The 72089-nt window shown below is 36.9% G+C and overlaps 1 protein-coding gene and 1 non-coding gene across 2 annotated transcripts; both read left to right on the top strand.

Moving 5' to 3' along the window:
- Positions 1-38011: 38011 nt before the first annotated feature.
- Positions 38012-38117, top strand: LOC130460399 (small nucleolar RNA R71). Its single transcript, XR_008920277.1, has one exon. It is a non-coding gene; the product is annotated as a small nucleolar RNA R71 (small nucleolar RNA).
- Positions 38118-51074: 12957 nt separating this feature from the next.
- LOC110787034 (ubiquitin-conjugating enzyme E2 36) lies at positions 51075-59384 on the top strand. Its single transcript, XM_021991611.2, has 8 exons — positions 51075-51266; positions 51444-51471; positions 51596-51682; positions 53774-53832; positions 57982-58023; positions 58102-58175; positions 58882-58979; positions 59079-59384. Exons 1-8 carry the CDS (start codon positions 51231-51233, stop codon positions 59114-59116), a joined length of 462 nt encoding a protein of 153 aa, XP_021847303.1. The 5' UTR covers positions 51075-51230; the 3' UTR covers positions 59117-59384.
- The last annotated feature ends 12705 nt before the right edge of the window (positions 59385-72089 follow it).

Genomic DNA, 72089 nt, shown 5'->3' with positions numbered 1-72089 from the left:
GGTTGGACCGAATCATGGATTGCCTACGTATCCGCTTTAAATAGATTTAATTTGGAATCAGGTCTTGCGTAGTTCTTAGCCTAGAAAATGGTTTCATAGAATGCCGATTTTAAACAAGTATGTTCTGAGGTGGAAACATATTATTTGAAACGGTAGAATAAGTGAAGTTTATTATTATTTTAATCTGCCGCTTTGCCGTAAGCCAAAAATTTGTTTATATTTTTTGAGTACATAATGTTTTTTTTTAGTACATGTATTTTTTTGGTACGTATATCTCAATACGTGCTATACCCCTCCAAGTGTTCGTTATTTTTCCGTGCATGTGCGAATAAAATGACGAGCACTTCAGGACAAAATTTGGCGAGCAGAGAGATTCAGCGCCCAGGCTGGGGCGCTAAAGATTTCGGCGCCCAGCTCTGGGCGCTGAAAATGACTTCTGGGCGGATCTTTTTTGGTGCGCTAAATGCTTCTCTTTTTTTTTTAGACGAACTTTTAAAGGCGCTTTGCAAAGTTTGCTTTTTTATTATTTATTATTTTTTTTTGTACTTTTCATTTGTCTTCCTTTTTTACTCGTGACTCAAGACGGTTTGAAAGATGGGTTGAATGGGATAGGATAATTTGTATAGGCATTGGTCAAGCATGAGGATTATATTTGCTAAGACTCACAATTTGCAGCCTCAAGCTAGTGTTATGAGTTTACATCAATCAAGGCTAATGAGTAGCATGGGGATGGCTCAAGGGTATATCAACAGGATGTATCCAAACAAGGTATATGGTCATTATGCTAACGGTGGTATAATAATGGGTTTGACGCACGTGTCAATGGTCGTGCGTGGTTTGCGGTTGACAACAAGTTCAAGAACAAGAGTCGAGGTAATAGTTTCTTGGGTTATGGCAATGAGAACATGGATGGGTTAAATGAGCTGAACAGGGGCCCCAGGGAGAAGGCGTCTAAGAACATAAGGATTGGAAGAGGTAGACATCGTAGAACTTTATGTAGTTTTTGCGGCATGATTTGGATTGGTTGACTAAATTCTTTTCCTTTGTTTTACTTGTGTAAATTTCGCACATTAGGAGGTACGGGCTAAGTATTTCATGCCTCGCTCTTTTCGCTCTCCCTTTTCTCTTTTTCTTTTTGCTTGGGATTTCTCCCCAACATAAATCCTTCAAATTTTTTTTATTTGGGCTAAAAGGTAGATGATTGTGGTCTTTGAGTCACGAGGCGAGACTGAGTGAGCCTCGTTTGGTAGGCGTATAGTGGACCTTTAACTTTAGTAGGCCTAGGGTGGACCTTTTTGTAAGGTTATGATACATATGACAATTCATAAATCATGCGGAAAACCATAAAGCCAGGAAAGCATATTATATTCACATAATCATTTAGCATAGTATTGATGCATACATGTTGTAGCGTGCCTTCCCTAGCTGCGCCCGAACCGAACAAGAACAAGTCTTTAGGACTCCAAATGTCGTCCCTCCGTAGATAGTCCACAGTACGTCCGGATCCGCCTCAAGTTAGACCAACTAGAATCGCCCTTAAGGTTGCTAGGATTTTCGGCTAGTGTTTGCAAGTGTATGGCTAATTTTATTTCAAAAACTTACCCTTTGAATACTTCAATCGTTCCTTCAAATAATGACCCTAGGCCCTTATTTATAGAGGTATGGAAAAGGAACTGGAATCCTATTAGGATACTAATTAGTTAAACTAGAATCCTAGTAGGACTCTAATTAATTAATATTTATCCTTTTAGGATTAGGAATTTAATCATCAAACAAATCCTATACAATTTAGGTTTCGTATGTGAACACAAACTCTACACGAGCATGACCTACGAGTGTGCAGGCCATGCCTGCGCACAGCCCACACGGCTGCTCGGCCCACGCGAGCCGCAAGCCCACGCGAGCAGCAGCACAGCTCGCAGCCCATTGCTGCGCGCGCTGTGCGCGCTGCCACGGCCTGCTGGGCCTGGCCTTGCGCTGGGCCTGGCGTGGCCTTGGCTGTTTGTGTGGCGCGCTTGGCTTGCTGGGCGATGGCCTGGCTTCGTGCTGGGCCTTCGTCCGGTAGGCCTCGTCCGATGCTTATTCGTACGATACGCTTCCGATTAAATTCCCGGTTCCGGAATTCATTTTCGATACGAACAATATTTAATATTTCCGATTCCGGAATTAATTTACGTTTCGAACAAATATTTAATATTTCCGTTTCCGGAACTATTTTCTGATTCCGATAATATTTCCGATTCTGACAATATTTCCGTTTCCGGCAATATTTCCATTTCCGATAATATTTTCCGATACGTACCATGTTTCCGTTTCTGGCAACATCTACGACTTGGATAATATTTATATTTCCGATACGATCCATATTTCCGTTTCCGGCAATATCATCGTTTCCGGAGTATTCATTTCTTGCTTGTGACGATCTCAGCTCCCACTGAAACCAAGATCCGTCGATTCCGAATATCCATAGATAGAGTATTTAATGCCATTAAATACTTGATCCGTTTACGTACTATTTGTGTGACCCTACGGGTTCAGTCAAGAGTAAGCTGTGGATTAATATCTTTAATTCCACTTGAACTGAAGCGGCCTCTAGCTAGGCATTCAACTCACTTGATCTCACTGAATTATTAACTTGTTAATTAATACTGAACCGCATTTATTAGACTTAACATAGAATGCATACTTGGACCAAGGGCATTATTTCCTTCAGTCTCCCACTTGTCCTTAGGGACAAGTGTGCATTTCCTAATTCCTTTGTCGCTCGATGCTTGCTCTTGAACATAAGGTAAGAGTTGTCATCCTTATTATGTCCAGAGGTGTTTCTCGGTTTCAGAGTTCAACTGATCAAATAAACATATAATCATAGCCTATGATTCATCCGAGCACAGCCATGAATTTCACAGTTTCTAGCTCTCCGAGTGGCCTTGTACAACTTTTAAGCATCTCATCCCGATTTATGGGAGGACAATCCCAATCTTGCGATCTTGAGATTAGACTTCGTTTGATAGGTGATTACCTGAGCGTTGCCTTTATAGCCTCCTTTTACGGTGCGACGGTAGGTCAACGTCAAAGCAACCAGTTCTCAAACAAGTAATCTCAAATCACTCAGGTATTGAGGATTTAGTGTCTAATAATTTTAATGAAATTTACTTATGACAGATTTTCATCTCTTACAGTAAAGTTTCATAGGTCTTGTCCGATACTAGTCTTCCCAAAGTAAGTATCTATGCAAATGATTATGACATTTCCATGTCCACATAGTTCAAGAAACAGAACTACTAGTCATCTTGCATTCTAATCGTCTAACGTTTTCTATGCGTCCAATTTTATAGAAAACTCCGACTAGGGACCATTTTCAACCTTTGACATTCAAGTTCACTTGATAGACATTTCTTAGTCACAGGACTGGTCCTGACAGTCTATCTTGAATATATCGTCAAATTGAAGGGACTCATCATTTAATACTAAACCAAGATTAAATGGAATATGAAAATACATTTCATATATGATAAATGTTCAACCCCATTGTTTTACAACCATGGGCCTCAAACCCATCTTTAAAACAGTTCATGGAATTCAAAGCTATGCTTGATTTCCAGTGCTACAACGTGAGTGTTGCTTCTCACTTGTTGCATAGGTTTAGTTATCACGCTTTGCCAATCTTAACATCCTTTTCATCGAATGTTCTTCGAGATATGATGATAAGAACTTTTGAGTATGTTATTTTGTGATCTAGTCTTTCTTGCTACATTAGTGGTTCTACGCATTTTGCAATGAAGAACCATTAAGTCAACAGACATGTGATCTTCCCAAGTTCAATGAAGAACTCATATAAACAACTCTATTTTATTGCTTCTTAGGCAATAATTACTTTTACTTCAACTGTATAGGTTGCTAGTGATGCTTTGTTTGGATCTACTTATCCAAGCAGTTCACGGATATGTGGAAGACTCTCCAACTATATCTTAGAACATAGAAATTATTATTTTAATTTCCCACGCAACAACTCATGGTCTTCAATCCATGTTGCCATTTCAAAACACGATGCTCTTTAGCTCGTCCTTGTCAATGGTTAACTCCAAAGGGTCTTGCTTGATCCTTTGCCAGTGTTTATGCGTGTAGCATCAATATTTAGCATATCTTTATTTCCTTGAATCAAGAACTATTCCTATGTACCTTTTCAAGTACCATAAGTGTTCTTGATCTCAATATAGTTGATCTTCACTTAGATCAATAGAGATTGGTATATGTTCGTCATGCCTAAAGTCATACGATACGTTTTTGGCGATCCTCATATTATATTATATACATGATAAATTCTTTTGCAGAATAATTCCCAATTGAATTCTATTCATGTAACTTTAGCTCATTCAGTTACAGTAGATACTGAATCCAACTAAATTCTTTGACATATAATATAGGTGAAGAATCTCATTAGATTCTTTGATGTTTAACTTAGTAAATGCTTATACATAGTTCAAACATTCATTACTTAGATTTATTCATATGGATCGAATATCTCCAATGGAGTCTTTCGTGTTTGATTTAGTAAATGCCATTACTAAACAATATCATAAGATCTTTGTAAATAGATCTTAATACCCAGTATGTACTAAGTTTCGCCTTGGTCCATCATTGATGAATAATTTCAAACCTAAGTCATTAGCATTTGAATGTTATTTTACAATAGAGAGATATGATACACATAGGACCAAATACGTTTTACGTACTCCCACTAAACTTCTTATATATCTATAAGAATCATGTATATTTTATGAAACTAAAATGCTTATTAGCTTCACTAAAATACAGTTCCAATTCGCAATTGCTTGCTTAAATCTGTACTTAGATTTCATAAGTTAGCATTCCTTTTCAAGCATTTATTTGGATCCACAAATCCTATGACATGCCATGTACATAGTTTTCTTCCAACATTTGATTGAGGAATACGTTTTGTCATCCAATTGTCATATGTACCAATATGCAATCATTGCTTGAGTTATAGACTTGAGCATTACGATTATGCATGAGGTTTCAACACAATCCATGCCATGAATTTGCTTGTAACCTTTAGCAACTAATCTAGCTTTGTGTGTGAACACAATTCCATGTTTGATGGTTTTTATCCTTAAAACAAAATTGCAACCAATAGGTGTGAAACTATTCTTGCAAATCAACAAAATTTCAATTTTGTCATCAAAACATTGGTTATGTTTTATGGCCTTTAACCATCTAAAACATTTGAGTCTATATATGGCCTCTAACCATTTTAGGGAATCTGGGTTTCGTCATAGCTTTCTTACAGGTCACAAACTCATTCATAGTTTGACTGCAAGTTGTAGGTTTCTTCACTATTAATAAAAGAATCTCATAGTTTCATTGACCTGAACTCTATGCCTACTTGGGTATCAAACAATAGAATATCAACAGGCACTTTGAGAGTCCTTTGAATATTCTGTTCTCCTTGAAGCACTTGTAAAGTCTTCTAAGAGATGTATATTCTTTAAAGCCACTTCTAAAGTCCTTAAAGAATACGTGTTCGGATTTTCTAAAGAACTTCGAAAATCCTCCGGAATGTCCGTCTATGTTTGTTGTTCGCCTCGAAGACATTCGAGGTCTATTTTCTCCCACTTGTCATTTTGGAAACGAATCTCCAAAAGGACATCATTTCGAGCAAACAAACATTATGTTCTCAAAAATTCGTGGTAGAAACAATACCCTTGTGTCTCATTTGAATAAATCACAATGAAACATATATCTATACTTGGGGCCTTAGTTTGTTGAATAACAAACACTAAGCTCCCACTGAGTTTAGGAACTCTTTAGATATATTATGAAAAGATATCTTGAATTTACTTTTCAATAGCTTTGACGAATTTGGTTTAGTTTGGTGGTAGTTGAGCATTTTGTTTTAGAAATCATAGGAAAAGTCTTTATGATCCATCATTGATCGAATCAAGTACTAATTGACTTCGATTATTCCAACTAAGATATGCCATATCTTATGGACCTAGATTGTGAAATTACAACACACAATCATTGATGATCATATTTGGTCTCAAGTAATCATCAACATGATACATATGACAATTCATAAATCATGCGGAAAAACCATAAAGCCAGGAAAGCATATTATATTCACATAATCATTTAGCATAGTATTGATGCATACATGTTGTAGCGTGCCTTCCCTTGCTGCGCCCGAACCGAACAAGAACAAGTCTTTAGGACTCCAAATGTCGTCCCTCCGTAGATAGTCCACCGTACGTCCGGATCCGCCTCAAGTTAGACCAACTAGAATCGCCCTTAAGGTTGCTAGGATTTTCGGCTAGTGTTTGCAAGTGTATGGCTAATTTTATTTCAAAAACTTACCCTTTGACTACTTCAATCGTTCCTGCAAATAATGACCCTAGGCCCTTATTTATAGAGGTATGGAAAAGGAACTGGAATCCTATTAGGATACTAATTAGTTAAACTAGAATCCTAGTAGGACTCTAATTAATTAATATTTATCCTTTTAGGATTAGGAATTTAATCATCAAACAAATCCTATACAATTTAGGTTTCGTATGTGAACACAAACTCTACACGAGCATGACCTACGAGTGTGCAGGCCATGCCCGCGCACAGCCCACACGGCTGCTCGGCCCACGCGAGCCGCAAGCCCACGCGAGCAGCAGCACAGCTCGCAGCCCATTGTTGCGCGCGCTGTTCGCGCTGCCACGGCCTGCTGGGCCTAGCCTTGCGCTGGGCCTGGCGTGGCCTTGGCTGTTTGTGTGGCGCGCTTGGCTTGCTGGGCGATGGCCTGGCTTCGTGCTGGGCCTTCGTCCGGCAGGCCTCGTCCGATGCTTATTCGTACGATACGCTTCCGATTAAATTCCCGGTTCCGGAATTCATTTCCGATACGAACAATATTTAATATTTTCGATTCCGGAATTAATTTCCGTTTCGAACAAATATATAATATTTCCGTTTCCGGAACTATTTTCCGATTCCGATAATATTTCCGATTCTGACAATATTTCCGTTTCCGGCAATATTTCCATTTCCGATAATATTTTCCGATACGTACCATGTTTCCGTTTCCGGCAACATCTACGACTTGGATAATATTTATATTTCCGATACGATCCATATTTCCGTTTCCGGCAATATCATCGTTTCCGGAGTATTCATTTCTTGCTTGTGACGATCTCAGCTCCCACTGAAACCAAGATCCGTCGATTCCGAATATCCATAGATAGAGTATTTAATGCCATTAAATACTTGATCCGTTTACGTACTATTTGTGTGACCCTACGGGTTCAGTCAAGAGTAAGCTGTGGATTAATATCATTAATTCCACTTGAACTGAAGCGGCCTCTAGCTAGGCATTCAACTCACTTGATCTCACTGAATTATTAACTTGTTAATTAATACTGAACAGCATTTATTAGACTTAACATAGAATGCATACTTGGACCAAGGGCATTATTTCCTTCACTTTTAAATTGTCTTACTTTGCAAGCGTATTTAGTCGTTTCTTAAAATGTGCAAATAGCGTAGATTCAAAATGTTATTTTTACCTTATTGAAATTTAACGAAAGAATTACATCGAAGATAATTTTTTTCTTCTTTTCAGATTCCGGTTTCCGGGATTTAACTGGAAATTGTGATTTAGACTCAAGCTTTCATTAATCTTTCTGATTATAACCCGTGTATGAATACAAGGAGGTGGCCTAGACTCAAAATAATGACATGGCGTAAGCCTATAATACTTGACCAAGCGACTCTCAGACTTAGGCTAATTGGACCATAACTTTGGTTGGTTGACACTTTAGATTTTAACCCTTGGGTGTTCATTTGTCATGCGCCATTTTGCTTAATGTTGGCAAGGTAGTTAATTGGGGAGATCGAATTTCCATTTTTACAAGGCTATAATCATTAGTGCGGCTTCTCTCTTAGTGTGTATTGCTTTTACCCCAATGGTAGCCTTATGGTATGCCGATTTGGGTATTTTCATGGTTGGTCATGTTGCATTCATGGAAAATCTTTTAGTCCGTACTTACGAGTATTTAAAGGAGCGAGTGGCTCGAGAGGACTATGATAGTCGTGACCCAATGTGATTATAAGCCTTGAGGCCATTAATTTTTTTGCTAATGGTATTGACACCTTAGGTTCACTTTGAGGGTTGTGCGACTATGGGGGAATGATTTCCAGAATGTGACTGTTTCCATTTTTCAAATACTATAATATATTCTTTTTATTGGTGAGAGAGAGTATTGGGGCCGTGGATTCCTAGAAAGGGATGACAATTACATATGGGTGCTCATTGATCTAAATGTTAGGAAGGGAGACTCAATATGGTTTGACCTTTTAGCTTGCAGAACGACACCAAGTATTAGGACCGATTCTATGGATAAGACAACTAAGACTTAGGATTTAGATTGTACTTCGGCATAACCTAGTCTAGACTCGGATTTATTGAACATTATTTTTCCTTGAAGACTCCATTTGAACATTATTTTTTGAATACTTTGCCCATGTGACATTCAAGGTTATTTAATTAGCATGCTCGGTTTTGGTGCCGAACATTGTCGTCATAGGAGGCCTAACAACGACACAAAGAGTTATTTATTTTTATTATTGTTTTTAGTCGCTTTTAAAATCGAGTGCCTTTTCATACGCCCTTGCAGCAATTTTTACAAAAAGTTTTTTTTGCTACGTATTTTCTTCATGCGTGGGCACCGAGGCTGCTGTGCCTGACCAAAAGGCCAGGCAGCAACTTCAGCGCCCAGCGTAGGGCGTCAGAAATATCGGCGCCCAGCCAGGGGCGTTGAAAATGCGTCCCTGGCTGGTTCTCGTTTTCTGCTTTCGCATATTTTTGTTTTTGCGACTTTGATTTTGCGTGCTTGCCTTATAACGTCCTTTACGCGTTGTGCAGCGTTTGTGGGATTCGTTACAGGCCATCCCCAGCGTCGCTTATTTTTGTGGCGATCGTTCGGGCTTGCGGAACACGTATTTTGGTATAACTCTTTGGCCAATTAGTTCATGAATGTTTGAGCCATTTTTAAGGTCGTTGGTTTTCTAGCATTATTCGTCTAGCATTATTCGTACGCACAATCATAACATAGTCAGATAGTTCGCTACACATAACTACATTACAAACATGGATTTGAAAATTAAATGTGTCACGTAGTTTATGATAGGCTTCTATGGGTAGTATTTGCGCCTGGCTTGGTACCGCTTCTATCGTAGATCCAACACATGCCCCGGTCGAGGTAGTGTCTTCAACAGACGAATTTTGCTCAAGAGGCCAACCCGCAAGTGCAAGCCAAGGGGGCATGCAGGCGAGAGGGACCTAGTAAGCGAGCGATTGGGTTCGGGATAGGTGTACTACCTGCACAAGTACCGAGTGGGCAACATGTGCGGCGTATGCACCCCCCTATTGGCGAAAAAAGGTATCCTTAGTCCCAACTCCCGAGGGAGCAAAGATTCGTTATGCGGTTCTGTCCGTTCACATTAATATGCTGATTTTCAGGTCGTCCCAACTTTATGGGGAAATAAACGCGGGGTAGGATCGTTTCACCCTTCGGCTATTTTGATTACCTACAAGCACGAGTATTTCCTTCACTATCCCCAGTGGAGTCGCCACTGTGAGGGGGTCGAAAAAGCACGAGACTAATGCGTGACCTCGTCCCTCGTGGGTGTGACGATTTTTTTATTCAATCAAGTGTAATTGGATTTCCTGTGAGTATACACCCAATTGACTAGTAATATAGGAGTCGCCATTCAGTTTTTAACAACAATGAGAAAAACTGACAAAACCCGGTTATTGTGACATAAAGGGAGTGCAATTATGTTTGACCACGACGGCCGTAGGTTCCCTTGTGATCCCTAGTGTGGGGATCTCTCAACATACACCCGCAAGGTAGAGATTAAGGGTTCGGGGGACTGTAACTACCGAGAGGAGTACTTCGCTCGTCGATAACTCCAGAGGCAGGATATCCTTACTAGCTCAGCATAAATAATTGAAGGGACATGCGTTAACTATTAAACTAATCTGAGTTGATTTTAGCAATATGCAACATATAATACTAGATCGATCGTGATTATGTGATTTAAATGGTATTAAGGGACCTAGCATGATAATCCAATTTCCCAAAAATATTATATTTGTTAGGCGTGATAGAACAATCAGATTTAGTTAGTTTAATAGTTCATAAAAAGGGCGAGGAAAGCAGTTAAATCATCGAAAAGGGACACATTACGACGCACCCTTGAGAGGTGCGTCACGGTTCTCAGAAAACTAACCACTTTGACTTTGCTATTTCTCCTTTTTATTTAACGAATCTCAAATTATGGGACAGGATACGTTCTGTTCGATATATGGATCGATTGCGACAGAACGCGTGAACAGTTTCGCAGCGTGAGGCTTAGGCTAAGGGTTGCAGTCAATACTCAGAATATAATTGTGTGTGTGTCCCCTTTCACGTCGAATTTGGGGCTGTATTTATAGGGAAGAGTTCGTGGAAAGATAGAATTGCAGAGTTCTAATCCACAAAGAATTAGGGAAAAACACGTACCAGGGTATTTTCAGCGCCCAGGCCTAGGCGTCAAAGATTTCGGCGCCCATCTCTGGGCGTTGAAAATAGGATCCAGGCAATTGCGGCGCCCAGGGCTGGGCGTTGAAATTGCTGTTTGGGTCGTTTCTTTGTCAGATTCGGACTCTTAGAATCCGGAGCGTATGAGACTTAATCGAGTCTTTTAGTGCGTATTAATTTTATGACGGAATGCGTCTGGGCCCGTTACGAACTCTAGGCTCGTTAGGATTTTAATTAATACGTAACTCTTATTTTCGAATCATATTAGGAATAGGATTCTCGCAGTATTCTATCTCATTTAGGATTTATGTTGGAGTGCAACACCTAATTCTGACAGGTTTCTATCTTTTATGACTTGCCACGTTTAGAAGCTACCCTTTACGGCAGTTACTATTTTAGCAGGTTTCCATAAATAGCAGGTTTCTATAAATAGCAGGTTTCGGGTGAAATGAAAAGGGGAATTGAGATTCGTTATTGTATAGGAGATGCGTTGTCAAGTGGAGATTTACGCTTTCATCATCGAACCTTTCCCTTTCGGGAATGGGGACAAAAGTAGGTGTCTACACAAGGTAATAGGAAGTGTGATGTTTTTGATGAATTGCACACGTCCCGACATTGCCTATGCGGTAAGTAGATTAAGTCGATATACTCATAATCCTAGTAGTGAACATTGGAATGCACTTCATCATTTGCTTAGGTACCTAAGGGGTACCATGGAGGTATGTTTGCATTTTAATCGCTTTCCTAATGTTTTGGAAGGTTATTGTGATGCTAATTGGGTGTCCGATAATGATGAAGTTGTTTCTACTAGTGGCTATGTGTTTATGTTGGGTGGAGGTGCTATTTCATGGAAGTCCTCAAAACAACCATGTCTAGCTCGCTCCACCATGGAATCTGAATTCATTGCTCTTGAGTTGGCAGGTCAAGAAGCGGATTGGTTAAGGAGCCTACTAGCCGATATCCCGTTGTGGTGGGAGAGAACTTCGCCGGTATCCTTGCATTGTGATTCGCAAGCGGCGATTGTTGTGGCTAATAATAGCAACTATAATGGTAAGAAGAGGCACATACGCCTTAGACATAGTTCGGTGAGGCAACTACTCAAAAATGGAGTGATTGCATTGAACTATGTAAGGTCCGAAAGAAATTTGGCGGATCCTTTGACTAAGGGGTTGGCAAGGAACCAAGTTCTTGACTCATCGAGGGGGATGGGGCTTAAGCCCATGAAGTGAATATGATTAGCATTAATAATATTCCATCCCTATGGAACTTTGTGGTTGTAATGCTTGTTGTAGGTTGAATTCGTTAGAATTCTTAATGGATTTATACTTACGTGGTAGGTGCTCTAGCTAAGCATTTGAGAAATCCACCGTTGTAATTTTTATTTTATTTTTGGAGGTTGAGTTTGTTTAAACTCTTAATGAATCCTAAGAGATGTTTGTGTTATTGAGAAGCACAAGGGATTCACCTACGTGGTTGTGAAGACTCGTCATCTTCTATGGAAACTTGGGCGGTTTCCTAGAGCTTCCATGAGAACTAAGGTAAACGCATGGCTTAAAAGGCGTTCACTTTGCGGAGTTTACTAGATTTTTGGAGTGCGGTATGTGTTGTCGGGGGCTTGGCTTAAATCTTAGAGTTTCAAGGTTAGTCCACTCTTTGATCAAGAGTTTAAGGGTTTCAAGGTTTGTCCACCCTTGGACTTGTAAGTCATGGTTCCACTTCACTAAGCATTTGGTTTCAATTTACTTAAATGTAACACCGGATGTTATGTATTGATCTCCTCTTATGCCCAGAAATTCATATCCTCTCCATCATTTCTTTTTCTATCTTTAGTGGGGGATTGTTGGAAGTAAAGCTTGAAAAAGTAGTCCGCCCGATGGTCATCGGGGGAATTGCGCCCGATCGGGCGCGCGTTCAAAGAAAAAATGGGCGAGTAATTCTCCCGACCGGGCGGTTGTCGCCCGATCGGGCAGTGGACGCCCGATCGGGCGGTGGATCGGGCGAAATGCCAAAAGACGTAAAAAGACGTTTTTTGGACGTTAGTTTTGCTTCCTTGGGATTCCTTTTTTGGCAGCCTTATTAAGTATGGTTTAAGGGTTGTTAACCTTTCTGATTATGATGAGTTAAGTGAGTTTAACTCCTTATTGATTAAGGGGGTTTCAAATCTTCATTTTCATATGTTAATTGTCATGATTAAGATCATTGGATTCCTTTGAGTCCTTTGATTTCCTTGGGCTGTTTGATATCCTCTACTAATCCTATAAATACATTCTTTATTCTTTGTGTTGTTTACAAAAAAAAACATTCTCTTATCATCTCCTTTTCTTCCTCTCTTTTGGGCATAAGTTCTAGGAACTCAATCTCACACCCAAGAGTGCCATTGTGTGTTGAGAGTTGAGTAAACCTTAGGGAACGAATCGGTGAATACAATTGTGCACCCCGGTTGCACCGAATCTCGTTTTCAAGGCAGTGGTTTGGTTGCCACGGCACAACAAGTTCCGTAAGTCTTACTTTCTTGTTCTTTATTTTAGCCTTGAAAACACTTATAATACAACACAAAATAATATATAACACAATGTAAAGAACATTATAAAACGGAATAAAACAAAAAGTGTAAAGATCATTTTGAAACTGAGTTAGTACTATGTAATATTTTTAGTTCAGTAGTATATCTTTTTACTCATTCACCCCCCACCAAAAAAAAACTCCAAATGTTTTTATTAAGCTAGAGGTGATATTGGAAGGATAGGTGAGAGTAGCGACAAGAGGAGGGAGTTTAATGTAAGTAGATAGTGTGGGGAGTCTAATTAGCTTATTGAAGAAGGGAAGTGCGGCTCCTTGTTAAACTTAGGCTTGTATCCTTGAGCATCTAAAGTAGTAACCCCTATGAAAAATTGGTTGTTGGGGAAGCGCAAGTAGAGTGCAACTTTGGACACGGTGTCTATTAAAAATATGAATCTTATATTTTTATTCCAGAGTGGTACTTGCTTTTAATATAGTTCTTGTTCTTCTAAAGTCAAAGCATGTGCAAACTACAATAACGTAAGTGAACATTGTGCATTTTGTTTTATTATCATTGTGGTAAATATAAGTATTATGTTGGACTTTTTATTTTATTGCAGAGAGAAACTGTTACCCTGGTGCAAAAGTTTTGGTGAGTTATTGCATTGATTTTACTCTACCTCCCTGTTGTCCAACATGGTAATTTGCAAGCTACTTATATAGCTATACCGAATCACTTGCATGCATGTTTTCAATGGCTATTTATAAGCCTATTTTTTTCTACAAACATTTTAAAAAGACAGCCTGACGCGTCAGACCACCCTATAACCGAATTAAGGTCGCGGGTCAAGTCAAGCGTAATTGGGTCTCAGGATTTTTTATTTGGGTCATATAAAAACCTAGTTTTTTCCCTCATTTCCAAACCCTACTCCGTAATTCATTTTTCTCTCTCCTCAAATCTCTCTGCCCCTCTCTCTCCCTAAAGATCTCCACCTCTCTCCTTCAAATTGGGCACCTCCTCGCCGCGCCGCCGTTCGCCGACATTGAGGCTGTTGGCTACGTAGGCCCGCCTGTTGAGAGTTCGAACCAAGGATATCGGAGCCGCCTCGTTGATCCTCGTGTTCTGGTGCTCGACGTCCTCTGCAACCTAAGACAACGAAGTCTCCGCCGGAAAGCAATGAGACAGGATGCGTTTCAATTTTACTCTCTCCTCTTTTTTTGTGCAATCACTCAATTTGTTCTAATTTCTTTTCTAATGATTACTTTTTTTTGAGATTGTTATGTAATTGTGATGGTGTTAATTGATGCTTCATGGTGGTAGCAGCGGCGGTTAGGTTGACAGAGGTAATTTGTGTTTTTTTCTCCTTCCTTCCTTTTCGTCTGATCTCTTCCTCTGCCTCCTCTTGTGTGCAGTGTTGTGGCGGAGCATAGGTGGTGAGAATTACCATCAATCAAGCGCGACAAAGACCACAACATTTTCTGACAAGTCTCTAGTGAGTTTTTTCCAAGGTGGATCGGGCGTGGGCGGTGGTGTAGACACCTACTTTTATCCCCATTCCCGAAAGAGAGGGTTCGATGATGAGAACATAAATCTCCACTTGGCAACGCATCTCCTATAAAATAACGAATCTCGATCACCCTTTTTATTTCACCCGAGCCTGCTATTTATAGAAACCTGCTAAAAATAGTAACTGCCGTAACGGGAGTTGCTAAAAGTGGCAAGACATAAAAGATAGAAACCTGTCAGAATTAGGTGTTGCACTCCAACATAAATCCTAAAAGAGATATAATTTGCAAGAGGAATCATGTTCCTAGTATAGCTCAAAAATAAGAGTTATGTATTAATTAAAATCCTAACGAACCTAGAGTTCGTAACGGGCCCAGACGCATTCCGTCATAAAGTTAATACGCACTAAAAGACTCGGATAAGTCTCAAATACTCCGTATTCCACGAGTCCAAATCTGACAAGGAAATACGGCCCAGACCCTATTTTCAACGCCTGGCTCTGGGCGCCGAAATCTTCGGCGCCCAGCCCTGGGCGCTGAACTTACCTGGGTACGTGTTCTCTCCTAATTCTTCTTGGATTAGTACTCTAAAATTCTATCTTTCCACGAACTCTTTTCTATAAATACAGCCCCAAATTCGACGTGAAACCAACACACAATTCATATTCTAAGTATTGACTCCAACCCCTAAGCCTAAGCCTCACGCTGCGAAAGTGATCCCGCGTTCTGTCGCAATCGATCCAAAAATCGAACAGAACGTATCCTGTCCCTTATAGCTGAAGAATTAAGCCCGGAAACTTGAGATTCGTTAAATAAAAGGAGAAATAGCAAAGCCAAAGTGGTTAGTTTTCTGAGAACCATGACGCACCTCTCAAGGGTGCGTCGTAATGTGTCCCTTCGCATGATTTAATCGCTTTCCTTGCCCTTTTATAAAACTGTTAAACTAATAAATTTGATTGTTCTATCACGCCTAATAAAGATAATATCTTGGACAATTGAACTATGATGTTAGGTCCCTTAAATCAATCTAAACAAGATAATCACGATCGATCGAGTATTATGTGTTGCATATTGCTAAAATCAATTCAGATTAGTTTAATAGTTAACGCATGTCCCTTCAATTATTTATGCTGAGCTAGTAAGGATATCCTGCCTCTGGAGTTATCGAAGAGAGAGTACTCCTCTCGGTAGTTACAGTCCCCCGAACTCTCAATCTCTGCCCTGCGGGTGTACGTTGAGCGATCCCCACACCAGGGATCACAAGGGAACCTATGGCCGTCGTGGTCAAACATAATTGCACTCCCTTTATGTCACGATAACCGGGTTTTGTCAGTTTTTCTCATTGTCGTTAAAAACTGAATGGCGACTCCTATATTACTAGTCAATTGGGTGTAAACTCACAGGAAATCCAATTACACTTGATTCGACAAAAAGAAACGTCACGCCCACGAGGGACGAGGTCACGCATTAGCCTCGTGCTTTTTCGACCCCCTCACAGTGGCGACTCCACTGGGGATAGTGAAGGAAATACTCGTTCTCGTAGGTAATCAAAATAGCCGAAGAGTGAAACGATCCTACCCCGCGTTTATTTCCCCGTCAAGTTGGGACGACCTGAAAATCAGCATATTAATGTGAACGGACAGAACCGCATGACGAATCTTGGCTCCCTTGGGATGTTTCATCTCGGGAGTTGGGACTAAGGATACCCATCGCCAACCGGGGGGTGCATACGCTTCGAATGTTGTCCACTCGGCACTTTCGCTAGTAGTACACCCGTCCCAAACCCAATCGCTCGCCCACTAGGTTCCTCTCATTGGTGCATGCCCCTTTGGCTTACATCGTGATTGGCCTCTTGGGCGAAATTCGTCTGTTGAAGGCACTACCTCGACCGGGGCATGTGTTGGATCTGCGATAGAAGCGGTACCAAGCCGGCGCAAATACTACCCATAGAAGCCTATCATAAACCACATGACATATTATTATTTTGCCTCATGATGTAATGTTAGTTATGTGTAGCGAATTATGTGATTGTGTGTGACAAATAACGCTAGAAAACCAACGACCTTAAAAATTGCCCAAACATTCGTAAACCAATTGGCCAAAGAGTTATACCAAAGTACGTGTTCCGAAAACCCGAACGATCGCCACAAAAATAAGCGACTCTCGGGATGGCCCGTAACTAATCCCACAAACGCTGCACAACGCGTAAAGGACGTTATTAGGCAAGCACGCAAAATCAAAGTCGCATAAACAAAAAAGTATACGTAAACAGAAAACGAAAACCAGCCAGGGACGCATTTTCAACGCCCCTGGCTGGGCGCCAATATTTCTAACGCCCTTCGCTGGGCGCTGAAGTTGCTGCCTGGCCTTTTGGTCAGGCACAGCAGCCTCAGTGCCTGCGCATAAAGAGAATACGTAGCAAAAAAAAAATCGTAAAAAATTGCTGCGAGGGCGTATGAAAAGGCACTCGATTCTAAAAGCGACTAAAAAAATAGTAATAAATAACTCTTCGTGTCGTTGTTAGGCCTCCTATGACGACAATATTCGGCACCAACCCCGAGCATGCTAATAACTATGAATGTCACATGGGCAAAGAATTCAAAATATGATGTTCAAATAAAGTTTTCAAGGAAAAATAATGTTCATATAAAAGATAAATAAATCCGAGTATAGACTAGGCTATGCCAAAGTACAATCTAAATCCTAAGTCTTAGTTGTCCTATACATAGAATCGGTCCTAATGCTTGGTGTTGTTCTGCAAGTTAAAAGGTTAAAACATATTGAGTCTCCCTTCCTAACATTTAAATCAATAAGCACACATATGTAATTGTCATCCCTTGCTAAGAATATACGGCCTCAATACTCTCTCTCACCAACAAAAAGAATATATTATGTAATTCAAGTATTTGCAAAATGGAAACAGTCACATTCTGAAAATCATTCCTCCATAGTCGCACAACCCCCAAAGTGAGCCTAAGGTGTCAATACCATTGGCAAAGAAAAAATTAATGGCCTCAAGGCTTATGATCACATTGGGTCACGACTATCATAGTCCTCTCGAGTCACTCGCTCCTTGAAATACTACTAAGTACGGACTAAAAGATTTTCCATGAATGCAACATGACCAACCATGAAAATACCCAAGTCGGCATACCATAAGGCTACCATTGGGGTAAAGCAATACACACTAAGAGGGAAGCCGCACTAATGATTCTAGTCTTGCAAAAATAAAAATTCGATCTCCCCAACTAACTACCTTGCCAACATTAAGCAAAATGGCGCATGACAAATGAACACCCAAGGGTTAAAATCTAAAGTGTCAACCAACGAAAGTTATGGTCCAATTACCCTAAGTCTGAAAGTTGCTTGGTCAAGCATTATAGGCTTACGCCACGTCATTATTTTGAGTCTAGGCCACCTCCTTGTATTCATACACGGGTTATAATCAGAAAAATTAATGAAAGTTCGAGTCTAAATCACAACTTCCAATTAAATCCCAGAAACTGGAATCTGAAAAGAAGCAAAAAATTATTATTTTCGATGTAATTCTTTCGTTAAATTTCAATAAAGTAAAAACAACATTTTGAATCTACGCTATTTGCACATTTTAAGAAACGACTAAATACGCTTGCAAAGTAAGACAATTTAAAGGTCCACCCTAGGCCTACTAAAGTTAAAGGTCCACTATAGGCCTACCAAACGAGGCTCACTCAGTCTCGCCTCGTGACTCAAAGACCACAACCATCTACCTTTTAGCCCAAATAAAAAAAAAATTGAAGGATTTATGTTAGGGAGAAAACCCAAGCAAAAAGAAAAAAAGAGAAAGAGAAAAAGGGAGAGCGAAAAGAGCGAGCCATGAAGTACTTAGCCCGTACCTCCCAAAGTGCGAAATTTACCCAAGTAAACGAAGGGAAAGAATTGAGTTAGCCCGTACCTCCCAAAGTGCGGAATTTACCCAAGCAGACGAAGGAAAAGAATTGAGTAAACCAATCCAAATCATGCCACAAAAACTACATAAAGTTCTACGATGTCTACCCTTTCCAGTCCTTATGTTCTTAGACACCTTCGCTTAGGGGGCCCCTGTTCAGCTCATTTAACCCATCCATGTTCTCATTGCCATAACCCAAGAAACCATTACCTCGACTCTTGTTCTTGAACTTGTTGTCAACTGCAAACCACGTACGGCCGTTGACACGTGCGTCATACCCATTATTTCCAAAGCCCAAACCTGGTCTTACACCACCATTAGTATAATGACCATACAACTTATTTGGATACATCCTTGAGCCGTCCCCATACTACTCATTGGCCTAGGTTGATGTAAACTCATGACACTAGCACGAGGCTGCAAATTGTGAGTCCTAGAAGATGTAATCCTCATGCTTGACTAATACCTATACAAATTATCCTATCTCATTCGACCCGTCTTTCAAGCCGTCTTGAGTCACGAATAAAAAAAAACAAATGAAAAGTACGTTCTACGCTTAACGTAAAAAATAATTAAAAAATAAAAAAAATAAAAAATAAAAACTTTGCAAAGCGCACAAAAAAGAAAAGAAGCATTTAGCGCACAAAAAATATTCGCAAATATTTGGCACGAAACGAAAAGGAGCAGCGCAAAAAGGCAGCCCAGAACACGCTTTCAACGCCCAGACCTGGGCGCCGAAAATAATAGCGCCCAGCCCTGGGCGCCGTTCTTGCTTTCAACTCCCAATTCCTAAAAGTGTTCATATATTTTCCTATATACATGCGGAAGAATAACGAACACTTGGGGGGTAGAAGATCGTATAAAATACGCAAAATACGCGCGCTCCAAAATTTTCGTACACTCATTTCACCCTATTTCAAACATTACGGTTCCACTCGAACGTACTTGTTTAAAATCGGCATTCTAAGAAACCGGTTTCTGGCTAAGAACTACGCAAGACCTGATTCCAAATTAAATCTATTTAAGGCGGATACGTAGGCAATCCATGATTCGGTCCAACCAATTTGCAAAAATGTTAAAGCCTATAGAATAACAAGAATAAAAAATAGAGTCCCTTATTGAAATTTAATTACTTGCAATCCAAGTCGAAAGAAAAATTTAAGTCAAAGGAAGAATCAGAGTCATCAAGATGCCCAAATGAGCACACATCGAAAAATAATAAGGGCACGTACCCTTGCCAGAAGGAGCACTCACACTCCTAGGCACTTAGCCAATACTCAAAAGATCGCTTTGCCTCAATTGAATGGGGGCTAGCGCGAGCGTCCATGACCTCTAAGAGTACTCGACTTGACCCTCCCTAAAGCAAAGTAACTCACTTAAAGACCTTCTTTCACCACTAGACACAGTCATAATCGCCAACAAGTAGTAAAGGCAGTAAGCTTGCAATAAAGAGGATTGTCCAACAGCATCGCCCCATCGTTCCTTCGAACTCAGGGCACCCGTTCATGGTAATTGAAATGCTTGCGAATCCCCTTTGAAAAAATCAGACATTGTCAATAGGACTTGGCACTTAACCAAAGCTCACCCTACTCAGACATATGACACGGGCATCTAAATCGAAATCTGAAAGCATCATTAATGAGAAGACATAATAACAACTAGGGGCTAAAAATTGAAATGAAAGAGCTAGGGAAAGAACTAAGTATACCTTGACCTTTTGTGCAGACATACACCAAGTAAATCTAAGTCAATTTGAAAACGGTTTATATTCTTGCAATTCTGGAAAAGATGGCCCTAAAAGCCTAAAGCATATGCCACACGGGCATAAGTAATATCTTGACGCCTGCACCCTGGCTTCCAGCAAATCCTTAGACAGCATTCTAGAAATCGTAACAGTATTTTGATTCACTCATGTAATCCTGTACGAACCCTTCTATAAGTCAACCTACTTAGGACACCTCAGATTGTACACAGTAGGACTCGGATTTCAAATAATTTTCAAAGACTTCTTTGAACATAATAAAGTGTCGTTGGTTTAAGCTAAGTATGCGTTTATCTCGATGTTGCAAGTGAGTCAAAAAGATTTCTAAATATGATTATGGGTAAAAAAAATGCACCTAGCTTTTGGTCAAGGCACACTTCAACATGTGACTACCTTGACCATGGCAATGTCGCACAATACGACATTTACAAGAGAAGTAGCAAATCACTACTCGAACGTACCTCGCACTAAACGAGTCTGGTTCAAACTATTCATGATCAATGTCACCATGAATGCATAAAAACGTATGCCAAGCATTATAGCACCAAGCCAATCCCGTAGCTACAATTGGAGGCTTGAGAAAGAGACTCTAAAAATGCTCGAAATGACGATTTTATCGTAAATTCTCGACGCTAATGCTATACATACTTCATAGGGGCACAATCCTAAGGTATTAATCATGTAAAACGAACCTTAGAATGGCTACATCCCCTCCCAAATTCTAAGCACTACTTAGAATATATGAAGTCACCCCATTAACAAGGGTAACTGAAAATCGCGAGTCACCAAAACTCCGATCAAACTACTGCGCATAACGCTCGCCCTACAAGCGCCCGTTACACAGTCTACGTCGTTCCAAAGCAAAAGCAAAAGAAAAATCAAAGATAAAAAAAAATATTGTCAAAATCTGCCCAGAAATCATTTTCAACGCCCAGAGCTGGGCGCTGATAACTTTAACACCCCAGCCTGGGCGCTGATTCTCTCTGCTTGCCAAATTTTGCCCAGATATAAAAACAAGAAAGAAACATCCATGAATCCTCGCATCAAACGAAGTAATAAGGCGTGCACACCCACGCAGAAGGTGCTACACTTGTTCGAGCACCTGAACGAGGCGTGATGAAGTACTCCAATGCAAAAAATAATAATGATATCCCAACACCTGGAGAAATGTTCTAATACATGCTGTTAGGCCACACAAGCCTACGTCGCACCATAAGTTCAACCATCCCACGGTACAAGTCTAAAAAAAAAGAGTAAGGCATATTGCACTAATACGGGCACGACCAAGAGCATGAGGCAAAGACTACTTATCCCCCAAATTCAAAATGCAAGCCACACGACTTCTACATTAAGGATTAAAGGTAGCAAAATATTACCTACCACGGAAGGGATAGCTCGCACCTACACGAGCGGAACCCCAAGGCATCTTTCTCGAAAGAACCTACAAAAATCGTACGCCAAAAGGAAGCATCCCAACATGCATACTTGGGGGCTCCAAGCTACGAAACGACCATAGCAAAATAAAAAAAAAAATCTCGAAGCAAATGTTTGAATGATCGAAAGGGCACGATGCTTGAGCCCACTTCATGAATGGGCCTGAACCCTATCAAGATTCTAAGCAAACTATTCAAAATCAGTCATTGCTCAAAAAAAAATGATTCAAGCGAACTGAATAATGGACCGCACGCAACGGCCATTCTATGAACGCTCGTTCGCACATACATATCATCATTCTAAGAATCGAACATTCACGAACGCGTTCAAAAGAAAAAATATATGCGTTCAAAATAACAACAAGAGCGATCAAATTCTTACGCCATATAGACTCGCCCAACTATTGCAATAACTGCACGCCTTAGGAGCAACCGTTCCTTAAAATAATCGCCCCAAAGCGACAAACACCGTAGTCCACCAATCGGCTACGGCTTCTCGAGAAATCATCACGATCACTCAGCTCATTGTGATCTCTAATAAAATTCTACGTTCCAAAAATAAAGAAAAACAAAAGAGAAGAGAATACGTAGAATCTCCAAGTGAAATAAGCGAACGGAAAAGAGGCAGATCTGCCCAATAATCAAATCCGACGCCAAATCCCACGCCTGACTTTGGGCGTTGAAGATTAATCCCACAATCGTTCTGAGCTAAGAAATGGCGAACGAATAAGGAAATAATAAACACCGTTGGTCCACTATTAGGCTACGGTTTCTCGAGAAATAATTATTCACCAATCAACGGTGATCTCAAATGAACGGTTCGTTCCAAAAAAAAAAGAATCTCTAGACGAAAAGAAAAAAAAGAAAACGAACGAACAAGAGGCCAACTGTGTCATCAAGAAACCTGGCCAGAAATCATTTTCAGCGCCCAGCGCTGGGCGCCTAAATCTTTAACGCCCAGGCATGGGCGCCGAAAATGATCCCAGACCCAAAAAGGCCCCTGACTTCTATAGGGCCCTGCCGTATCCATTCGACTCAAAAATTACCGATTTCTTTACTGAAAGTCGCACCTCACGGCTTTGTTAAGAGTAGCACATCACTACAAAGATCGCTCGCACTTACGAGCACGATCCCAAACACGATCAAGGACATTACAAAATGCTTATCCCCAAGGAAAGAGATGACCGTCAAGCACGAGTGCTTGGGGGCTCGAAGGAAAATATATATTATGCAAAGTTAAAACAATATTCCCAGACTACGCTGTACGAAGTCCTGTGTTTGGATGTCTCAAAAAATAAAACCGGTTTACGACCTCAAGACAAAGGTCGCCGTTGATACTTATACATAGTCCCCTAATCAAGGACCCAGGTAGTGGCAAAATTGAGCCGAAAAGACTAGCTCAAAACCATGAAAAGGTGATGACCACGAGACTATGGTCCATCTAAACACATTGTCAACCCACATTCAGGTTGCAACTAAATCCGAGCATCCCTCGGAAGAACTCGCTCCTACAAGAATGAATAAAAAGAAATTCTCAAAAGAAATCACAAGAAAAAAATGAAATAGGGACTTACCCACCTCAATCAGGCAAGATCGCGGCACGCGAGTCCCAAATCGAAAAGACGAATTCAGGTTCGCTCACCTCCAGCGAGCGGGGCGTCCACCCTTAGCGGACAGGGCTCGCCCACCTTCAGCGGGCGGGGTCTGCGTCACTAACCGCGCAGGTCTTCAGTCTTCGAAAATGAAAAGAAAATAGAATCTTCAAAACAAAGCAAAAAACAGGCTCGCCATCTTCAGCCGGCGGGGTCTACGTCACTAACCGCGTAGATCCTTATTTTCAAAACTTCAAAACAGATTCGTCCACTTCTATCGGACGGGGTGTCCACCCTTAGCGGACAGGCTCGCCATCTTTAGCCGGCGGGGTCTACGTCACAAACCGCGTAGGTCCTTATTTTCAAAAAAAAAACAAACAAACTTCAAAACAGATTCGTCCACTTCTATCGGACGGGGTGTCCACCCTTAGCGGACAGGCTCGCCATCTATAGCCGGCGGGGTCTGCGCCACTAACCGCGCAGTTCCTTAGTCGCTGCAGCGATAACTTTTTCTGGTTTTCCCTTTTTCCCAAAATTACAGGATTGGTTTTCCGTTTTTCCAAAAAAGAGCGATGTGCTGGATTTTCCTTCGTTTTACGTCCTATAAAAACAAGGGGGTTTTCTCGTTTAGCTAACCCTGAAAATGAGAATCTTTAAAAAAACATTTTACCTCGTGATTGGGCTTGGCCAGGCCCAATTACACTTTATAGCTTTGATTTCGAAAACATCCGTAGCTACTTCCAATGACAAAGTGAGGGAGTTTCTACACATCTTTAGATACTTCCAATGACAAAGTGAGGGAGTCTCTATACTATCCGTTGACAAATCCCAATGACACGTGAGGGATATGTCGACACTTCAAGTGATGACCCTTAAGTCAAACGTTATCACTCGGGGGCTCGTGAGACCCTCGCAAAACAAGTCACATACACTATGGCTTGTGTGACGCACTCCGTCCAGTACTTTGACCATCGTCTCATCCCGAGACTCAGTCAAAGTGGGGGCTAACTGTAGACACCTACTTTTTTCCCCATTCCCGAAAGGGAAGGTTCGATGATGAGAACATAAATCTCCACTTGGCAACGCATCTCCTATAAAATAACGAATCTCGATCACCCTTTTTATTTCACCCGAGCCTGCTATTTATAGAAACCTGCTAAAAATAGTAAATGCCGTAACGGGTAGTTGCTAAAAGTGGCAAGACATAAAAGATAGAAACCTGTCAGAATTAGGTGTTGCACTCCAACATAAATCCTAAAAGAGATATAATTTGCAAGAGGAATCCTGTTCCTAGTATAGCTCAAAAATAAGAGTTACGTATTAATTAAAATCCTAACGAACCTAGAGTTCGTAACGGGCCTAGACGGATTCCGTCATAAAGTTAATACGCACTAAAAGACTCGGATAAGTCTCAAAGACTCCGTATTCCACGAGTCCAAATCTGACAAGGAAATACGGCCCAGACACTATTTTCAACGCCTGGCTCTGGGCGCCGAAATCTTCGGCGCCCAGCCCTGGGCGCTGAACTTACCTGGGTACGTGTTCTCTCCTAATTCTTCTGGGATTAGTACTCTAAAATTCTATCTTTCCACGAACTCTTTTCTATAAATGCAGCCCCAAATTCGACGAGAAACCAACACACAATTCATATTCTGAGTATTGACTCCAACCCCTAAGCCTAAGCCTCACGCTGCGAAATTGATCCCGCGTTCTGTCGCAATCGATCCAAAAATCGAACAGAACGTATCCTGTCCCTTGTAGCTGAAGAATTAGGCCCGGAAACTTGAGATTCGTTAAATAAAAGGAGAAATAGCAAGGCCAAAGTGGTTAGTTTTCTGAGAACCATGACGCACCTCTCAAGGGTGCGTCGTAATGTGTCCCTTCGCATGATTTAATCGCTTTCCTCTCCCTTTTATAAAACTGTTAAACTATTAAATTTGATTGTTCTATCACGCCTAATAAAGATAATATCTTGGACAATTGAACTATGATGTTAGGTCCCTTAAATCAATCTAAACAAGATAATCACGATCGATCTAGTATTATGTGTTGTATATTGCTAAAATCAATTCAGATTAGTTTAATAGTTAACGCATGTCCCTTCAATTATTTATGCTGAGCTAGTAAGGATATCCTGCCTCTGGAGTTATCGAAGAGCGAGTACTCCTCTCGGTAGTTACAGTCCCCCAAACCCTCAATCTCTGCCCTGCAGGTGTACGTTGAGCGATCCCCACACCAGGGATCACAAGGGAACCTATGGCCGTCATGGTCAAACATAATTGCACTCCCTTTATGTCACGATAACCGGGTTTTGTCAGTTTTTCTCATTGTCGTTAAAAACTGAATGGCGACTCCTATATTACTAGTCAATTGGGTGTAAACTCACAGGAAATCCAATTACACTTGATTCGACAAAAAGAAACGTCACGCCCACGAGGGACGAGGTCACGCATTAGCCTCGTGCTTTTTCGACCCCTTCACAGGTGGTGCGATGTAGATTTCTTAACAAGAGGTGGTGATTGAAGCGATGCAGACTGAGTAGTTGTTGGCGAGCAAGATTCCTGTTGGTGGCTGGGACGCGGAGGAACAACAAAACCTCGTCGGCAAGATTCATTGGCTTGCGGCACTGACAGTCGTCGTGAGGCCAAGCGGAGTGGCTGGGGCTGGCTGCTAATCAAGATTTTAGGGTTTTAGTTAATGACTGTAAAAATTTTGGTTATTTTTTTTTTAGTTAAGATATATCTCGTATTAGTTACAATTAATTTTATTTTAGTTATTATTAACTCTTTTTTTGTTAATAATAATTTTGTTTTAGTTAAGATAACATTTTTTATATTTAGTTATGAATTTTTGAGTTTTAGTTAAGATTAATTGGTTTTTAGTTAAAGGTTTCTCACTTTTAGTTGTGCATTTTTTAGTTTCAATTAAATTTGTCCAGCTTAATTATTTCATAAGGTTTATTTAAGATCTTTTGTATTTTAGTCATGATTAGAAATTTTTAGTCAAGATTAAAATTTTAAGATGTAGTTAAGATTCTTTAAAGATTAGTTATGATATGATAAGTTTTAGTTACATGTTTTTGTTAAACTTTTTTGAATTTTAGTTAAGATTAGAAACTTTGTGTTAAGATTAAAATTTTAAGGTCTACGGAGTAGTTATGATTTTAAGAGTTTTAGTTAAGATTTTTCGAGGTTAAGTTAAGATTTCAGAAAGTTTTAGGTAAGATTTTTTTAGTTTTAGTTGTGTGTTTCCGAGTTTTAGTTTCGATTTTAAAAAATTTAGTTAAGGTTTTCTTAGGTTTTGTACTACCATTATTTTATATAATTAACAACATAACTATTCGGTCATAAGCTCCTATTTGGGTTGTGTCGTAAATAATTTACATAAAATATAACTAATTCATATAAAGTCGTGACTATTTGACTTAAAATTGTAACCTGTTTTGTTGAATCATTTAGTTTATAAATATAATCGTACAATAATATTTGTGTTTTTTGGGTCAACAATTACGTTTATTGACCAAATAGTTATGTTTCTTGGGTCGATAATTACACTTATCCAAATAGTTATGATTTTTGATTCAGTAGTTACACCAATTGCCCAAATAGTTACAATTGTGAAATATGTATAATTGACGAATTAGTTAAAGCAATGGAACTAATAGTTAAGAAATGGAACCAATAAGTTTACGGATATAAAGAAAATATTTGTTAAGGCTGAAATTCAATTAATTAAACAATGGAACCAATTAGTTAACTAATGGAATGAATTAGTTAAAGTCATCGAACCAATTTGTTAAGTAATGAAACCAATTAGGTAAGCACTGAAATTCAATTAGTTAAGCAATCGAACCAATTAGTTAAGCAATGAAACTAATTAGTTAATCAATGAAACCAATTAGTTAAGCATTGAAACCAATTAGTTAAGCATTGAAACCAATTAGTGAAGCATTGAAACCAATTAAATAAGTACCAGAACGAAACAGTTAATCAATGAAACCAATTATTTAAGTACTGAGATCAATTAGTTAAGCAATGTAACCAATTAGTTAAGCAATGAAACTACTAAGTTAACAGATATAAAGAAAGTATTTGTTAAACCTGAAATTCAATTAGTTAAGCAATGGAACCAATTAGTTACGCCTAAAATTTAATTACTTAAGCACTGAAACGAATTAGTTAAGCATTGAAACCAATTAATAAGTACCAGAACGAAACAGTTAAGCAATGAAACCAATTATTTAAGTAGACCAATTAGTTAAGCAATTAACCAATTAGTTAAGCAACGAAACTACTAAGTTTACAGATATAAAGAAAGTATTTCGTAAACCTGAAATTCAATTAGTTAAGCCTAAAATTCAATTAGTTAAGCAACGAAACCAATTAGTTATGCAATGAAACCAACTAGTTAAGCAATGAAACCAATTATTTAAGCCTGAAATCCAATTAGTTAAGCAACAAAATCAATTAGTTAAGCAATGAAACGAACTAGTTAAGCAATGGAGTCAATTAGTTAAGAAATGAAACCAATTAGTTATGATTTTAAAAGTTTTATTTTAAGAGTTTTAGTTAAGATTTTTTGAGGTTAAGTTAAGATTTCAGAAGATCTGTAAACTTAGTAGTTTCGTTGCTTAACTAATTGGTTAATTTCTTAACTAATTGGTCTCAGTACTTAAATAATTGGTTTCACTGCTTAACTGTTTCGTTCTGGTACTTATGAATTGGTTTCAATGCTTAACTAATTCATTTATGTGCTTAACTAATTGAATTTTAGGCGTAACTAATTGGTTCCATTGCTTAACTTATTGAATTTCAGGTTTAACAAATACTTTCTTTATATCTATAAACTTAGTAGTTTCATTGCTTAACTAATTGGTTACATTGCTTAACTAATTGATCTCATTACTTAAATAAGTGGTGTCATTGCTTAACTGTTTCGTTCTGGTACTTATTTAATTGGTTTTAATGCTTAACTAATTGGTTTCAATGCTTAACTAATTAGTTTCAGTGCTTAACTAATTGGTTTCATTGATTAACTAATTAGTTTCATTCCTTAACTAATTGGTTCGATTGCTTACTTATTGAATTTCAGTTCTTAGTTAAGATTCTTTAAATATTAGTTATAATATGAGAAGTTTTAGTTACATGTTTTTTTAAAAAAAATTTGAATTTTAGTTAAGATTAGAAACTTTGTGTTAAGATTAAAATTTTAAGGTCTACGGAGTAGTTATGATTTTAAGGGTTTTAGTTAAGATTTTTCGAGGTTAAGTTAAGATTTCAGAAAGTTTTAGGTAAGATTTTTTTAGTTCTAGTTGTGTGTTTCCGAGTTTTAGTTTCGATTTTAAAAATTTTAGTTAAGGTTTTCTTAGGTTTTGTACTACCATTATTTTATATAATTAACAACATAACTATTTGGTCATAAGCTCCTACTTGGGTTGTGCCATAACTAATTTACATAAAATCATAACTAATTCATATAAAGCCATGACTATTTGACTTAAAATTGTAACCTGTGTTAATGAATCATTTAGTTTATAAATATAATCGCACGATAATATTTGTGTTTTTTGGGTCAACAGTTACGTTTATTGACCAAGTAGTTATGTTTCTTGGGTCGATAGTTAAACTTATCCAAATACTCATGATTTTTGATTCAGTAGTTACACCAATTGCACAAATAGTTACAATTGTGAAATATGTATAATTGACGAATTAGTTAAAGCAATGGAACTAATAGTTAAGAAATGGAACCAATAAGTTTACGGATATAAATAAAGTATTTGTTAAGGCTGAAATTCAATTAATTAAACAATGGAACCAATTTGTTGACCAATGCAATGAATTAGTTAAAGCCATCGAACCAATTTGTTAAGCAATGAAACCAATTAGGTAAGCACTGAAATTCAATTAGTTAAGCAATCGAACCAATTAGTTAAGCAATGAAACTAATTAGTTAATCAATGAAACCAATTAGTTAAGCACTGAAACCAATTAGTTAAGCATTGAAACCAATTAAATAAGTACCAGAACGAAACAGTTAAGCAATGAAACCAAAATAATTACTGAGATCAATTAGTTAAGCAATGTAACCAATTAGTTAAGCAATGAAACTACTAAGTTTACAGATATAAAGAAAGTATTTGTTAAACCTGAAATTCAATAAGTTAAGCAATGGAACCTATTAGTTACGCCTAAAATTCAATTACTTAAGCATTGAAACGAATTAGTTAAGCATTGAAACCAATTAATAAGTACCAGAACGAAACAGTTAAGCAATGAAACCAATTATTTAAGTACCGAGACCAATTAGTTAAGCAATTAACCAATTAGTTAAGCAACGAAACTACTAAGTTTACAGATATAAAGAAAGTATTTCGTAAACCTGAAATTCAATTAGTTAAGCCTAAAATTCAATTAGTTAAGCAACGAAACCAATTAGTTAAGCAATGAAACCAACTAGTTAAGCAATGAAACCAATTAGTTAAGCCTGAAATCCAATTAGTTAAGCAACAAAATCAATTAGTTAAGCAATGAAACCAACTAGTTAAGCAATGGAGTCAATTAGTTAAGCAATGAAACCAATTAGTTATGATTTTAGAAATTTTAGTTACGTGTTTCTAAGTTTAGTTAAGATTTTATATGGTTTAGTTAAGCATAATCGTGTTTTAGTTAAGATTAAATCGATTAATGAGAATTCTTTACTAGTGAACCTAAAGTGACATTATATTGGGCTGGGTGTAATTTTTTTGTGCTTTGGCCCATCCTTTCCTTGAAATTCAATTAGTTAATTAATGTAATTGATTAGGTAATCTATGAAATCAATTATCTAAGCATTGGGACCAATTAGTTAAGCATCAGAACCAATTAGTTATGCAATAGAACCAATTCGTTAAGCAATGAAACCAATTAGATTATAGATATAAAGGAAGTATTTTGTTAACCCTGAAATTCAATTAGTTAAACAATGGAAATAATTAGTCAAACAATGGAACTAATTCGTTAAGCAGTTAAACCAATTAGTTAAGCAATGAAACCAATTAGTTACTGAAACTAATTAATTAGTTAAGCACTTAAACTAATTAGTTAAACTATGAAACCAATAAATTTATAAATATAAAGAAAGTATTTGTTAAGTCTAAAATTCAATTAGTTAAATTTGGGATTCAATTAGTTAACAATGTAAGTAAGTAAACAATTAATTAAGCAATTGCACCAATTAGTTAAGCAATGCAACCAATTAGTTAACAATTGAACCAATTAATTAAGCAATGCAACCAAATAGTTAAACAACATAACAAATCAGTTAGCACTGGAACTAATTAGTTAAGCAATGGAACCAATAAATTTACAGATATAAAAATAAATTGTTAAGCCTGAAATTCGATTAGTTAAGCAATAAAACGAATTAGTTAAGCCTGAAATTCATTAGTTAAACAATGAAACCAATTAGTTAAACAATTGAACCAATTAGTTAAACAACAGAACAAATCAGTTAAGCATTATAACTAATTAGTTAAGCAATGGAACCAATAAGTTTACAGATATAAAGAAATTAATTTTTAAGCCTAAAATTCAAATAGTTAAGCAATATAAACACTTAGTTAAGCAAAAGAACGAATTAGTTAAAGCAATTGACCAATTGTTAAGCTTGAAATTTAATTAGTTAAGCAACGAAACCAATTAATTAAGCAATGAAACTAATTAGTTAATCCTGAAATTCAATTAGTTAAGCATTGTAACTAATTAGTTAAGCAATGATCCTAGAGATTTTTCACATACTATGGAAGACGAGGATGAAATTGTCGAGGAATTCGAGTTGCAACGTGAAACTATTAGGCCTTACACCCAAAAATGGGAGACTATTGTAATGACTAATGAGCACGATTGATGAAATTTCCCTGTTTGATTGTTAAGCCTGTGATTCAATTAGTTAAGCAATGAAATTAATTAGTTAAGCAATATTGATTTAGTTATATACTTATTATTCAAAATTAAAATCATGCAGAGTAACTATTCAGCTCATAAGGGCAACTATTTGTATGATACTTTAACTAATTTGTATAAAAACTTAACTATTATGCTCATAAGAATAACTATTTGTACTATACTTCGAAACTAATTTATATAATAGCTTAACTATTTGACTAATAAGTACAACTATTTGTTTTATACTTTCACTAATTTACATAAAAACTTTACTATTCAATCGGCTCATAAATACAACTATTTATTCGATATTACAATTTAACTAATTCATATAAAACCTTAACCAAATAAAAACAAAAAAGTTGGATGTCTTGCACGAAGACTTCATCTGAAACATCAAGGTGCAGCTTGACTACTCCATCTGGAGCCTCAGCAAAAGGTTTTGGTGTTTGATGGACAAGCCATTAGAGCCAAATGCGAACTATCATAATCGACTTTGATTTGAAAAACCAATGATGTAGATCCGTATTCCTTTGGTTCTTGGGAGCTTCAACCTATAACAATGACGAAATGAAGAACTGAGCAAAACTGAATCACAATTACTAACATTTACAACACAAACTGGCTGGTCGCCACAATCAAACACCACAAACCCAAAACAAGCTCACGGACTGAAAGTTAACTGAATGAAAACAGGTATACTTCCCAGTTCACACTAATTTAAAGCTGGTCAAAACATGTTAATACAACCCAGATCAATTAATTAAGCTCTTATCCACTAGGTGATGGACAGAAAATAGGCTAGTCAGCGGTTAGTACTTTGTATTAGACTTCTCAACTCGTGAGATCAACTATCAAGATTAACCCATTTTTTTGTTAAGGGTTAGATGAACTCTCAAACACAAGAAAAAAAGCAACACCATATTATATTGAGTGATTAAGACTAAAGAGAACTTTGAAATTCCAACAAAATAGAAAAGGCGAGCCAAGAGGTAAAAGGTGTCAAATCTTTATTGTAAACTACGTAAAACCTTAACATAACCAAACAACAAAAGGTGGCTTACTGCCGAGTTCCTCCTGGAACAATTGGAACAACTTGAATTAGTTAAGGGAAAACAACCAGTAAGCTTCACCTAAATATAAGAACAACCAGTAAGCTTCACCAAGCAAATAATGGCGGAACTTCAGTATGAATATGAGTGCTTTGGTCTTAGTTTTGCCGACTGGATGAACTTCCACAAATCTTAACTAAACGAAGCAAATTCTTAACTAAATATGACCATGGATTAACTAATTTAATTCATAACTGAAAACTAAGCACAACAATAAGATAACTAAATATGAGAAATCATTAACAAATTTAATTCATAACTAAGCATGTCACGTACTAAAGTACCACAAATCAAAACTAAAATTAACAAGAGATAACTAAATACAACAAAAGTTTAACTAAAGATCCCCAAATCACAACTTCAATTACAAAACTAAATAAAGAACAATCTCAACCAAATCATTCAAATTCATTGTTTGTTACACAATTCTCCAGCAACAACACAATTAACAGATGAAAAGTTCAATCAATTGCAAGACAACAAACGTAAAAACGAATGAATTAACATTAAATTCAGAAAACCCTAACCTCCGATGGCGACGGCGGCAAGGAAAAGTCAACCCTAACCTCCGATCAGTCTCGACCTACCGAAACCCATCGCCCCCATAGCGGCGTCCATCCGCACCTCCACCACCGCCTCATGTTGTCAGAAAATCGATAATCGAAGATTCAATTAGGGTTTAGATGAAACTTGAAATTGAAACTAAAAGGAGATCAAAAGGTGTAGAACGTTGACATCGGAACCTGGTAGACATGATTGTGGTGGTGGTTGTTGTCTCCGGCGATGATAGATGAAGGCAAGATGAACGAGAGAGAGGAGAGAGGAGAGAGAAGAGACTGAAGGATGAGCAAAGGAAACAAGGAGAAGAAAGAAAAAGTGATTCTATATGCGCGTGACATCACGTGCGCGTGGGCGAATGAGTTAGTCGTACCTCCACGCGCCTGTCAGTCCGCCTGACACAAAAGCTGCTGATTTTTTTCTCCCCCGAAACTTATTCCTGTAATATTAAGTTAACTTAGGTCTATTGAATGTGGTTTTTCTAGAGGAACATGGAAGAGTTTAGAAACTCATGTTTCTATGAAGTACCCGTCAACCTTTTGGTCTATGGATGTGCCTCTAAACTGTCAGTGACACACTGACACCTACACTATCAACATATATGTGTTTTGTGTTGTCCATTTAATCTAATCATAATTATGCATACAAGTTTTACCATTAACGATCTTTCCCCATTACCCATACCGTTTGAACCACATCTCTCATTGTTTGTTGTAAACATTGAAGCCATTATGTGCTTAATATTATGAGAATCTCTCTTGGTGTTTGCTGCTCATTCTTTCATGTATACATTATTCAATCAACTATGCTAAGAGTTTAGCTTCAGAACATATTTTTTCAGTATGCAATCAGCTATTTATGTTACAAGTTTAGCTTCTGTTGAGTTATTTTGTGATCGTGATGGAGGCGAACATATCTCTCGCGTTTGCGGGATTTTTCAGGTGTGTCGAGTTTCTTCACGAGATTTTTTTTATTGTCATATATGTCTTACATCATCTTTTTGATATTAATAAATGTTAATAGTTTATTTTTATCATACTCCATGCATACTTGGCCCTCTAATATAGAGTTAAATATCTGCTTACATTTTGGGGTATTATCTTTTTGCAGTTAATATGTGATGGATATGATGGTCGAAGGAAATGTTTAGCCTGGATTTTGGAAAATGTAGTCTGGACATAAATGAATGATGGTTGGCAGTTGAAGCAAGAGATGGTACATGTTCTCCGAGTATTAGTCATGTGCCTACAAATTGAAGGAAGGTTTATGATACCATGAAGTTTCATGTCCCTTTTTTGTGTTTATATGTAGGCCTTGCTTGGGCCATAACAATTTGTGTTAGTTAAGTCTATCAAAGTAAACGGCCTCTGTATACATGACACAATTTAATTCTAGCCCAACAACCTTCAAATGGAAGTTTTTATATTTTGTACTCGTGTCTCCCCAACTACAAGTTTTCTGATTGATGATAATAAGGCCTAAGTATCATTTGTATGCGCATATATCCCAAAGTTCAAGTTTGATCATTGGCAATATGCCAATATGTTTACATCTGTCATAAAGTTTTTTGTACCGATCTTTTACGTGAACATATTTACATGATAACTTTTTATATCTTGGGGGACCGTGCGCGCTAGCGCACGGGCCAACAACTAGTGCAAACAAAAATATGAGAGTAAAATAAAAATAATGTCCTAATCTAAAAAGAAAAATAGTCACCGAAAGAAATGCCTCTATCGTCCTCAAAAGTAGTTCGGTCGCGGTCTCGGGTAGGAAAAAGTCAAATTCGGGATATAGGAAAGTCAATGCCAAGGATCCATGCCACTCAATATTTGTGTTTGAGAATTTGGCTAGAAAGAACAAGATCCTCACACATGGGTAGCAATTACTATCCTCTCCGGCTTCAAGTCACTAGAGAGAACGACACCATCTTGCCACAAACCAAGGGTTCAAGACTCATGCTATCCAAAGTTCTAACCAACTACCTTTACACCCAAATCCTAGAATCGGACCAAGACATTCAAAACCGTGCATACCTCTACCAATTAGGAATAAAAGCATTCGAACCTACAAGTTCCAATTTTATTATGCCCGGATCAAGAATAAATCCTAAAAACTAGAAAAACCTTGCCTTGACAAAAAGAAAGGAAAAGGAAAAGGAAACGATAAAGAAAAGAAAAGAATGAAATAAAAAGGAAAGAAAAAGAAAGAAAAGAAAATAAATAAAGAAAAAGGAAAAGAAAACAAAACAAAAGGAACCTAAAATCAAAGAAACTAAACAAGAAAATATATACAAGAGCACACAAATGCACGAAATCAATGGTATGAAAATCATAATGGCAGCCACACAATAAAATCTCCCCCCAAGCTTGAATTAGGCCATGTCCTCAAGGCCTAAAACGAAACAAGGAGGGGCACAACTACCCATCCAACCAATGCCCCACATGAATAATGCCCGATCCCAAAGAATGCAAGTGAGTAAGAAGGATATTACCGGAGATGCCGTGGGAGAAAGTCCCGCAAAGAACCGAAATAACTAACGAACTCACCAAAAATATCACCGGGCATGGTAATGGTGGATGAAATGAATCCACACCAAGAAAACGCACAAAAACATGCACAAAACTCGCGGGGTGCCTCCTGGAAGCGCTCGTTTAACGTCATTAGCTTGACGAATCCCCCCATTTTCATGGGGGGTCAAATACAACAAATTTTGAATCGTCACAAGTCAAAAATCTTCTTGTGGCCTCCTTGGGCACAAACATTTTATCGAAACCACCACTCATAGAGACGCCATCAAACCAACTTCCCCTAGGCCTTTGCTTGCCCTTCTTGGCCTTCATGCCCGGGGGGTGCTTACCATTGAAAGCTGAAGTTCGTGCGTCATCATCACCTAGATGCATCCCGAATATCTCGGGAATGGTTGTGACATCATCAAAGGCATCTCCCAACACCGTGGGGCTCACAAGCACCTTCTTCTAATTGAAGTTGTTCCTAGAAAGCTTATCATCAAACTTAGAAACACAAGAGTTGTTAGAAGGGTTAGCATGTATGCAATGATGCTCAATGCAAGCAATAGTATCTATCTTCATGAAACTCTTCATCTTAGAACAACATCCATCATTATACGGAAGCTTGAAGCTATCCTTGGCGTCTCCCGCCTTCAAGGTGATAAGACCACCTTGAACATCAATAAGGGCCCCCGTCGTGGCCTAAAATGGCCTCCCTAAAATTATAGGGGTGTGGGCATCCTCATCAATGTCCAAGACAATAAAGTCAACAAGAAAGGTGAGCTTCCCTATCACAAGGGGAACGTCATCAACCCTACCCAAGGGGAACATAACCGAGCGATCGGCTAGTTGCAAAGACATAGGAGTAGGGGTGATGTCACCAAGATTAAGCTTCTCATAAATTTTGTATGGCAAAATAATCACACTCGCCCCCAAATCACAAAGAGCGTTATCAAATTTAAACTTTTGAATGCTACAAGGAATTGAGAAACTCCCGGGATCCTTGAGCTTTGGGGGAAATGGGCTTTGGATTAAGGCACTACAATTCTCCGTGAGATGCACGGTCTCCTTGGGCCCACAAGTTCTTTTTCCACACAAAATGTCTCTCAATAACCGAGATTAATGTGGAATTTTCTTAAGTTCCTTGGTGAAAGACAATGATACATAAAGCTTGCTAATCGTATCAAGAAACTTAGAAAATTGATCATCCAACTTTTTTCCAACAAACTCTTGAGGATAAGGGAGTTTGGGAGTAGGGAGAGGTAGAAGAGTAGCCTTCGTTGGCTCCAAACCATCACTCACATCATTAACGTGAGGCTCCTCTTCGACCTTATCATAGTCCTTAGACTCAACTCCCTCAGACTCTTCCCCCATAGAACAAGAAGCTTCACTTAGCTTAGCACCATCATCTAGAATCTTCCCACTCCTAGTCACAACGGCATACATTTGTTTAGGAGGTACTTGACCTCGGGGTGGGAGACTTGTATGCACTTGATGCTCTTTGATGGTGCTAGCAAGTTGAGATAGCTGAGTTTCAATCATCTTAAGATGAGTATTAGATTTTTTGAATCCATCCTCAAATTCCACATTCTTTTTGGCTTGCGCCCCCACAAACGACTCCATGAGAGCCTCAAGATTAGACTTGGGAGGAGGGAGCGGTGGAGGAGTATTACCAAATCCGGTAGGATTAGGTGGAAATTGAGTGCCATAGGTCCTAGGCGCATTGAATCCGGGAGGAGGGTATTGGGAATTGCCATATTGGTTTCCCGAATTCAATGGATAGCCCCCACTAGAAGCTCCCCTATATTGCCCATATTGGTAGTTATAACCCCCTCCACCTTGGTGGTTTGGGTTATAACTAGCTTGGTTGTATTGAGTTTGATTACCTAGGCCATGGGGTTGACCATAGGAAGCTTGGCCTTGATAGCCTTGCGCCCTATAGTTAACCCGACCTTGATTATCAAACCTTCCTCCTTGGCCTTGGCCTTGGTAGGATCCACCTTGATAAGCATGCATAGGAGGGCCTCTAGGTGCTTGTCTATTAAAGTTTGGGTTTGGGGGCCCATCATACCTAGGCCTTTCATTCATAGCATTTGCATATTCCACATCAAATTCTTGCTCATAAGGAGAGTCATGTTCAACATATGAGACATTATGCAATAAATGGCACATGCTAGGGAAATGACCATGCTCACCACAAATATCACAAAAAGATGTATCAAGAGGCATGGTGTTGTAGGAACTAACCTTGCCCTTCCCCTTAGTGAGAAGGGTGGCCGATGGTGGAGGAATTGTTGATGGAGATGGTGGTTGACTAGGAGCACTCTCAAGCTTCTAAAGTATTGAGCTAAGCTTTTCAATGATATTGGCTTGCTCCAAAGAGAAAGTTGAACCCTTGCTATTTTCATACTTGCATTTGCTATCATAATTCCTAGTCCCCACGTGCCATGCTTGGTAGTTTTGCACGACATCTTCGAGTATCTCTTCGATTTGGTCCTCCGTCTTATTCATGATTGGACCACCAACCCCCGTATCAAGACTTGTGTTTGGAGTTTGGGCTAAGTCCTAAGTAGAAAGTTTGGTGGAGGAGCCACTTAGGTATTCCGTGGTGAGGACACTCCCTTTGGTATTCCTTAAATCGATTCCAAGCCTCAAATAGGGATTCATCACGTTTTTTCTCGAAGGATTGAATTTTGTGCCGATACTCCGTCGTCTTCCCATGCGAATAGAACTTACTAAGGAATGCACTTGTCACTTCGTTCCAAGTCCTTAGTGAATTTGGCTTGACCTCCTTGTCAAGTCAATCACTAGCTCTCCCCAATAGAAAAAACCGGAATAGCTTCAACCTAACATACTCGGAGGTCACCCCGTTGTGCTTAATTGTATCGCAATAATGTTCAAATTGTTTCAAATGTTCGTGTGGTGATTCACTACTTTTTCCGCAAAACGGGTGACTTTGAACCAAGGTAATCAAGACGGGCCTTATCTCAAAGTTGTTGGCATTAGTGGTCGGGGCTTGTATGCCACAAGTTGCCTCAGAAGCGCCCGGTATGCCCAACTTCTTAACCGGAAGAGCCATTTCTCTATGGTTGGACTTGATAGCTCTTGACCCGGAATTTCGCTCAAAGGATCAAATCCATTGTAGCTCGATGAACGGGTTCAAATTCGTCTCAAGCTCCGCAAAGTCCTCTCTAACTCTAAGTCGAGATAGTAGAGAGGTCTATGACGAGTGCTCCCCCTATCTTGCATACAATCTCAAACAAACCGTGAGCAATGAAAAGTAAACTAAACAATAATGAAATTTTGGGTTAAACTAGACTTGACTAAACCAAACTCAAGAACAACAACCGTTCCCCGACAACGGCGCCATTTTGATGGGGCTTTTCCGTGTCGTTGAATCGGAATCCACCTATCAAACAATATTTGTAAGATCCTAAACCGACACACTATATAAATTATGGTGGTAAGCTAAAGTATCTTCCCAGGAGAAAGATTCGTTTTGAGTCTAAGCACCAAGCAAGTTTAGAAAGCTAATTCAAAAGAATGTGTCAGAACTAAGGAAATCAAGCTAATTAGGCAACAATTATGGCCGGAAGGAGTTAGGGTATCGGGGGTCAACTTGGGTTCATTGGGGAAAACGAGATGCAATGCAAGCATGATAGCGTAAGGATATGCAATTAAGGAAGCAACCAACAATTGTGGTTCGGAACCCCTCTCGGTTAGCGAACCTTTCCAATTCTAACTCTAATGAAACGCTTTCGCGTCACCTTAGAACTAGGATGGGAATGTAAATCAACTAGCCACTTCAAATTCATTAATAGACTCTCAATTTCTTGACAAATCCATGAAGAAAGCTCCAATTATAATGACAAGCATAGTATTTCCAACTACTAAACCAATCAAACATGGAAATCCAAAATTGCAAGTCACCCAATTCTACAAATCAACTCTACATCCCCAATTATTCCCCAAGAATCACCCCTAACCCTAACAATTGACTACTCACTACTCATTGATGGGGCAATTAGGCTAGAAATTGAAATTAATGATAAGCCAAGAATCATCATGATTGAATTGAAAAACGAAATTGCAAAGCAAACAAGCAATCAAGCTAGACTTTCCAAGGATTCAATTGAAATCAAAATAGAAAGCAAATCCAAAATTCAACTATGAAAGCAATTAAGGAAAATAAGGGAAGAATTGAAAAAATTGAAGAGAAGAGAAGTTACTCAATGCTTGAAGAATCTTGAACTTGAAAGCAAAACGAATTAAACTTGAATTTCTCACTAGAATTTTGAATTACAAAGTGTTTGAAACTAAAAACCTCTGAAAATTCTCTCTCTAAAACTCAAAAGCATAAAACTGAAAACGAATTCAAAACTTACTAAAAACTCACTCTCTAAAATAATAATCGAAAAAGTATTTATATGTTTCCGAAAATAGAATTTTAAATGACGAAAATGTGCCAGCCCGCGTCTGTGTGAGAGCGCACACACCCTTGTGCAAACGAACAGGTAAGTGTGTGTGGGCGCACAAAAATTACGTGCGTCCACACGGAGCGACGATTCAGATCCTTCGTGCCGTGCAAGCGCATGAAAATTCTGCGCGGTCGCACAGACCAAATTCAGCCATTCTCTTCAAGATTTCTTGTGTGGTCGCACACTTCTGCTGTGTGGGCGCATGGGAATCTGGTGTGAGCGCACCGTTGTTCTTCGTGCGAGCGCGCACAAAAAAGGGGAGCTACTGGAAATTTGCCTTTATTTGGTGCGAACGCACTCTGTTACCCGGGCGCACAGCCTTGTGTTTCCTTCAATAACTCCTCTTCTTCACTGTGCGAGCGCACAGAATTCCTGTACGATCTCCTCTTCTTCACTGTGCGAGCGCACAGAATTCCTGTGCGATCGCACAGGACTGCTTGTTGCACAATTCTACTCAGATTTCCACATTTCTTCAAGATTTTTCTATAAAGCATCAAAGTGGAATAAGAACATATAAATGGCATAAAAACTACCTAAAAATCACAAAAATCATAATAAAAACAATAAGAAGACCTAAGTTAAGAGGGACATAAATGCCGCTCATCAATGGCCAGAATTACTGGTGATTGTTTCTCCCCAAGAGGGAGTGGTAGAGTCTTGTTATCCACCATATTCAGATTTAAGTGCTTAAGCTTATAACAGTCCTCGATATCATGCTAGTTGCCCCGATGGAACTTACAACAGGCATCTTGGTTCCAACTCTTTGACCTTTTGTCTGCTGGTGGGTCCTATGTAGGGCCAATGGGAGTAATGACCTCCTTCTAAGTCAGTCGATCAAATGCATTGGAGTATGTCATGCCTAGGATGGTGAACACCCTTTGAGGCCTGTTTTGGAAATTAAGTTGATTGTCGTTATTCTTTGAATAGTTGTTTCCTTTGCAGGATTTGTTTGGAGGATAAGGATATCCAAGAGCTTTGACCTCATGGATTTTGGTTGTAGCCTCAGTTTTCTTACCCCTCCAATTTTCTGCTTGAGGAGCTGGTGTCGGAGATGTTTTCATCAAGTCATCCTCAATGTCTACCCCAATACTGTAAGCTCTTTTGAAGGTCTCAAAGCCCATGTATTTCATGTGACTATTGTACTTTGAGAGCAGGATGGAAATTAAGGTCTTAACTAACTCTTTCTCTGAAGGTCAGGTCACCATTTGGGATGTCATTTCTCTCCACCTGTTGAGGTATGAAGTGAACCCCTCGTGAGGATATATATTGTCTGAGTACCTCCAATTCACAAAGGGCAGTTAGTAGTTGGAAGTTGGGCATGTATTGCTCCATGAATGCCATGGCCACTGCTTCCCATGTTCTTGTTTTATGGTCTTTGAGAGAGTAGTATCATTTTGACAAACTGGTTCCAGAGACATTGGGAAACAACAGGTTATAGCTCCGGGTCGACCCCTTTGATGGCCATCTTGGCTCAAAAGTTCTTGAGGTGGTATTTCGGATTCTCGATGGATTGGAACTTTGGGGTATCATTGGCAGAGACCTTGACAGGCATATTGATTTTCCCCTTGAGACTATCCTCACCAGATGCATCATATTAGTGTTCATTGTTAGTGGCCCGATTCACCAGATTTTCAACCTTCTTGGACAGGTCAACATGGGAGGTAATCTTCTCTACGGCCACCAGACGGTTGCTTACCGTTTCCAAAGTGGTGCCAAAGTTGGCCACCGTAGCCATGAGCTGAGTAACTTGCTATGTTGTTGCCATTAGGTCTGGTAGTAGAAAACTTGGAAGTGGATTGCTTGTAACGGGGCTTGCGGCTTGTTCAATACCAGTCAACACAGAAGCTATAACCGATGGAGCTCTCCACAGTCTTTCCCCTTGACGGCAAACCCACAAAGCCGAAAGCCATATGGAGAGTGATCAAGTCTTTGCCCCCATTGTTAACCCAATGTAGAACACATTCTTTTGGGCAAGGGTAGAAAAATTGATTTTGAATTTTTGAAAAGCATGCATGCAATGCCTAAGAGACAATTTTATTGAACCAAAATTTGCAAATTTTACCGTTTCGGTGCTCGTTCTCAAAGTTTGGGAGCGTCTCTTTGATGTTCAAAATCCGAGCTTAACTCCCATTTTTGAGCATAGAAACGTGAATTGGGCAGGCTGCCAATGCTAGATACTGTGACAGACATAAGGCAGCAGCGTCAGACGCTAGGATCAGCGCCAGACGCTGCTGGCTGGCGCCAGGCGCTTCAGCCAGTCAGTGGCAGAATACTCAAAACATGTTTACTACTCAAAACGTAATTCCAGGACTCCCTGGTTGAGTCGCCAAATGTTGTAGTGGTATTTTTCGTATTCCGTATAGCTTGTACATTGAATTTTGTATGTAAGTTATGAGAGCTTGCTTAATCTTGTTTAAGACTAACCAAGGTCCCTAACTTGTTCAATTTGTCAAGTGTGTGATCAACTAGATTTGACTTGATCTTCTCAATCCCACCCCTAAAAGGGAAGAAATATTCTAGGTTCACACAAGTGATATAATTGAATTTTGAACATAGAAAATTAAAGCTCAAAATATAGGAAAGTGCGTAAAGTACCCCTACGGCTTTCAGAATTTTGAACATTAATGGAGTCGCTACCAAATAAGTTTTAGGGTCCGGTTTGGAAAGACCTAGTATGAATCGGGATAAGACATTTGGAATTTGAAATCGTTTAGAAACTCGGGTAAGGAAACGAGGCACTTATTTGAGTAAAATTTGCAATTGGTTCATACAATACAAGCATCATTTTCGGAATAAAATTCTAACATGACACTAAAATTTAGGCGGATGAGCATGCTTGATTAGAACAAATTTTCTAAGTTTGTATGGTGATCACTTTGCTTTAAGTCAAATTTAAGGAACCTAGGCCGGTTTGTCCAAAAATTATCTTTGTTAAGCATGATTAGAACTTGTATTTTGTTGATTTAGCATGTTAGGCGATGAAAGAAATAAACAAGTAAAGCATCATCACAATAGAAATATAAAGTGCAGAATTAGTAAATATACATCACACCTAGAAAAAGACTAGGTGAAAACCACATTGCCTAGAAGTACTAGCCAAGTAAAGTTGCATAAATAGCAAGTGCGGAATTGAAAGGTGCAATATTTAAAGGTGCATAATTGAAATAAGCAATAAATAAGCAATAAAACAATAAATAAGCAATAAAGCATTGAACTTGTACAATAGAAATTTAATGACTTGAATATTGAAAATCCGATTGAGAAACATTTACTCAAAAGTGATTTGGCGCCCCATCAAATCCAATCGTGTAAAAATAATCTCACTTTAAAATGAGTTGATCATTAACAGTATTATCGATTTTGTATATTGAATATGAAATGGAACTTGAATATTCAACTTGAACTTGAATATAGAATTTGAATATTGAAATTAGGAGGCTTTTATTCTTAAAGGACAAGATTTTATGGAAAGACTCCATCTTTGGAGAACTCCATACTTGTATTTAATTCTAGTTTAAAGAGAAGTTGATCTCATTTAAACATCATTGAAAATTTTGAACTTTTGGAAATGGCATTTGTACATGAAATTAAATGATTCATGTGGTCTAACTTAAAGAAGGGATTGCACATTTTAAATATCATAGAACTTGTATAAAGATTAAAGCTTTTGAAGAATTGGATGATGATTGTTGTAAGGAACACTTTCAAGAATGAAAGCCTCAACTTACTAATCATATTTTTGAAAATAAAGCATAAAGGTTGAAACTTGAACTTAAAATGGGGTTTGAAAGATCATTCGAGGGGGGTTTCAAGTATGAAATCCCCTTAAAGATTACCCCTTTTGCCACATAGTTCAAATGAGTATGAACATCATATGAACATCCTTGACTTTTTGAATTTAGCAAATAGATTAGCAAAATAGTAGATTAGGAGGGCCTCAGATTACCTAAGAAGGCTAGGTTGATTCTTCCAAGGTGATTTCTTAATTGCAAGGTGGTAGTAGAACCTATAGTTTTTGGAGTTTTGAGAATTTTGAGAGGAGTTGTCAGTGTAGAATCATTTTGGCATTACGACGTTTTGCTCGTCTTTTGATTTTCTGCCCCTACCTTCAGAAAATGAGGGTTTATTAGAAATTTGGGTGGACACACAGATAAAAGGCCGACGCCTGGTGCTAAGCTGGCACCTGATGCCAGCAGATGCTGCCAAAAAAGGATGATGACGTCGTCCTTTTGAGGCGCGTCTTAGCTGTCACATTAGTACTTTTGTATTGTAGTGGGGGAGGTTTGGTTGGAGAGATTGCTTAAGGAGGTTGTTTTGCTTGTTTTTAGACGCAAACCTTTTGCTGAGTTGTACAGTTTGGAATCCAGTTTTACGGGTCGGTGCCGGGGATGCTCGGTTTTGTGGGTCAGCGCCCGAATTTGGATTGCTTAATGTCATTTTGACGGGAAACATGGCTTGGAGACCAATGGAGAAGTCCGTTTTCAGAGTTTGGATTTAGAATTTTGAATTTGTATTTAGGAATTGAATTTTATACCAAGTTCCAGAATGGGGACGGAATTGGGGATTGGATTTTGGATTTTTGGACTTAGAATATTTAGCAATTGGGACTTCCACTCGCAATTGTACCAATCCTGGCGCTAGGCTAATGGTTTCGTCATCGGCCCTTAAGGGGAGACACGGATTTGGTGTCTACAAAAGTCCAATCGATTGTCGTTAGTTGGGTTTTGCATTGGAATCCTCTAAGGTATTATTAGAAACCCTACTATGAGGAACATTGAAGGCAAGTATGCAACCATGAACAATAAACGAAGAACAAAGAAAATGAAACTGGGAAGGGAAGAGAAGATCAGAATTGGAGGCATCGAGAGGGCGAAGAGGAAAGGGAAAACCCTAAAAAAAAGAGGAAGCAGTGAAGAGCTTAGATTGAAGAGGGAGAAGTATAGCGAAATAGGGACAATGGATGAAATTGCAAGTGGCACGATCTGGAAAGAATGGCAAATGAGAAGTAAAGAGATATATGGGTGGGGGCAAAATTGACAGCACACAATTGCTGCAATAGTAACTTAAAGTGTTAGGATTTAAGTGCAGCGAGAAAATTCATTAGTTTGTATGCATAACTACAGTTTTGGATCCTCTAGAGTTCTAAAATAACTCTATAAGGTAGAGTTTAAGCAATATCAACAATTGAATGAAAAATCAATGGCTCTTATAGTATCTTTCCGAAATCCCCCCCTATTGTTTCTCATCAATATCCACCCTGATTTCCTCTTCTCATTAATATGAGCCATTAATTTTAAAATGTATGGTTTAGATACAACTCTACCTTGTAGAGTTTTATTAAAACTCTAGAGGATCCGAACTCACCTAAACTATATTATGTTTTTATATTTCCTTATTATGAATTCATAATCAAGCATTGATATGCTACAAAACGACAAAATAAAGTAATATCTATCAAAGTTGTCGTTTTTTAATCCTAGAACCTCTTTTTTTTTATGAAGGACCCCGTGATCTTTGGCTATATATCCTAAAACATTAATTTAAAGGTTTTGTCTATGGCGGTTTTAATCAATTTTTTTTCTATGGCGGTTTTAATCAATTTTTTGTCTATGGCGGTTTTAATCAACTTTTATGTATCTTGCAATTCCTTCAGTGCTTCTGTATCGTTATTATGGCGGTGAACCCATGACAATGAACAGAGTTCTCATGATGGTTTTTGGGTTGTTTGTCAATGGAATATGTGCATTCATAATTAATGATGTTTCTGCGGATTATAGCAATCATAGCTCAATATTACTGTTATCTCTATTATATAAGCCAAGAGCTGAGGGCTTTTACGTAACATCACTTTTCGTGTCCCTCATAAAAATTACAGAAATACCCTTCAGCGTTTTACCCCCAAACCCTTCGCGTTCTCTCCCATCCGCCGCTTCACTCTCACTCTCACTCTCACTCTCCTCCCTTCACTCTCACTTACTTTCTCTCTCCTCCCTTCACTCACCGACCTTATCCTCGATCTCACCTCAGGTAATTCATACAATCAATTTATTTTGTTTAATTTTTTTAATCAAATGCGTTTCGTTCTCCTCTCAATCATCTGACTCCGACTTCACTCACCAGCCCAACTCCTTCACTGAATCGGAGCTCCGTAATTAGGGTTTATCGACGGTTCTCAGGTTATGATTTTCAGCTTTAACTTATTTCTAATATTTAGTTGTTCAATTTGTAGAAAAATGAATGAAAATTATGTTATTGGTTTTACATAGATGGAGTTCAAAACAGGAATCGTTTTTGTGATAAATTAAGCATATGTTTTTATTCTTATTCAGTTCAAACATTTTTGAAAAAAAATCGAGTTTTTATTTTTATTTTTTGTTTTTATTCTAGATTTGCAAGGAGATATGATGATTTAATTTACCCAATATATGTGTCCTCAATATATCACATTCAAAAGTATTGAAAAAAGTTATATGCAAACGAGTTTTAATTCCAATTCCAATTTTTTATTTCAGTTTTTGTTGCATGTTAAAATTCATGGTAATTTGTTGATTTCTGCATTCTTCATACAGAGCCTTCTACACGAATTGCGCGCAGAGTTGTTGCACTTGATTATGCTTAATTGAATTCGAGTGAGATTTTCAACAATTTTGTTTAAATTTTCATTTTTTTCCAATTAATTCTGGAGATTTTATTGATTTGATGTGTTTTTTCCGATTTTTGTTTGAATTTCTTAACAGGCTCAGAAGCATAAGGATTACAGGCGTATCAAAATCTCCTTGACAATTCGAGCAAAGCTCTGTGAGTTTAATTTATTTTTCCAATTTTGGTTGTGTTTTTCAAATTTATTTTTGCTTGATTTCTGTAATTTTAAAATGGATATTTTCTATGTTTTACAGTGAGCAACCAATTTTTATTTACCCTCCGAAAGAACTCATTCCTTTGGACCCTTCTTCTTATAATCCTGCTTCATATCTCTGGTAATTTGCATAAATTATTTCTAATTATTGATATTTTTTATTTTTTTATTTTAATGTTGCAAGTGTGATTAGTTGAAGTGTTTATTTTGATGGAACTGATGATTTTAGTTGGATGATATGTTATGTTTGAAGTGTGACTCAAAAGGGAGTGACTGAATTTGGAAAAAATGGTTTGAATTTGTGAATGTTGTTCATTATTAGATTATTCTTAATAGGCATATGGTAACTCTTTTATGTTTTCTTTTTGTTCGATTTCCTAGGAAGAAAATTTTGGAAATCCCGGATGAAAGACAGCATCGATTGCTATACCTCCTGGATCCTAGGTATTACTTGCCTGAATTCAGCCTCTATTTTGTTGCTACTTTTTGTTTTGGTTGATATCTTATGATCAGTTTAGTTAAAATATATTTGTTTAGTTAAGAACGATCAGCTGAGGGATTTTTGGTTTATTATATTTAGAAGTCGTATATGCGATCAATTCCAGACCCGAATTTGGGGAATGCCATTGTTAAGCTAAATGGGTTGAGTAGGGTGGCTAAGAGGGATAGGGAAGAGGAGGGAGTAAAAGAACCGACCTTGTCTTTATCATTTGTATTCTATATAATAATTTTCGAAATGATTTTATTATTTATTTCAATTTTTTTTTGGTGAATGAATTTGGAAAGACTCCCGATTTGACTTTATCAAACGTTGAAAAAAGTTTGGCAAAGTTTACAAAGGGAGAATAAAGTTCACTGGCCAGGTTAATTAATTAATTTATTTATAGTTTGATTTTAGGGTTTACATAATTTTCCAGCGGATTAATTAGTGCTTTGGGTTTGTAAAACTGCAGACTGTTGCTATGAAGTTTATAATGAAGCATGGGAAGAGTGATAAAGATCTTCACAATCTTAGGCAGGAGATTGAGGTAATATTTTCAGATTTTTGATTAATTTTTATTCTAAAATGGTAATTGGTTTCATACATGAGATGTTTGGACTTTGGAATTCGAATTATGAGTTGCAATTATAGTTGAATTTTCTTAATTAGTGTACTTCTGAATCGTGTAATGTACTTGATGATTGGTGCTGAAAATGGAATGAAGGTTTGTGGGTTTGTTGAAACTGTACTATAGAAGTGTTATCCAAATGATCCAAGTAAGGAAACATTAACAACAATAATTCCATGTTTGGACAATCATAGAATTATCATTAACCCAAAACAATCTCGAGTATCTGTCACTGGTTAAGATATAGTCCCATGTCTTATTAGTACATGCTCAAAAAGTCACATTCTTAAATTTGTATTTGTATGTGATCAGATGAACATGTATTATGATCTGTTATAATGTAACACCGTTCTTAGAATAAGTGAACTATAGTTAAGATTACTCCAAAGTTCATCAAATTTGGATTATATTGGTATATGTTGAATCACCTGGCCACATGTAATGTATTTGATCACTATACGAGTATGTTTTTGGTGAATGAAATTGTGAATTTCGGGTCCTGTTTTTGTACCATAGTCCTCTGACAGGAAGAAGTGCATATCAACTTCCTTAATCCCTCCCTTGCTATCCTGCAGGTGTGCTGGGAAAAGTTTACTTTGATGTGGAGTTGAAAGAGGTGAGGCTAACGGAAGGGTGCTACGTGATGGACCAGGTGAAGGCTGTAGAATTGATGGGTGAAAACACGATTTGTGTGGCTGACATGCTAGGATCCACCCTTAATGGCGAGTTTGAAGACATCAAGCTCTTGAACGCGCGACCTTGCTAGAAAAAACAAGAAAATAGGGTAATTTTCTACTTGAGTCTAGGAATAAGGGTACAAAGTCCTAGGTTCTAATATCCAACCCCTAATGTATTTATGTAATCAGAGCTGGTTAAGTATTAGACTACTATGGCCGAGGGGGTATTCTTCTTTATTGGCATGTGTACATTGGGTTTTGTTTCTCACCTATTTGTCATTCTGCTTCATACGGTTTCCATTTCATTAGGTGTAATCTATTAGGAGTATGTATTTACTCAGTTTGATTTGTCGTGTATGTTTTGTGTTAGATTGTTTGTGAAGATGCTCTAACCGTAACCCACAGAAAATAAGTATGTAATTTGCTTAGTTTTCTTCACTTATATAATAGAGATTATGTATTTTTCCCATTCGAAATTCTTTTAAGATAAAACACAAGAATGATGAAATTTTTCTGTTAATTGTTAATATTGCTGATTTGATATTGATTTTACATATATATGCTTAAGAGGATCAACTTTTCTTTTTAATATTCGCACGCATCGCGTGCATATAAGACTAGTGAATTCAGAATCAAGCATTGATATGCTATAAAACGACAAAATAAAGTAATATCTATCAAAGTTGTCGTTTTTTAATCCTAGAACCTCTAAATTTTTTTATGAAGGACCCCGTGATCTTTGGCTATATATCCTAAAACATTAATTTAAAGGTTTTATTCAAATAATTGACTTGGTTTATTAATGACACATAGTGGTACACATCGTTTATTAAATTAGTGATAAAAAACAGTTCACGTCATTTAGTGTATAATTTTTCAATGCATAATGAATTGTCTAGTACTCCGTGCTTCTCATATTTGGTGCATCCAAATGCAAAAGAGATCGATTATTAAGGCTCTGTTCTATTCGACTTATTTTGACTTATTTCAAACAAAATAAGTTCAGATAGGTTCAGTTAAGTTCAGATAAGTTCAATTAAGTTCAGAAAATATAAGTTCAACAAAAATAAGTTTTTTTCACACGTTTTCACACACAAATAAGTTTATTTCAGACAAAATAATTTTTTTTTTCAGATAAAATAAATTCACATAAATTCAGTTAAGTTCAGATAAATTCAAATAAGTTCAAATAATATAAGTTCAGTCAAAATAAATCCAATACTCCCTCCGTCCCAAAATTATAGTCCCGTTTAACCAAAAACACGGGGTTTAAGAAAAAATGAATATAGTACATGGAAAATTAAAATAAAGTGCAAATGATGATTGAGGGTGCGTTCTGTTCAACTTATTTGACCTGAACTTATCTGAATTTATCTGAACTTATCTGAAATTATCTGAACTTATCTGAACTTATTGGAACTTATTGAAACTATTAATAGTAGTAGTAGTAGTAGTAGTAGTAATAATAATAATAATAATAATAATAATAATAATAATAATAATAATAATAATAATAATAATAATAATAAAATAATTAATAATAAATAATTATTAATAATAATTAATAATCATAATTAATAGTAATTAATTAATAATATATATATAAATAATAATTATTAATAATAAATAACGTTTTTAGATTTTTACAGGTACGGGTTGAAACGTGTTCGGATTTTAACGTGTTCGGGTTTTAATGGGTACGGGTTGAAACGGGTTCGGATTTTAACGGGTTTAGGATTTAACGGGTATGAGTTGAAATGGGTTCAGGTTTTAACAGATCCTGGATTAAATGGGAACGAGTTGAAACGGTTTCGGGTATTAACGGGTACGGGTTTAAACGGGAACGAGTTGAAAAGGGGTTGGGTTTAAACGGATTTGAGAATCATATCGGTCATTTTCATGTCAGATCAAGTAAATCGGGTTTGAACGTAATGGGTCAATTTTCGCCGAATTTGGGTTCTTATCGGTTCGGGTTAATATCTTGTCGTGTTATTTATAATCATAATAGTAATATATCACTAATAATAATAATAAGAATAATAATAATAGTAAGAAGAAGAAAAATAATAATATAAGAATTATTATTTAATTATTAATTATTATTTAATTATTATTATTATTATCTATTATTATTATTATTATTAATATTATTTATTATTATTATTATTTATTATTATTATTATTATTATTATTATTGAATCTTATTGGAACTTATTTGAACTTATCTGAACTTATTGAAACTTATCTGAATTTATTGGAACTGAAACTTATTTTTTAATATAGTACATGAGAAAGTGGAGACCTTAATAACCAAAATTTAGAAACAAGATTATAATTTTAGGACATCCGATTTAGAAAACAGGACTATAATTTTGATACTGAGGGAGTAGAACATAGCCCAAATCTGATACAAATCTTTTAAAAAGGAAAAAAAATCAAATAATTCACAAACGCGTACAAAATAAGCGAGGCAAAAAGGAAACGAAAATAAACAAATTGATGATAAAGTCAATGCCTTTAAAAATAATCAAAAACAATTATTTAGTCCAAGAAAAATAACGTCTTTGTGAAAAAAATTCATACTCGGTAACAAAGATCGAGCTTCCTCTTCTACTGTACAACACCCGTTTCATTTTCTCTCTCTAGATTCTCTCTATCGTCGCACTTTCTCTCTCCTCCGAATCACTCCAACTTCATCCATGGCGAACAGTAATTTGCCTCGCAGAATCATCAAGGTCTTTTTTTTTTCTCTCTTACCAAACTTCAATATTAGTTTCTAAGCGATCATTTCATTTAGGAAAAGATAAATAAAAATTCTAGGGTTTTGTGCTTTTGATTCATAAACTGATGATATCGTGTGTTTTTCTTGTTTTTCAATGGAGTTGATTGTGATTTGATGTCATTTTGTGCAGGAGACCCAGCGTCTCCTTAGCGAGCCAGGTCTTTCTCTATCTAAAATCCTTTTTTGGTGAATTGGTTGTACAATTTTAAGAGAATTATGTGTGAATATTCTTGTGACTTATTGGTTTTTGTGTTGGGTTTGATTGGTGGGTTTTGGTTGCAGCTCCGGGTATAAGTGCTTCACCGTCAGAAGACAATATGCGGTATTTCAATGTTATGATCCTTGGGCCTTCACAGTCTCCTTATGAAGGTAAATTCAAAATTTTATCGTCTTTTTGAACAGTTCATGAATTTTTGTATGAAGTTATGGTTATGGTTTTGGTGGTTTGGAAGAAAATAGGTTAATGTGTGTAATGTTTTGGAGGATGATGGAAGAGTGTGGAAGGGTTTTTAAGCTGGCATGTGGCACATAGCTTCATGATGCATAAGTAAAAGGTCTCTTGCATAAAATCTTGTTTCACTTATATGGGGACAGGGGTTGGGGACTTGGGGGGGGGGGGGGTGGAGGGGAAGGGGGGAGTTGATGAGTCACTCAGATTAAGGATTTCCCTTGACGATTATGGGAATAAGTCATGCAAAACTATACATGTTGTCATATTTAAGAATTTTGTTCCTTCTTTCATTGTTTTCTCTTTCATCTGTTCTTGGTTGTTCGACTATAGATATCCTATGTAACTCTTTGGTTCTCTGGGATTAGCAAATTATCTTTTAGTTTTGTATTTTTGTGAAGGGGTAATATGATCTGCCCCTTGACGAATGACAACTGTCGGTTGGCTTTTATTTTCCATTTGTGTAAGTTAGCTATCAGCCTATCATTATTAATACCATCATTGTACTCTAAGCCTATGTTTGAAAAAGTATGCCTTAGTTGTGCCTTGGCATGTGATGATTGTTGCATCACAGGTCTGCTCTAATCCTCATTGAGTTATAGGTAGGGCATCGAGTGAGGGATGCAAGGCACAGCCGCATAGGTGAGGTGCACCGTAGTTTTGTTCTATCGAGTGTATAGGTGAACAATCACTATTCAATCTTTATCTTGTTACCCTTTCTGACTTAATTAATTTTTCTTATTTTCTCATCTTAGAAGCTTTTGAAGATAGTTGTCAGTCCGTCGTTAATAGCTAAAAGAGTTTTTCTTTCACTTGATCTGTGGTTTGGTTGGAGTAGGGCCAGGTTTTCTTTAAGCTTCTTTTTCTTTTTATCTTCTGTACCTTGGAGCCTTTTATTTTATTCCAGTGTGACTCTTGTTGTAAGCCAGCTGAAGTTTGGAAGATGGGTTTTTTTAACTTTTGTCCCGTAGAAATATCTTTTGGTATTTAGTTTTTACATTAAGATCTTTCATTAACTCTTGATTCTTGTGCTGTAACTTGAAATTAATATTTGAGTAGTTTACCTCCGTATGTGAATACTTATTGGGGTTGGTTGAACAGCTGGAAGTTAATTCTTTACATCTGGGATACTGCTGTTCGCAATTTAAGGCAACAAATTTAATTTCAATCTTGTATGAAGCAAACTATAAAGCCAATATAGTTCTTTTTTTTTACTGCATGATCTGCGTCTATTATGTAAAGCACTTTGGATTTGAGAACTGCCAGAAAAGAGCTTCTTGTAAGAATTAACTACGAAATGAAATACTAACCTAATTGGCTTTTAGAGAGGCGTTCCATTTAGTAAGATTACTCAGTCTCTATCATTTAACGTTTTCAAGGATAATTGAAACATAAGATGTCGTTTTAGGAGTGGAAGTTGCATAGTCCTCACTCCTCACTCCCCAGGGTTAAGATGTGGACATTTTATCTGCATGGGGCTTCCTTTTCAAATTTGACTACTGGACAATAGCCTTGATTTTGAAAGACTTGGCTGGGTGGTGTTCAAGTTCACAGTTGGCTTCCCTCTAAACTAGTGTCGTCTTGGTTCCAGTTTTTTGTTTTCATTTGTGTATATTTAACTACTGATATATATGATTCAAAATCTCTGTTTACTACACGAGTGCTTCAATTATTGAAACCATTTTAAAACTTCAATTTGGTTTCAAAAGGACCCCGAACAAAAGATCACTATGTAACATATGAGAGCTTTTACTTATTAGCCAGTAGATAAGGGGCTGCAGAATTTTGCTAAAGTGTTATCTCTAGCATGCATAGCTGCATGAATTTTGTAGCTAAGATATTCCTTTGTGGTGCTATATGTGGTTGCCTTATCATATCATTTGGTTTTTCCCCCCGATTGTGTTATGTTCAAAATTCAAAGTGGAAATGTTCAATTTAACTCGTCAAGACATGATCCAATTCCAGATTTTGACATTCATGCTCTGAAAATGTGTTCCTTGTATTATGTACAGGGGGAGTCTTTAAGTTGGAGTTATTTTTGCCCGAGGAATACCCAATGGCTGCTCCTAAGGTATGTCAAACTTCCCCTGTCAAAACGTTTTTACTTGATATTCCAATCCTGTGGTTCTAACTTTGCATTACATGCGTCTATATGCTTTATCTCCCAATTGATGCACTTCAACCTAAGGCTAATAAACATGTAATGCTATCAAACCCACTGTACCATAATATTCTCAAACAGCCTATGTTTTAATTGATGTTTCCTGCTTATAGTGCGAGGGTAAAGGTTATATGTCTCCCTAGTTCCAAATGATATAGGCACAAGGAAAAATGTGCAGAGCCATAGATTATGCTTCTGGAGCTGCAATTTGTTATTAGGGCCGAGCCTTCCCTGTTAAACTTCCCATGCAAAAACCTTCACTGGCTTTAATCCTTTTATTTCCTAATAGAGCTGGGCTTAGGGAAAGATGAAGGTAGAAAATATTTGCAAGTGTTTACAAAACGAGAGCTACAGGATAAATGGCTAGTAGCCGAATTTCCTTTTTGGTGTATGTAATGTTTCACATAAAAACAAGCTCCTACCAGTCAGCTTTGTGATTCATGGGTTGCCCGACTGTTTGTCTCTTTCATATCTATATTTTATTTTAATTAAGAGAACGTAGTGAAAAAAAAATAACTTCAATATCTTGAAGAGTGGGGAGAGAGAGGCAAAGCTAGTCGGTTTTCGTCCTTTGGATTGCAAACAACACTAATGTAGCGTCGCTTTTCTATCACTTAAATCCATATTTAACTGCTTCTACTTGATTGAGATCTAGGTTTTCTATTAAATTCTAGATTTGAATATGTTAGATATTAATCGGAGTCACTTCGGATGCCTTTGCTTAATTGACATGTCTAAAGGACTGAAGAAGAGACAAGTTACTGTTGTCGAGTAGTAGCTGTGTAGATATGAAGTTTAGGAAATTCATTTCGTGCCAATAATAAAATTGTTGAATTGGACAAGCCCTGTTTTTCCTTCTTTTGATCATGCTTGTTAATTTTCCCAATCTACATTCTAGAGTTGTTACAACTCCTATATAGTTTCCTCATAGGGTTTGACATAGTTTAATAGTGAATAATAATGGTGATATGTTGCCTAGTCTGAACTTGAAGATATGGTTATCGATCACCAAACTTGCCCATGTATGAGCTTTCTCTATTCTCTTTCTTTTTGATACGAGGTTTATTCTTTTTCTCTTGCTCTCTCTTTTCTCCATTGTCTACTTGGCAAAAGATGCAAAGCATAACTGCGTAAGTGCAGTTCCTTGTCCTTACTATGCCTGGGATGCCTGATTTGACAAGGTCATTGCCCCTGCTAAGAATCAAGTAGTAATCAACGTAGATTGGTTGGAATTGATGGTGATGATTAAGAGGAGAAAGTGGTATCAAATCAACTGAAATCACATAAATAAATGATAAACACACGCATCCAAGAGGTTTGTTATATTCCAAAATGTAAAACCAAACTAACAGAAAACTGTCATTAATACTCCACATGCTTTCTGTTTCCCAAATCTCCTTTGTTTCCCAAACTGTCATTAATACTCCACATGCTTTCTGTCATTAATACTCTAGATAGCTATCTTTCTTTTTCTTCAAGCTTCTAATTAACTAAAATATAATCTTATTATCTGAAGTACTTCAAGTACTCCTCCCCTTAGATTGATGCGTAGTTGCCACTCTTGGCCACGCCTAGGCATGTAAGCCCAGAATAAGTTCATTGATTTTCAGATGCTATATATATTATTACGGCTAAATTAATTTAGATTCAGCTTCTACACAAATCTGCTGCCATGCAATGAAATGTGCTTTAGGATGAGCCTTGGACCTCCAAACTCTCACGCCTTCCATTTCTTTAACTGTGTACACCATCCCCATTAGTGTTGTAATAATATGGAAATATTGAAAGATTTCTCCTGGGATAATGAGGGTGAATTAGAGGGATATTTTTAGAGAAGTGCGAAGAGGTCTTTGAAACCCTTTTATCTAGTGAATGAAACTCTGAAAATGGTTGATGGTGGAGTAGAAAGTACTCTTATTTAGTCAATCTGGGGGATATAGGGGAAAGAATAGCTTACGAGAACTTTTTCATCATGGGATCATGGTCATTGGTTTGGTATATTTATCTTGAAAACTTATTTCCCAACAATTCTAGGATGTTGGGCTCAAATGTGTTAGGGACATACCAATCTCTATCTCACTCAGGTAAGAGGAAGCAATACGTGCCATGCTCAATGTTGGGCTCAAATGTGTTAGGGACATACCAATCTCTTATCTCACTCAGGTAAGAGGAAGCAATACGTACCATGCTCAGTATGATTTCTAAGATATCAATGACCTGTTGGAGGTGACTCCGTTTGCACAAATTTCAAATGAAAACTTTTCAAATAATAGTTGTGTTAGAAAGAGTGTGTAAGACAAATGTTTCCATAAAGAATGGTGAAATGTATCAAAATGGTGGTCAAGAAACACACTTTATCAACTTCAAACTCGAGATAAAGCTAAACACCCTTACCTTCTCCTTGAACTTGATGGACTTTCTCTTCTCGCCGTAACCAATACAACTCGACATTAGAAGTAAAACTAGGGTTTTTACATCCAAAAACTTTAGATTACAAGCTAAAGATTAATTTACAAGGGGAGAAGTGTTCGAAGTTTTGATGAAAGAAATGTGAGGGGTAAGACTAGGATTTTTACATCCAACACCTAGAGAGATTAAACTAAAAATGGGGTCTCTTAGTTGCTGAAAAACTATGGTGGCTAAAGAGGTAGGGATGGGCATAGGGGGGAAATAGACAAGTCTCTAAGGGTTTTTTGAACATCCCCAGTCCCCACCCTCCTACTTGGTTTAGGATATGTATTGAGACGTGAAAACAGACATGTAGGGGAGTGATGGAATGTTTTTTGTATTACATTGGATTGCACCTAAGGTCTAAGGACATGCCGCAGTCTTTTCTCTTTGCTAAAAAATGAAGTAACAAGGTCTATTCAAGATGAGATATTGTAGTGTGTGTTCGTTGTTTATGGATTATATCATATTAGGGAATGAAACTTGAGTCGAGGTTAAGGCTAAGTTGGAGCGATGAAGTGAAGTTAGCTATGTGGGTTTAGGGCAAGTCGGATTAAAAATGAGTACATGGAATGCCATTTTTTTTTGTAAGAGGCGAAGCGAGGATGTTGTGACATCATATGGTAAGGAGTTAGTTGTTAGTGAATGTTTTAAGTACCTCAGATGAATGTTTGGGAACACCTTGGAGATTAGAATTAGGAATGCAGATATTAGAAGTTGGAGTTGCAGATATTGAGGAAAAATGACGGGAAGTTGGCTACATTGGTTTGGGCATGTGAGACACCATCGAGAAATGCACCGGAAAGGAAGGTGGAGAGTTGGGATAATAAGGATTTCAATAGATGCAGCATGAGGCTAAAGATGACATGATGAATTTAACAATGACATGGAAAAAGTGGGTTTGCATGAGGCGTAGGTTCCTTGTTTGTGTTGTATTGAATGAACTTAATTAAGAAACTGCCAAAAATCTTAATGTTTTAACCACGTATTTATTGATTTCCTTCTCTAGTTCTCTGTATTTTAACAGTTTCTGCACTAATTGTTTCCTGCTCCACAGATATGTGTTAAAAACATTGTCACCAATTTATAACTTATATATCAGTCTGATTCTGAAAGGAGGAGATTATTTCTCCTGAGGTCTTATTTATTCATTTTACAAGTTGAGATAGTGCATGCAGCTATTTGCCCATAACAGCATCTTCCTGTATAACGTTGGTTCAGAGTTAAGACACCTGTTGCAATTCAGAATTAAGGAGATGCTATAGGAATTGGTAGTTGCGTCCTTGGCCCCTTTCTCGTGGATATGTCCTTACCATGTGTATCCTGCTGGGGTTTTCTGGCTAATGGCATAAAGTAGCTTTTGCATTGTCTACAGAATTTTCATTACTTCACATGGGAGAACTGTGAAAACATTTACAAAAAAGAATGCATTACTGGATGCCTTTCTGTTATCCCTCTCACCCCACCTCAATATTTTTTTTGAACTATGTGCTTTGAGTGATTGTTTAGTAAATCAGTGACAATGAGTTGCTAGAGGGCTTGATTGTTCATCGTGCTGAATGGTTTATAGTTTATGGTGATTAATATATCTTGCTTGAATGATTATAACAGGTTAGATTTCTTACCAAAATATATCATCCCAACATTGATAAGGTATGGTCAACTCTTTCTTGTACTCTCTGTTTTACCCCACTCAATCTTCCTCGTGTAAAATATGTTGCTTTCTGGCAGCTAGGGAGGATATGCCTTGATATTCTAAAAGACAAATGGAGTCCTGCTCTCCAGATACGGACTGTACTCTTGAGGTACTTTTTGTTTGTGAGTCTTCAAAGATAAGATGAAAATATCAGCCCCCAGGTTCCCCCCCTCCTCCCCCTATTTTTTTTTCTTTTTTAATACAGGATCACAGGGTTGCTACCAGAAAATCTCCCTACCACCCTCGTTTTGTTATGTTTAAAATTGTGTTTGGGTGTGGGAATTTGGAGGGAAGGTGAGGGATTATTTTTCCTTATTTGGATATGGAATGGGGAAAGAGAAGGACAGGACATTGTAGGGGATCCATTTTCCTCCTTTTACAAAAACAAAATCCTTCAATTCTTGAAAAAAGAATGCAAGTCCATTCCTTTCCTCTCCTGTCCTTCTGTCTCCTTTCCTCTCCTGTCCTTCTGTCTCCTTTCCTCCCTTTCCCTCCATGATTGTTAAACTGCATGTACAATGGAACTATGATCTGTAGTTGGCACCACCAGTACCGCCAGAAACACATCATGGATGTGAGATTCTGGGAAATAGGAGAATATTCTGGTTGTAGCTTGAACTGTTGGCATATTATCATTCTAGAAGGATTTCAAGTATTAGATTAAGTTTCACTGCGTGATATTTTTCTCATTCTATCAAAGTGAACGGACTCATAAGAACTTGTTTCTGATGGAATTTTGTCCTTTTGCATATTTCTTGTGCTGTTTTCATGCCTTGCTTTCAGCTAGTTACTATGTCTATGATCTGTTATTGCAGTATTCAAGCATTGCTGAGTGCTCCAAACCCTGATGACCCTCTGTCTGAGAACATCGCTAAGCATTGGAAAACAAATGAGATTGAAGCAGTTGAAACTGGTAAGTAATCAACTATTACTAGTATTTTCTTACATTAATTACTAAGTTATTACCTTCTGCCAATTCAATTGATGTTGCTTTTACATTTGAAATCTGCAGCAAAAGAATGGACCCGTCTATATGCAAATGGAGCTTAATTACATGGTGACAAACATTACCCTCTCAAATAACAAGTGTGATTTCTGTTATCTGACTGAATTAGAAAATGATTATCAAGAGATAATCTAGGAGAAATGATGATCAATTGTGAGTATAAGCTAGCATAAGCTTATGTTATTCCTTCTATCTTCCTTACCATGTCGAATCCCATCCTTGGAATTGTATAATTTGAACTTGCATTGCATAACTGGAACTGTTTTCTTGTCCTTATCGAAGGGAACTATAATTTAAGTTACATACATACAATGATCATGCAATAATCTACTTCGTATATTTCAAGCGTTTTGATGTCCTTGGAAGTAGAGATGGCTAGTGGGTCGGGTCTGACCAAATCCACCCTGACACAATTGATAGTGGGTTACGTAGGTCGGATCCACTTATGACCCTTGACATAACCCGTCAAACCTGGAAAGTTTTTTGATGTGTCATGGGTCGAGTTTTTTCAACACAACCACTTTCGACCCATGCCATAGCCGCTAAAACTCGTCTAAACCCACTTGACCCATCGGAGTCACACTTAGCATCAAAACCTGTCATAACCCACCAAACTCATTGGACCCACTTGACTCGCACAACCCACCACGACCCATGGAACCCATGACCCATCATGTGCTATGTCCATTTTTTCCGATATAACTCATGACTCAACCCACCCTGATTTAACCGAGGCGGGTCGCAGGCCCGACCCTAGGGGGTAGGCGAGGGGTGCGACCGTCTAGGGCCCAAGGCGCAAAGGGGCCCAAAATAATTGTATATCCAGTAATTTAGTACTAGTAATAAACAACGCATTAACTACACATGTTATTTCCTTGGTTCATTGGTAGAAAATAGGCTTGTTATTTGACTTTTAGTACTCAGTTCTAATTGATATAACTATATGTGAGCAAAAAATTGCTTATTTGATGGACTATGGGTTTATAAGTTTTAAAATAGAAAAACATTTTAATGAAGACAAAATTAACTGATCTTTTTATATGCTCAAAATGAACCTTTATTTTCAAAAAATATCTCTTTACGCATATTAATTATCTTGTAATTAAGTGAGTATTTATTTTATTGAAATATTTCAAGGAATCGACTAGAGCCTGATTTTGAAATTCTAGGATCATGCAAAGGAGATATGGTAAGTTTTTATTGATTTGAATTCAACAATATAATGGATTTCACCAAATAAAAAAAAGAGATACTATTTCAGTTAAAAACGTATTATTTTGGAAGGGGCCCAAATCCCTTATTTCACCTAGGGCCCTCAAAATGTCAGGACCGGACCTGGCGGGTCGTGTCTTAATTATCCCCGATCTACCAAATCTATCCATGACCCACCCAATGCGTCACGTTGGCCATCTCTACCTGGAGGTGAGTTATTTCCTTTCGTGTTTGTACTTTTTCATCCTTTGAATTCACAGAGATATTAAATCCCTTATCTTTTTCCTTCTCCTTAACCTCCTCCAAACACGCTTCTGGAATCTGGATATGTCATCATGGTTGTAGTGCCATTGAAGTTTAGAGCTTCAATAACAAACACATTTTAAATAACATTTTTTTTCACAATGACATCTTTATCTCGTAGTCCAAAACTCTTCTTGTGCATGCAAGCGTGCAACCCCTGCCATAGAGTTGGATCTCTTGCTTTGTAACTTCTTCCCAATTTGGCTAATATCGTGGGCCTCATGTTACCTACATTGGGGTTGGATTTAATTTCCTTACCTCTAGAATGTTACTGAAAATTATTAGATGTATCTGGGTGTATCGTGTACCTAATAATATTTTTATGCACATTGGTGGTTCCTCTACATTTTCTCCTCCTCACATGTAGAGTGAAAGGGTTCATGGTGCACCCGTTTATATGTTCTAGTGTTTTATGGGGCAAAAATCCAAACAATAATACATGTGAAAAGTAAAAAGTTTGGCGTGACCTTGATACAATATCTAATGATTAAAACTGTAAAATTAAAGAAAAAGTAACTTTTTGTTTTACCTATCTAGGTTGCTTGTAAGTAGACTTGGCAAACGGGTCGTGTAACACCCTAATGATTTCTTGCCTTTATAAAAATCATATTTCAACTTAAATAAACAAATTACTAAAATATTACCACCACCGAGATAACGGTTATGGCTAGTACCAGAGTTACGCAGCGGAAATAACTAACTTTCAAAATAATAAATAATAGTTAATGACCTCCATTAACCAAACACGAAATAGCAGTAGTCTAGACTAAAAGTAAAATAAATAAAGTTTAACAATGCAAGTAAAAATAAACGCTCTCAATCAATCCCATTGCTAGATAACTTCACTTGCAAGTCACCTCTAGAATTCTGCTTATTAAAATTTTACTCCTCAGCAATGCAAATGATGGATCATCATAGGGTCATTAAGGCAAAGACCATGACAAAAACCACAAACCACGTAATCAGCAAAAAGCTGAGTACTACAAGCTGAATGACAAGTGGGAGACTGAAGGAAATGTGTCTTTCACCCAAGGTACATTAGTCTAATACCAAGGTTCAGATTAATTCAGTGAGATCAAGTGATCGGAACAGCTACCTGGAGCAATGCTTCCGATCAGTGAGTTCTAATCTATATTAGGCTCACAGCTTACTCTTGACTGAACCTATAAGGTCACACCAATGGCATGTAACAGATCACCGGATTAAATGAATCAGAAATTCATTTAATAGCATTTCGGGAATTAGTTCGGAAAAACATAATATACGATATGACGTTGGATCGGAATCGTATATCGTATCGCGAATATTCGTAATCTGGGCGAAACGAATAATCGTATCGTACGACGGTGATTCGTTGTGTACGATACGGTAAATAATAGCCGTAAGGCGTTAGTCGCGAATACGAGCCGCAACGGAGCTGCCGGCCCATCGAGCCAAGCGCGCATGCGCGCAAGGCCTAACGAGCCAGCAAGCTCGCGTACAGCAAGCGAGCCAGCCCGCGGCACAGCATGTGCGCGTAGTTGGGCAGCAGCGCAGCAAGCAAGCAGCAAGGCCGCGGCCCACTGCTGCGTTGCTTGGCTGCCGAGCATATGGGCTTCGGTGAGTGTAGGCTTCTGTGGCCGGTTAGGGCTTGTGCCTTAGCCAGTTACACAAATATAACCTTAGGGTTATATTCCACACTTACTAGTTGTTTTTCTAATCAGAAAACCTAATTCTAATATTACGTAGTTTCAGTTTTGCTCTTTACACAAAACTGTTCTTCCCAAAAGCAAACACTCTTGAATATTGTCTAAGCTACGATTAAAGACGGATCTGAACCTGTTGGTGAACCAAATAGAGGAACGACAATTGGAGTTTTTTGTTCGTGTTCGTTGATACTAAACTCGGGAAAACACGCTTCGAATGTAAGTATGCTTAATCTGTGCTTTATACATGTTTCCTGGCTTTGGGGATCTTTCGCACATGTTATATGTATTTAACTGTATCCCCCTACAATAGGACCAAATGAAGGAGCTGATTGGAACGGGAGTTAGGAGAGACGAACTTTAATACTTCAGAGAATCTGAGACGGTGCAACATGTGTCTGTGACTGAAGCAACGTCAGAATTAGAGTTGTGGCACAAATTGACGGGGCATCCTTCAGAGAAAGTGGTGAAGTTACTTCCTCCCATTAGCAGTTGTACGGGTAGTTTAAACAAAAGCATGTGAATTTTTTGTCCGTGCCAAACATTTTAGAGACAAATTTCCTTTAAGTGAGAATAACGCATATAGAATTTTTGATAAAATTCACTGTGATTTATATGGTTCTTACAGGAATGTCTCTTCTTATGAGTGCATTTTTTTTTTTTTACAATACTAGATGATTTTTCTAGAGCCGTGTTGATTCATTTATTGGTTGAAAAAACTTAGGTATTTCGAATATTCATGTCTTTTTTTGCTATGGTTGAACGAAAATTTTCTCAAAAGATTAAAATTCTTCAAAAGTGATAATGGCACTGAATTCAATTGTTTGCTTGATTATTTTAATGCCACCGAAATTTTATTTCAAACCTCATGCATATGAGCACCCTGCAACAAAATGGGAGGGTTGAGAGGAAATATAAACATCTTCTTAGGTAGGGCGTTAGAGATTTCAAGCCAAATTGTCTATCTATTTCTGGGGAGAGTGTGTACTTGCAGCTGCTCATTTAATAAATCGAACTCCCTCTCCTCTTTCGAACAACAAAACACCATTCGAGATTTTCTTTGACAAACCTCCGTTATTTGATGTTATTCGCACCTTTGGGTGTTTGTGTTTTTCTCACAATAAAAAAAAAGTTAATGGGGATAAGTTTGCCGGCCAATAGAAGCAGAAAATGTGTATTTTTGCCGGCCAATTGTTTAACCTTCCTACAAAGTATTATTTGTTTACCGTGATGCAAAATTCTTTGAAGAGATATTTCCGTTTAATTGTCCAAAAGATGTTAATATTCTGCCGGAAATTCAAACAAATATGCAATTCACCATGACTTTGATGATGTTGCTTTTAATGATGAGGAGGATATTTTAGCTAATCCCTTAGAAAATACCCAAACCTAACTGTAATAGGCCAAATTTTAAGTAGCTTTTACTTACTCCGTAATTAGTAAGTACATTATATTAGCTAAATTAAGTATTAAATATTTTATTTTTATTCTAAATATGTTTAAGAGGAAATAATTTCTTTTTCTAAATTGATGAGCAAGTCAAAATCAATTTTCTTTTTTCTTTTCTTGTTTTACTCCTTCTCTCCATACTTGTCATATAGGAGGAACTAGTATAATACCCGTGCGATGCACGGTTTGTAATCTAAATATAAATTTATGTGAAATATAAACTATAGTGGTAGACAATAATCATTAAAATAGAGGTTATAGATATCCTCCTAATTAATGACGGATACTTTCGTTATTTCCCTATTCGTTGTCCTATTTATTAAAAAAATAAAACAAAAAAGGATACATGGACAAAATTATATTCATCCTCATTTGTCACTTGTTTAAAAAAAAAAATTATTTTCATCCACTATTCCCTTTGATAGTCATATCTACTTAATACTCGTCTCAGTTGCCTCATTATCCGACCACTTAACACACAACCCCACCATTTACTTTATTTAGCTAGAGATGACTTTGAGGCGGGCGCGTCTTTTACATCGTGCCCGCCTAAAGATTTTCATCCTCATCCGAGCCACCAGTGATAGAAACGATAGTCACCCCTCTCAATCTAGGTCTCGAGGGGTAAAAATCAAACTTTTTGGTATATTTTGTTTCTTCGGATGATACAAAATCATGGCTCCAACCTGTTTTCCGGATCTCGTCCATCCCTGCTCCACCACTTATCCGCGTATCCACACCCGCCTCAAACCCTCTCCTAGACTCCTATTTTTTTCGGTAAGAGAGTGATTGAGTAAATAAACAAAACGTTAATCTACATAATGTGTAGGATAGTATTCTATCAGTCCCAATTTAATCGTCACATTAAGTTTTCACGGAGTTTTATATGATAAGTAGATTTTAGCTTATCTGTAATATTTAAACACAAAAGTATTTTGATTGAATGAGGGAATAAGTGAGACCTTAATTTTTGATAGTGAGAAGAGAGAAGTAATGTATTATTGAGTTCATGCCATAAAAGAAGTATGAAAATTAAATTGGGCGCTCGAAAAAAGAAAGCGTGACGATTAAATTGGAATAAAAGGAGTAGTAAAATAATGTTGATATATTTATAATGGATTAGTTGAAGGATAATCAAGGAAGAAAGGTCCAATCTAAAATCCATCACTGCCTCACCCGCGTGGAATACATTTTTTAATCACATCACCCACCAAACTTTCTTCCATCCCCGCTCGGCCATGGGAAGGATCCGCAGGGGATCTCCCAAAAAACCCGTCTCGCTAACAATCTAACATCCCTATATTCGATAGATAATTTACTTTATTTTTCAGCTAAATTTGGAATATATTGACATAAATATATTACGGGTTATTAAAATTGACTATGTTTATAAAATTATTTAAAAAGTGAAATACATAATTAGGATTTAGTGAGTGTTTTCAAATCTAATAAATTTAAACTCGCTCCATCACCAAGGTGGGCACATGATATCCTTAAACCCGCTCACCAATACCAAATCTCAATTTATTAGTGAATATTAGTAAATCATGCATCTATGTCTATCTTCTTCGTCATCCCAGCCTAAAACCAAACTCTCCCAATCATAAAGTGTGATGCACGATTTACATATCAAAATGTTAAATTTGCACGAAATTTTATTTATAAGTTATATGGAAATCCTTTGCATTTAACATATTTAAAATATTTATGTTGTTGCAAACATATTAATAATATAATAACTTTATAATAATACTACCAACGTGTTTTTAGTAGTTGCACAATTTTGACTATTTTTCTTTTAGTTTCAGAGGAATCTCAACATTAATTTTAATCTAAGTTTTTTTAGAAAATTTTAACATAAGTTGTATTTATTGATAATTTCCTTACTTTCCTATTTTTCTAAATTTTTCACTCAGCTTTTTTACTTTGCTTAATTTAAGTCTATTCCTTAAATAAATAATTACTTTCTTAACAATATGATTTTGTTTGAAATGAATATTTTATCATAACATAGATGTGTATTACTTAATGAGTACATTTTAATCTTTTTACATGGACACCAAATCATCCCATATTCCCTTATAGAAGAATATAGGTCATATTTGGTGATTTTGTTAAATGATGTTGATAGTCATATAAAGCTATGTAATATTTGGTAATTCAAGTATCTTTAGATAGTTATATAGGCAAGCTAAGCAGATTTTAGAAAATAGTCGTTCAAATACTTTAAGATGATCATGATTATTCACGGCAATACGAATGATCATTTTAGAACATAGTTTTACTTTTTATATAGTTTGATATATATTAATTACACACTTAGATTATGTAAAACATGTATTAGTTATTAGCAATGTATGTCGTGATTGCAAATTTACGCGTATAAATGTCTTTCTGAATATGCATAGTTAGATGGTCAATAGTAGACATAATTCGCCATATACGAATACTACACCGAAAAAGCTACTATGTATATATGACTATGACATACTTCGAATATTTCACTCGTATCACTTAGATTAATTATACTGGAGACAATTCCTTTATCTTATAATATATGATAAACGACATTAATAAAAAAAATCCGCCAATATAAAAACTATTTGATTGTGACATTCATGATAATATATATACACTGCACGGAGTATATAAATTATATAATTTCCAATTTCATGACTTAAATAATCAAGAAACATATTAGCATTTTCATCTTTGCATGTTAATTTGCCATAATTTATTATATATTAGCGTAGATAATCGAAAAATTCGTGCATTAATTAGCTAAGCCTCTGATTACTTGCATAAATATATGTCCATATACTTTTGCATAATATTCATAGCTAAGTCAAAATAATATAATGACATGGATATTTTTTTAATTAAATAACATATAATCAACTTTTTAGGTTTAGTAAAGAATATTTAGCATAATATATGAATCTTTAAGAATGGAATTCTTGGAAGTTTGCAATTTTACTACGTACGTAATATTTAGGATATCTATTATCAACATAATCTTTAAGTTTTATATTGGCAATCAATAATATCTTCTCTGATTCTTTCTTAATAAGATAAAACAAATTTAGACTAATAATTTTTTTAAAATTAAAAAGAGAGGCGAATCAATGAGTGACATTTGTCATCACCACATTGATTTCCTCTCTTTTAGTATAATATATAGATAGATGCCACCACATTACTTGTTTTTATTTGGTGTCACTTGCACAAAAAAGCCCTTGAATTCTCTTAGGCAAAAGGAACCCAGAAGCTTCAGCTCATCTTCCTTTTTAGTTTTTACTATCTCTCTCCCCCGATCTTTCTCTCTCCTCAGCTGCTCCCTCGCCGATGGCGAACACCGGCCATTCATTCTAGTCTCCGTTATTGATATTATTGTTGTGTTGGTTGTGGTCGCGGCTTGCTCCTTCTCTCTCCCAATTATGTTTCTCTTTCCCGTTGTTGATTTGTGCTCAGCCGTCGACGGTGGACGGGAATCCACCCTCGATTTTATTCCATCCTCAATTGACTCGCCGGAGCTCTGTGGCTGCCAGAGTTTTGTGTAGTTTCTATTATTGTTGTTGTCGTTATTGTTCGTCGATGATGTTGCTCCGTCCTGGCGCCAAGCTACAGTCCTCGCTGGTGGTCGTCGCTGCTGCTGCTCCGTCCTGGTGCCATGATGTCGTTTCTGTCTTGTTGTCGTTGTTGATATTGTTGCTCATGATTTCCTGCTTCCCAATTCCTTTTCTTTGGGTTAATAAAATATCAATTCAACCAATGGGTTTTTAAGGTATAAATAAGGCCTTTTTCAGGGTCAGTCTTCAATTTTGCGGACACAAATTCTTATTTACAATGGGTGTACAATAAATATTGTAAACCGGAGTAAAAGTTAACTCAAAATGCTTAAAAGTTAAGCATATACATGTAAAAGTTATCTATTTTTAAGTGATAAATTTTTTCATTTTAGTAAAACTTATTTCTTCAAAATCACTAATAATGTATAAAATTAATAATTTAATCCTTTAAAATATTTATCTATCAATTTTTTTTACTAATATAAAAGTTAATCAAAACTAAGTTAAAGTTACAAAAAAAATAGTTAAAGTTATGTTGGTGTACAATAAATTTATTGTGCACCTTGTGCGCGCAAGACCTTTTGTTTTTCGGAAGCCCTGTTCTAATCTTGTCCAAATTTAAAAAATAGGGCCCTTAATATTAAACAAAAAGTGCGATCGAAAGTAAAAGATGGGCCGATGCAACCTGATAATTTTTAGCCTGTTGAACGCTTCTCCTAATCTTTAGCTTCAAAACAAAAGAAGGAAAAAAAACAGTAAGTAATGAATTAATACAGTCACGATAAATTGAAATTACAACAACAAAAATAATAAGAATTCACGGAAAAAGTAGAAAAAATATTTTGTAATGTACAAGCATATATTTTGTAATTAACAGTACCATCAAAAAATTTAAATTAACCGGAAATAATCAAATACAATTAGCTAAAAAATCTAATTTTTTTCCTAGATAAGCACGATTAAGAAGTATAAAAATTTAATCTGCACAAATTCTGAGATAAGCACGAACATAAGAAAAGAAGTTGTAATTTAAAACCATAAAAATTATAAAATTATAATTAACAGAAAATTACAGCCATAAAATAACGAAATTAAAAAGAAAACAACAATTGATTTGATAAATAACAAATTAAAATAACGAAATTGTTAAATATTCGTAAATTCAATTGTAAAATAAAGAAATCGGAAATTCAATTGTAAAATAACGAAATAAGAAGAAAACAACAATTGATTTGATAAATTCGAAAATACATTTGCCTCTGTTAATCTTGTTCTTCATCTTCAACAAATCTCTAAATCCCCAATCTGATATTTTTTTTTCTTGGAGTGAAATTCATGTTTGTTTGAAAATAGTAGAAGAATCTAAAGGGTAAAAATCTAGCCGTTTGATATGAAAGTAGATGGTAATTTGCGAAAAAATCGGTTCCATTGGTAGAAAAATCTTTTGTTTTTTCGATCAAATTGAAGAATCTGATTTGAAATTTCAATTGAAATTTGAAAATAAAATTTTTGGAATTGAGAATTTGGAATAGGAAAGAATAATAATTAGGGTAGATGAATCATGAGTGATTGAATGGAGTTATGGAGTGTGAATCTTGAGAAAGGAAAGTAGGAAAATTAAACTTGGAAGTTGGTAAGGTGATTGATTTGGTCATTCGTCGTTTCCCAGGAGCTGACTCTTCGCTGAAGATGAAGAGCATTCTCATAATTTATTTTTATTTTTTAATAGGTAGGTTGGGCTTTTAAAATAGGCTCTTTATTTTCGGGTGGCCCTGTGCTGTTGACCAGGATGCATAGGGCCACCACCGGGCCTGGGCCTTTTATTCAACTCACTTATCTAAGCTTAATACCCAATCAGTTTCATGAGCTACAAGTTCTGAAATTTATGAATGTTCATTTTGATTGTGAAGCATTTGATTACTTAGTTTAATGGGAGTTTATTTTGTTAAAAGGGTTTCAATTGGGGAAATTGATTATGGGTTCTAAATTAGTTGATTGCTTTATTAATTTGTATCATTGTTGTGGTTGAGGTAATTATTGGAGCTTGGTTATGGATTTCAAATCAAGGGAATATAATGGAGTTGAATTAAGGAGTTCCAACTCAACTGAGAAGCTAGATAGCGTGTTACCCTTGGAATTGTTAGCGAAATTGATTATTGATTGAGGTATACATTTTTCATCCACTTGCTAAAACTTATGGCTTGTGTTTCTTGCATTTAAAGAATTGTTTGATTTACATTTAAGAATCAAATTTTGATTTAAGTTCAAGTACTATGTTGCTGTGATTTGGAATTTGAGATTTCAGAATAAAGTATGAAATTTACATTTATTTTAGCATTTCAATGAACTTCCTATTTTGTTTTCGAATCTGAAATACTATGACTGATTTGAATGTGTGACTTGTGAAAGCTTGACTGTGAGATTTGTGAAAAGTGATCGTGTGTCTTGGTATATGATCGGTACGAGATTTTTTTGAAAATAGTTATGCCTATATAAAAATAATATGGGTTGTAAAGATATTAGTCTCTTGCATTGAGGCAAGCTATGGGCAAGCCTATGCTAGTGTAATTATATTGTTGGTATGTTTGATAAATAGTGTTTGGGAATCTTCCTAAGTATTTAAGCTTTGGTGTGACAAATTATAAAATAAGCTACGGAGTATATGTTTAGAAATTTATGAGTGACTCATATATATTGACATGTGTTTGGGATTAATAAAGTTTAGCAAGAACTATCGGTTGAACCATACATGAGAGGTATAGTCGTATTTCTTTTGTACTCTTTGTTTTCTTGAAATATTATTTGAGCTATACAATTTTATAACAAGATCTATAAATTATCTTTATGAGATAATTATTTTCTTTCTTTATGTTACGATTAAAGTTATCGTTAACGATAGGTTCACCAACATACTAGTTATTGTATTATTTTAATTTGAATATGACGATACAGATTGGTTACGACATAAAATGATTTTTGAAATAAGTTTTATGATTTGGGTAACCATCAAAATTAAACTAATTGATCTTCAAAAATCCAGTTTTTGAACTACTCAATATATGACTCCATCCGTATTTTAAAAAGAGATACACTTTGACCGACACATAGTTTTAGGAGAGTGAGTTCAATTTATTAAAATAAGATGAAAGTGGGGTAGTGGGTGAATTATTTATTATAGTAAAAGGATGATGTGAGTAAGTGTAGGGACCACAAGAAAGAGAGAAATATTAATATAATTGGAAGTGGGGAGCAAAACATGTCAAAAAAGGAAAGTGCATCTATTTTTAAAATACAGTTGTTTAAGGAAAGTGTATCTCATTTTAAAATACAGAGAGAGTATATATCTTAATTAATTACTTTCTGAATTATGAATTATGGCCTATATTTACCAAGTTATTCTTTATCGAGTTGGGAAGCTCAATATTTTATTAAATTATTTCGTTTGAGATCTTTATTTGGTTTTCTACAAATATTATGTTTGAATTTGAAAGACCAAGATTATTTTTTTGACTAAAATTAAATAATATATATAATTTATTTTTCAACACGATTAAATTGTGGATTATATATAGTTTTATACTTTATCCCTAATGAGAATTATATATAAGATCTATGTGATTGAGTTTTGTACGTAATCATGTGCGATTGAGCATGAAATTACGTTTAATTAGTACGGATTGAGATATTTTATTAAAAAGTCAGATTCATTTAGGATTACTTATAAGTGATCATACTTTATGAAGGTTACGCATTAAAAGGATATGTGCTTATTATATATGCTTTTGTGATTATAAGCTAATGATTTGGAGGTGTGGTCTTTGTTTTACAAACCAAAGTGAATGTGCAATTGTGTAATTTAGATTTAGGATTTCGATGGATTAATTAGTGAGTTAAAAATTTGAGCTGAAGAGTAAGATTTGTGATAAGTTTAAGAAATACGATTTCCCTTGAAGTATAATTTGTATTCGAGAACACTTTCTTACGGTAAGAGCACTATATGATAATGGCATTTTCGTAATTTTTATGAACAAATACCCCAATATAATTATTCATTCACCGTATTTTTTTTCATTTTTCCGGCGCACTTTATCTCTCTTCAATTCCCCTCTCTCCCCTTTTCGAACACCTCTCTCGCTGCTCAGATCGCTGCTCGTCGCCGCTCGCCGCCGCCGCTCGCCCCTGCCCCCAGCAATTCCATCGACGGTCGCCGAACCTGAAATCGAACCAAATATGGTGGTGGCGGTAGTTGTGGTTCGCGAATCAGGTAATTTTTTTTTCAATTCAGCAATTCAATCTCGCTGGAATTCAATTCAATCGATTTCTTAATTCAATCTCGCTGAAATTCTTTGAAATCGAATCGAAAACGATCTCGCTGAAATTCAATTTAATCGATTTCTCAATTCAATCTCGCCAAAATCGGTTTCAATCTCGCCGGTCACCACTCGTAGCAAGTCGGCGCCGCTCGTAGCTTGCCGGCGCCGCTCATAGGTCGCCGCTCTCGGTTCACCACTCGCAGCAATCCGGCAACCTCGTATCCTCCTCCTTCCTCCTCCATTTCTCAATCAGCACTTTCAATTCAAAATCAATTTCAATTAGAGATTTTCAATCGGATGGCTTCTCTGATTAAAGGCGATTGAAAATGAGTAGAAAGAGAAAGTGATAGAAACATGCTGCTTGTTGCTTGTTCTCTCACTGAATTTTCTTCATTTTTTTTTATCGATTTTCAGTTTAAAATTAGACATAATTATCGAAATTTATTTACTCGTCTTTTTTGTCAATTTCTGAATATTTTGCAATAA

The sequence above is a fragment of the Spinacia oleracea genome, chromosome 4, assembly GCF_020520425.1.
Source record: "Spinacia oleracea cultivar Varoflay chromosome 4, BTI_SOV_V1, whole genome shotgun sequence".
Classification (NCBI taxonomy): domain Eukaryota; kingdom Viridiplantae; phylum Streptophyta; class Magnoliopsida; order Caryophyllales; family Amaranthaceae; genus Spinacia; species Spinacia oleracea.
The sequence above is the reverse complement of the archived record's forward strand: the minus strand, read 5'-3'. Positions and strand labels throughout refer to the sequence as shown.

Bases quoted from the DNA above. Each gene is read 5' to 3' on its own strand.
- LOC110787034 (XM_021991611.2), top strand. From the start codon at position 51,231: ATGGCGAACAGTAATTTGCCTCGCAGAATCATCAAG. The intron at 58,024-58,101 runs GTATGGTCAACT...GCTTTCTGGCAG, and splicing joins ATCATCCCAACATTGATAAG to CTAGGGAGGATATGCCTTGA. The intron at 58,176-58,881 runs GTACTTTTTGTT...CTGTTATTGCAG, and splicing joins ATACGGACTGTACTCTTGAG to TATTCAAGCATTGCTGAGTG.